We start from the raw sequence: 72,089 nt of genomic DNA on the forward strand, positions 1-72,089 counted from the left end.
CTTGTGATTTGTGAGAAGATGGAGTACGATTGCGATAGAGACCGAAGGTGATCAATGGATGAACCTCCAAGAAGGCATATATATATAATATATAGGAGTACATATTTACAATTATATATACATAGATTTCGTTTATACATGCACATGAATATGTGTTTATATATATGAATTAGAGATTTGATATATCTGAACTTTGTCCATGGTGCAAACTTTTATGAATCTCTTGATACAAGACGAAATTGAGATTGTATGTGAGGAGGCCCGAAGAGACATGGGCCGGATATGACCCACAAACGCGACATCCGGTCCGTACAGATGGGTCAAGCCCATAGAAAGACACTGCCATATGGGCCGAACGCGAATAGCCCATCAAAGATGACCAAAACTCACAGAGGAACGGGCCTAGATCGAGCAGTCCATTAATATTTGTAAGTATCTATAAATAGGAAAAGTAATGGATAGAGCAAGGGGGGATATTTTTGGTTGAAATGTAAGAATTCTAGAGAGAGAAAGAAAGGACTAATTTCTTCCATCTTCAATTGGCGCCGTCTGTGGGAAACGTTGAAGATTGATTGATCATTGATCAATATCGAGTGGATTCAGACCAATTCGTGGGAACGAAACTCGATCTTTGGGAGTTGGATCTAGATCTGAGCGATTGTGACCTACTCTAGAGGAATTTTAGTTCCTGTTGCTTTGGCGGAAGTGGCTTCAGATCTACGCAACAACGAGTTGTTCGATTGTGGCAGGATCTGATGGATTTAGAATTCGGACAATTCAGATCTCGTCAACCGTAAGCATAATTCAGAGAATTCGAAACCAGATCTGAAAAATTCGCACTCACGAAGCTCAGATCTACTCACCAACTTGAGATTAATGCCTTTACTCCGTTCAGGAATAATGATAGGTGAAAGCTCCAATCCGATGGAGGCTGTCCAGCAAATGAAGCTTGAGGAATTGATGAACTTGATCGAAGCTCTCAAAAAGAGAATGCAGAATTGAAAGCTGGAATGCAACATTAGCAAATACCCGCGGTTTCGCGTCCACTTCCAGCCGGTGAAGGAGGTGTTCAAACTAATATCACGCATCAAGGCGAGCAGGACGAGAACAATCAGTCAGCTCTCCACCGTGATGAAAGGAGGATGGACGATTTGCCGCCAAATGCTCATCGAGTTGAGGATCACGAAGGATCAACTCACGTTGATCTGCGACATGAGCAGATCAGACAGAACGAAGCCATGACCTTCGATCCGCATCGGGAAAGGTTCAACCGAGAGGAAGTGATAGAGGTTGATCGCCGCCGAGTTGTGTCGCCTTGGCAAAGAGAGCTCATAGAGGAACGGTCGTTCGATCAGTCTTACCGGCCCTCCATGGCTACAATCACTCATCGCGGTTCGGAGAGCAGAACCGTAGCTCACAGAGCTACCACTGGGCTCCAGAGAGAGAATGAAGCACTCCGATCCACGGCTCGGACGGTTGATTCACCATTCACTGACGAGATCCTGAATGCCCCGCATCCAAAGAAGTTTGCTATGCCAGTCTTTATTCTGTTTGACGGAACAACCGATCCGATCGATCATGTGTACCATATCCAGTTGAAGATGGCCCTGAATATGGAAAACGATGCTTTAATGTGCAAATGTTTCCCTACAAACCTAGCTGGACCGGTGCTCAGCTGGTTCAAGAACTTGCCTAGGAGCTCCATTGGTAGCTTCCGAAACCTGTGCGATCGGTTCATAAGCCAGTACTATGGGAACAAGCGTCCGCCGAAGGACATCTCGAGCCTATTCACAATGAGACAGCACAAAGATGAACGTCTCCAGGCTTTTCTCACCAGGTTTAATCTCACTAAGAGTATGGTGATCGAATGCCACCCTTCTACAGCGGTTCAAGCCTTCAAGTTAGCCATGACACGTGGCACTCCGTTCCATACCAGTCTGGTAGTGAACACTCCGACAACTATGGATGAACTCAATGAAAGAGCCGATAGCTTTGTGCGCCTAGAAGAAGAGGAGGCAGCCAATGCTCGGACAGCGTCGGTCGTGTCGACCGAGGAAAAGTCCAAGGCAAAGATCAGGCAGAAGCAGGCTCAGCCGCAACGTCAGACCTCTTGGAAGGCAAAAAAGAGGTCCAGGGAGGAAGAGCTGATCACTGCGCTGAAGGTCACTCTGGCGAGGCTATATCAGGAGAACAAAGATAAGTTTCATCCACCACTGCCAATTAGGCAACCCCTCGAACAGAGGGATCAGACTAAACATTGTGCTTTCCATTCCGATTTCGGTCATCAGACTAATGAATGCAGGAATTTGAGAAGGCAAGTGGAGATGTTGATAGCTAGAGGGGAGTTCGCGAGTTATGTTCAAGGCTCGGCGACAGACCAGAATCGACCGATGGAACAAATAAAAAGGAGTCATAAACAAAGCTCCCACAATTCACAACCAGTTCGTATAATCAATGCTATCCACGGTCGACCCGAGCCCAGCGAAGATTCAGATGAGCTACTCCGAGCGCGCCTACGGCAGGCGCAGATGAAGAAAAGGGTCAGCAGTGTGAATACTCTACACCAACAAATCACATCGATACAGATAAAGTTCGACAGGACAGACCTGTAGCGTGTTCAAGTCCCCCATGAAGACCGGTTGGTAGTCAGTTTGACAGTGGCGGACTGCCTGGTGCGCAGAGTTCTGATCAATCCCGGGAGCAGTGCGAATGTCATGCCGAGGAACACATTTGATCGGCTCGAGATTAAACCAGAGAGGCTCAAGCCCACTAGAAATCCCTTGTTAGGATTCGATGGCAAGAGGGTGGAGCCCGTCAGAATGGTGGAAGTAGAAGTTCAAGCTGCAGAATGAGCTCTTATGGAAACTTTTGTGGTTGTGGAGATTCACCCCTCGTACAATCTCCTGATGGGAAGAGGATGGATTCACAGAGTCCAAGGTGTACCCTCAACTTTGCATCAGGTCATGAGGTGCCTCGGACCCGATGGAAATAAGGTGATAGACATTCGTGGGGATCAGGTTGCAGCCAAAGAGTGTTATTCCGTCACACTAAAGTATGCTGGGAAAGGGAAGGCGCCCATCCGATCAGAGAGCCCCAGATAGCAATTACAGGAACCTCCGCCTAAGCAGAACAGGGTGGAGGAGTCAGTTGACTTGACCGAAGAGCCCCTTTTGGATGTGCAGATCGATCAGTCTAGGCCAGAGCGAACTACCAGAGTAGGAGTAAGACTGACCAGGGAAGAGCAGCAAGAGCTAATTGACTTCTTGTCTCACAATGCCGATGTATTTGCTTGAAGTCACCTAGACATGCCTGGAATTAATCCCTCCGTATCCTGTCATTCTTTGAATGTCAATCCCAATTTCAAACCAGTAAAATAGAAGCAACGAAGATTTGCTCCAGAACATAACCAAATCATAGCCGAGGAAGTTGATAGGCTGCTTGATGCGGGATTCATCAGAGAAGTGCACTACCTTGATTGGTTGTCCAACGTTGTTGTCGTGCAGAGGGAACCTAACGACATTCAGTTGAAGGTTTGTAAATAAAACTTCGCCAGGAAGAAGGCCGGCACCGGTCATAATATTAACATCCTTAGGGCAAACCCTAACTTGGATGTTGTCAGGAAGTCTAAGTCTCATATGAAGAACATCTAGATCTACAACCATGGTGGAAGCGATTAAAGGATCTAAAAGGGTAAAAAGAAGTCTGCCGAAAGTAAAAAGGAACAAAACTAACCTCTGAGGTAGAAAGCAACAAAGAGCACTGCAAGATCGCTGGAAGAATGACTCTTGAAGAATTTCACCGGAAGAAATTTAGCACTGTTCTAAAAAGATGAGCGAGAGATTTGACTGATGATGGAGACGGTAAAAAGGCATGAAGTGGCATTCTAGAGCCTTATAAAGGCGAGGTGGACCCGAGGGCCGAAGCGTCAGGAAGGAGAGAAATTCATCGAGCCCCGGAACATTGATTCCGGATCTGACCGTCCGTTCCCCCATATGGGTTTCTCGAGCCGTCAACATCATGATGAGACGCCTTCAATAATTACCCCCTTATTAAACAAGGGGTAATTATGGGGGCAGTTGAGGAGGCCCGAAGTGACATGGGCCGGATATGACCCGCAAACGCGACATCCGGTCCGTACAGATGGGTCAAGCCCATAGAAAGACACTGCCATTGATCGGTTGATCAACTATACATCAACCTTCGCAATAGCACGAATCATTGTAAAATAGGGCTATTGGTCGGGTAAGTCGAACCACTGGGACTGCGCTAGTCTATGGCAACCTAAGAGTCTAGAATTGTTCTTAGAATGATAAGGGGTAATAAGGGTTTGTTTGATTGGTTTGTCACTAAGCTAGTGATTGAAGTGCATAAAACAATAAATTGCAAGGAAATTAAAGGAGTGAGATACAAGTAGAAAATACTAGGGAGGTGAATCCACACTACACCCTAAGTACATGCTAGATTATGGCTAAACTGGGGAAGTACAATGTATAAAATGGTCACGGAATATATAGCAACACTAGATTACCATATACCCTTAGAGAAGTTCATTAAATCATTAAACAAGAATAATCCCTCAAAAATTAATACATTTGAGCTACCTAAACTAAAGTGTAGCCTTCAACATACTCACTCAAGCAAGAACTATCAAGTTTGTAATCAAATGATGAAGCACATGAAAGTAAGAATCAAGCATAGTCCATCAAAGGAGGTACCTAAGCAATGGAATATCAAGTTTCAAAATTAACATGCCTTGAAAACCATTCATAGTTAATATCTTCATTGTCACTATGAAAATAAAAGCAATAAGACTAATGTAAGAATCATCAAGACAAGCTAAATAACTCACATCAATCATTTAAACATGAATGTTCATTACAAGAAGTAATAAGCTCTTAAACTATGAAAAGACCAAAGTTTATACATTATAATCCCCAAAATAGAACCTAATCTAGAACATGAACAAAAGGGGAGGCTTCATCACCTCCCTAGATGAGGTTTAGTTACCCATGAGTGAGCTAGGAGAAGGAAGAAGCTTGCCCTTTTCCTCCATTTTCGAGCTCCCTTCCTTTTGCTCCAAGAACCCTCTTCTTCTTGCTCTCTTCTCTCTCCTCTATCTTGCTAAAGATCATCCCCCTTAATGTGTGACCCTTGGGCAGCTTTTTATGCTCCAACAACACCCTCTCTCCTCCAAGGAACACCTCCAACCACTTCATAAAGAAGGAAGATGGCATTGAGGAAACCAATGTGCAAGTGGGCTGAAATGAGCCATTTCCGAAGGGCATTCTGCCTGATTTTCGAGCACTCGCTTGGTGATCTCGAGCACTCTAACTTAGTGCAATGTGCAACATGCTCCTCTTGCTCAGCGCTGACCTATTTTGGTAAAACTGCTATAACTTTGTGCCCCGAACTCCGAATGATGATCTATTTGAATATTTGGAGAGCTGATTCAGTGCTTTAAAAACTTCATGTTTTGATGAAGACCCAATTCTCAAGTCTGGTTGGTCAAAAATGGGGAGAAAGGCAGTACATCAGTGCTGCCAGGCAGTTCTGCGCACCTCTGTTATGAAGATCATAACTCTCTGCTCCAAACTCCGAATGATAAACCACTTGAAGATTTGGAAAGCTGATTCAGAGATCTAAATCTTTCATGTTATGATGGAAGTCTAGTTCTTGAGTTTGCTAGGTCGAAAATGGCGACAAAAGTCAGGATCACCGCTGCCAGAAAATCAGAAATGGCATCCTTTTTGTTCAAAATTCCACAAGGCCTCATTTTTGCTTCCTTTTTGCACTTCAACCTGAAAATGCATAAAAACATGCAAATGGAGTTAATCTACATAAAATAATTAATAACTGGACTTTGTTAGTGTAATTTAGGGCGCTTGAATATACAATATTCGGCGCTTATCACACCCCCAAACTTACATTTTGCTAGTCCCTTAGCAAAACTACGATGAAAAACATAATGAAAAGACAACCATGGGCATGCTACTACAAAAATATCATCCATGGTAAAATGAGATAGATACATAGCTCAAATACAACTGGAAACAGACAAAAAACTGGAGATGGGGTCATTGGGAAAACTACCTTGCATATATGAAACATTGATACAAAAAATGGGAAAAACCATTTCAACATGCATGCATCAACATCATAGTCCATATAAATAATTCAATTGTCATCTCTTAAATGGAAATAACTCAAACTCCAGTGAAAGTGAATTGGATTCTCACATGCGGCTTTTACTTTCTTGTCCAATTCCAAGGCACAAGTTTTCAAATCAATGAATTCCTTTTTATATGAAGTCCCTAAGGCATGATTTTATTTTCAAGACAACTTTTGTTGCTTGTTAACAATTTATTTCAACACATAAGCGAAACATAGAATGGTTGTGCAATGCTAAAGTCCCTTAAGCTTTCTAACCAACCTATGTAGCAAGCGTTAGGCCAACAACTCCCAAACCAGACGGCTTTAGGGTGTTAAGTGTAGAGACACTCCAAAGGACTTAATAGCTCAAGTTGGAAAGGCTACGAACTTCAGCTAACCATGTTTATTACAATTTTTTTTTTTTTGAATGACCGTGCAATGTTTAAGTCCTTTAAGCTTTCTAACCAACCCTTATAGCAAGCGTTAGGCCGACAACTCCCAAACCAGACGGCTTTAGGGTGTTAAGTGTAGAGACACTCCAAAGTGCTTAATAGCTCGAGTTGGAAAGGCTACGAACGTCAACTGGTCATTTTTCAATTTTTTTTTTTTTTTTTTAATGACATAAATCATGCCAAAGATATTCATCTATCAGGTCCATCAAATCAGATTAACTAGGCCAAGGTCAAGGTTATCAGCTGCATGCCTCACAGTTAAGTTTCCAATGTGCATCTGTGCATTGTGAAGCTTATAAGAGTGTAAATCCAGCAAGAATCTAATTGAAACATTTATACAGACTAGTTTGAATCTACATGATCATTTCAACTCAAATTTTTCTTTATTTTCAAAAATTTCAATTGCTTCTATACACAAGGTATTAAACATATGTTTCATCTCCGACAAGTGTCAAGTTATACTATCATTGCTTAGCAAAAATTATGGAACCAAAAATATGCCAAGAATGCTTTGATGCACCCCCAAACTTAAACGACACAGTGTCCTCAATGTGGGACATGGATGCAAGTTAGAGACAAAAAGGACAAAGAGTATAAAAGGAACAACAATACCCAGGGGGAGGGAACGGCATTTTGAGACAAAAACCCCCAAACTTGAACTGGACTGCGCAACCTGGAGAGCAACACGAAGAACCAAAAGAAACAACCACAAACAGCATTTATAGCACAAGCATAAAGACAGAAAAAGAATGTAGCGAAAGTTAATAGATCATAAAGAATTTGCATTGCAAAAAGAGTTTACATGATGACAAAAAGAGCTGTACAGGGATCATGTCGACCAGAGCAACCTATACATAGCAAATTCTTACGGTTTAAAAGGAAAACAAAATATACAAGAGAAATAGTTACAGATGAAACAAAAAGAGAAGGTCCACACTCGCAACAAGCTACTGTCTAGAAGGTAAACGGGCGAGGATGGAATGGAGGAGAGATTGAGTCTTACGCCGTTCAGCGGAAGCCAAACGACGGTCCTCAGCAGCGACACGGCGGTCTTTAGCAGCAAGACGACGATCTTCTTCAGCACTTGAAGAAGTCTCACACAGAGTCTGAGTGCACGCGAACAAAGAATGCTCAAAATGATCTAGTCGCTCATGAATACCGGCAATGGAAGCCCGGATGAAAGCCTGGTCCTGGTGAGAGTCGACCGGAGGCTCTACCCTTGCAGCGGCTGCGGCGGTGGAAACCGCCTCAGAAGGAGGAGGAGGTGGAGCGTGGATGAATAGGGGGGCAGGAGGCGGAGGGGTACTAGAATGGCTCAGAACATTGATCCACCGGCGCTGGGTAAAATTTTTAATTTTGTCGCCTTTTGGTTCATGGGGAGGAACAACGAAACCCTTGTGCTGAAGGAGCCGAGTGATGAAAAACGGCAAAGGCAATTTCCGATTTTCAACTCGCGGAGCCCGTGTATTATGAGCATCATGCCAAAACTTCATAAATGTGGACCAAATGAGCTCTGGGATGGAGAACCATTGGCCTTGGTCCATGGCATATAAGGCTTGCAGAAAGAGGCCCCGACGCTCGGTGCTATGCACCAAAGGGCAGACATTGTGCTTGAAGACAGTGTCAATGAACCATAGGCGTTCCGGAAGATTGGTTTTGCGGATAAAAGACCGAGGCCGAGTAGGATCGTCAATAGTGCAAATGGCAGCGGCAATCTGCGCCACAGTTAATGTATCCGGCTCCTCATATAAAGGGAGATTCTCACGATTGACAATGTCATCGGGGCACTCAATGGGGCAACCAGAAACCTGAATGATGTCGGTCATAGTGAAAGCATAGGCGGTGCCATCAATGGATGTAGTGAGAGAAATGGGTGGCTCTTCAGGGCATTGGAGATTCTGGTAGAAGAGGCGCACTACACGGGGGTAGGCAACCCTGGCAAGGGTACGCAAATGTGTTGCAGACGCCGGTTAGTCAATTCGGCTACAGCCCACGAAGTTGTGGGTAGAATGTCAAAGGCATCCGTGAGCGGAAATGAGAGTTCGTAGTTGAGTTGTTTGCGATCCCAAGGATCACGTGGTCGCTCACGAGTGACAGCACGGGCACCTGAAGAGGGTCGAGGAGGGCGAGAAGGACCGGCACGAGACATTTAGGGAGGTGGACTTGGTTGAGGAATTTCAGCGAACACCTGGCGTGCACCACAAAAAGGAAAAGGTGAAAATAAGTGGGGAGGAGGAGGAAACCCAAAATTTTTGACAAAGAAACAAGCCCTATTATCAACAAATCAACAACAAAGCACCAACAGAACCAAACTCCAACATTACAAGCCCATCCTCCTTGTAAAACACCATGAATGAACAAAGGAAAAGAAAAACTAAGGAAGAGGACACAAACCTGAATTTCAGGGTATCCGAGAGTAAGAAGGAAGGCAGGAAGAGGGAGGTGAGAGGATGGGTGCTTGTGAGAGTGAGAGAAGGAGGTTGGGTGCCGGGAGGGGGAAGGTGGGTTTGTATGGTGGATGAGAGAGAATTGGTTTGGTGGTGCAGAGAGGAGATGATGTTGGTTAGGGTGGGAAGGTTGGTTATGCATGTGGAGGTTGAAGGTTGTGGATGGAGGAGTGCCGAGAGGGTGAAGGGTGTTGGATTTGGCATGCATGCATGGTGTTGTGCATGTTGAGGTGGGTAGTGTTGCAGCCGAGAGAGGGTGATGAGAATGAGGTGTTGGTGTGGCTTCGGGGTTTAAAAGAGAGAGAGTGAGAGCTTGGTTCGAGCACTCGAAGTCCCACTTCGAGTGCTCGAAATTTTGGCAGAGAGTTGGGGGCCGAGGGTGAGAGGGGCTTGAGCACTCGGTGGTGAGTGAGAGAGCTTGAGTGATGGGCTAGGGTGTGGGCATGAGGAGTTTGAGCACTCGAAGCTTGGTCTTCGAGTGCTCGAAATTTGAGCAGTGGGTTGCAGGGAAGGGTGAGGATGTCGAGAGAAGTTGGGTGTGAGTTGGTTGTGGTGCATGGCATGGTGAGGGTTGATGGAGGTTGAGGGGTGATGAGGTGAGATGTGATTGGTATGCATGCATGTGATGTGCATGCATGATGTCGAGAGGAGATGAGGAAGGTTGTGTGAGTTGGTAGGAGGGTGGTGAGCTTGGGGGTGGGATGGTGAGGGAGTTGGGTTTGGCATGCATGCATGGGCGTGCATGCATGCATGCAGGAGGGTTTAGGTTGGTTATGGAGTGGCTGAGTGATGAGGTTGGTTGTGAGGTTGATTTGGTTTTGTTGGGTTTGGATGGTTCAGGCAAGATGCCGAGAGGGTGATGTTTGTGGTAGCCGAGATTGGTTTGGGGTGGCACCTGCATGGTTGCATGCATGCATGGTGTGGAGGGAAGTTGGTTTGTGACTCGGTTGGATGCATGGTGATTCATGCATTGTGGTTGCTTGGGTTAAGAGAGAGAGAGGAAGAAAGTTGGGTGGTGAGAGTGAAGGAGGTGGAGTTCGAGCACTCTAGAGAGGCTTGGCGAGTGCTCGAACTGAGAGCAGTGAGGTTGTTGTTTGATGCAAGCAATGTCGAGCACTCTAAATGGGCGCTTAGAGTGCTCGAAATGAAGCCAGAGAGGTCGAGGAAAAAGGCAAGGAAGCTCGAGCACTCCATATTGGAGTTGGAGTGCTCGAAAGTGGGTCAGTAGGCTCAGAATGGTGTGGTTTAAAAGAAGTTGTGAGCTTGAGCAATCGGGGCTTGGGTAGGAGGATGAAGCTGGTTCTTGAAACCATTGAACCATGGAGGGACAGTGAGCATGCCAGTGAGCAAATGACTACAATGGCATGCCATGCAACATTGAGTCCGATGCATGCAAGGGGTTAAGGCATGCAAGAATTTCTACATGGAATTTTGCATGCATGCAAGAAGGCAGTGCATGCACTGAGAGCTGAATGCAGGCAACAGGATGCATGAGTGCAATGCATGCAAGAAAACTGTGAACTGTAACCTTAAAAATTGGCATTAGTATTATTATTATTAACAACAATAATAATAATAGTAAGTTGGCGGAAAATAATAAGTAATATTATTATTAATATTAATATTATTATATATATATATATATATATATATATATATTTTTTTTTTTTTGAAAATTTTCATGTCAGTCCTAAATTCAAGCCGTGGATGGAAAATTTGAAACTTGGCACATTGTTCCAATCCAATGCATGGATGGATAATTTGTCAAACTTTGCAACATCTTGCTAATGCATTGATCAAATTGGGAAAAAAAATTTCAAACTTTGCACTTCCCACGATGCATGGATGAGTTTAAGAACATTTCAACAATGCATTGAAGATGAGAGGTTATGCATGTGAGGGCCATGTCGGGAGTCCGAGAAAATTGCCTGATAAAGCCGGAAACTTCCGGGAAGGAAAACAAGAGTTGAGAAGGTCTAAGAAGCCAGTCTTAAAAATGTGGAACACAACTTAAGATAGTTCCAGAGAAAGTTAAATTTTGGCATTTCTACCCCGTTTCCCAGAAAATTGGCGAGGCACGAGCAATTTCAAGGAGAAGGACGCTTGGAAATTGAAAGAATTGCTTCCCTTGCTTTGCTAAATTTACTGTCGATAGCTAGACAAAGCTAGAGCAGGCACTAATCCTCATAAATTGGATCCGTCAAGAGGACTTCCTCAACTTTTCGGGTTAGAATTGTGCCGTCAATGCAAGGCTTAAGCCTTTGGCCATTTACCTTGAAGAGTGATCCACTTGCCGGATCATGAAGTTCGATTGCTCCATGAGGAAAGACGGTAGTGACAATGTATGGACCATCCCATCTTGACCGGAGTTTACCGGGAAAGAGTTTCAAGCGGGAATTGAAGAGCCAGACCTTTTGTCCCGGGGCAAAAGACTTTTTGACGATATGTTTGTCATGAAAAGCTTTAGTCTTTGCCTTGTAAATTTTGGCTCTTTCATACGCGTCATTACGCAATTCCTCAAGTTCATTTAATTGCAACGCACGATTAGAGCCGGCTTGTTTGAGATCAAAATTGAACCTTTTTATGGCCCAATAAGCACGGTGCTCTAATTCTACCGGGAGATGACATGCTTTGCCAAAGACAAGTCGATATGGTGACATGCCAATGGGTGTCTTATAAGCTGTCCGGTAAGCCCAAAGTGCATCGTTTAGCCTTAATGACCAATCTTTGCGGTCCGGTCTAACCGTTTTTTCTAAAATGTGCTTAATCTCCCGGTTAGAAATCTTTACTTGACCACTCGTTTGAGGGTGGTAAGGTGTAGCAACCTTATGAATGACTGAATACTTAGCAAGGACGGATTTGAGATAACGATTTCGGAAATGAGATCCGCCATCACTAATGATTGCTTGGGGCGTACCAAAACGACTAAAGATGTGAGATTGAATGAAATGGATCACGACTTTATGATCATCGGTTTTGGTAGCCGCGGCTTCAACCCATTTAGACACATAATCCACCGCTACAAGGATGTACGCATAGCCATAAGAAGATGGAAATGGTCCCATGAAGTCAATCCCCCACACATCAAAAATTTCAACAATTAAAAAGTTGGTGAGGGGCATCATGTCTCTTCGGGACATGGATCCAAGTTTTTGACATCGTTCACACGATTTGCAAAAATTGTATGCATCCCGGAACAAGGTAGGCCAAAAGAATCCGCTTTGAAGGATTTTGTTAGCGGTCTTTTTGGCACTGAAATGGCCTCCACAAGCAAGAGTATGGCAAAAATTTAAAATGCTTGTGGCCTCGGTTTCAGGAATACATCACCGGATGATTTGGTCCGAGCAATACTTGAATAGTTCCGGATCTTCCCAAAAGAAATGCTTGACTTGGGAGAAAAAACGGTCCCTCTCTTGTTTGGACCAATGAGCTGGAATTTTGCCAACCGCAAGATAATTGACAATATCCACAAACCATGGAAGAGTCGAATGTGAAACTTGAAGAAGTTGCTCATCCGGAAAGGAATCACAGATGGCTGCAAATTCTGAAGATTTCTCAATAAGTAAGCGAGAGAGATGATCGGCGACAACATTGTCGGTCCCTTTTTTATCCCGGATGTCAATGTCAAACTCTTGAAGTAAGAGGATCCATCGAATTAAGCGGGGTTTTGTCTCTTTTTTCGCTAACAAATGCCTAAGAGCGGCATGATCTGAAAAGACGATGACCTTGGAGCCAAGAAGATAGGAGCAAAATTTATCCAAGGCGTACACCACAGCTAGCAATTCTTTTTTAGTGGTGGTGTAGTTCAATTGGGCATCGCAGAGAGTTTTGCTAGCATAATAAATGACATGCGGAAGTTTATCCACACGTTGGCCCAAAACCGCCCCTAATGCATAGTCGGATGCATCACACATGATCTCAAAGGGAAGAGACCAATTAGGGGGTTTCATGATCAGGGTAGAGGAGAGGAGAATGCGAAGTTTGATGAAAGCTTCCATGCAAGCGTCATCAAAATTGAACGGAACATCCTTGGCTAAGAGATTACACAAGGGCCATAAGATTTTGCTAAAATCTTTGATGAAGCGACGATAGAATCCGGCATGGCCAAGAAAAGAACGGATTTGACGGACGGAATTCGGAGGAGGAAGATTAGAGATTAACTCAACTTTGGCCTTGTCTACCTCGATTCCCCGCTTAGAAATGACATGTCCTAAAACAATGCCTTCTTGGACCATAAAGTGGCTTTTCTCCCAACTTAGAATGAGATTCGTCTCTTTGCATCTTTGGAGCACAAGAGATAAATTTTTGAGACACGAGTCAAAGGAGGAGCCAAATACGGAAAAGTCATCCATGAAAACTTCCAAGAACCTTTCAACCATATCGGAGAATATGGACGTCATGCACCTTTGGAACGTTGCCGGTGCATTGCATAGACCAAAAGGCATGCGTCGATAGGCAAAAGTACCAAAGGGACATGTGAATGTTGTTTTCTCTTGATCTTGGGGGGCAATGGCCACTTGGTTATAGCCGGAATAACCATCAAGAAAACAATAGAAGCTTTGGCCGGCTAACCTTTCTAGGATTTGATCAATAAATGGGAGTGGGAAATGATCATTCCTAGTTAATGAGTTGAGTTTACGATAGTCAATGCACACACGCCACCCGGTGGTGGTTCGTTGTGGCACGAGCTCGCCCGCTGAATTTTCAACAACGGTGAGCCCGGATTTCTTGGGGACAACTTGTGTGGGGCTCACCCACTTGCTATCAGAGATAGGATAGATGATTCCTGCATCTAGCAATTTGATCACCTCTTTCATGACCACTTCTTTCATGTTTGGATTTAACCGGCGCTGGACCTCTCTAGTAGGCTTTGCGTCATCCTCCATATGAATGCGGTGCATACAAATGGAGGGGTCAATTCCTTTCAAATCCGCCACTGTCCAACCAATAGCTTCTTTATGCTCTTGGAGCACCGCTAAAAGGTTGGTCTCTTGGTCTTTTTGAAGGTCCGAGGCAATAATGACCGAAAGGGTTTGCTTTGGACCAAGGAACACATACTTGAGATGGGCCGGGAGCGGCTTAAGCTCAAGTTGTGGCGGAGATAACAATGATGGGACCGGAGGAGTGGTGGAAAATTGGGGAAGTGGTTCTTTTGGAATTTTTCAAGGAGGTACATCCATGATAGCATTAATATCAAGCAAGGAATTGACTTCTTGAATGGCTTGATCAACATTAAAGTTTGAGAAGTCAAAATGGGACATGCAAGTTTCGAGGGGATCTTTGCTTAGGATGGAGGGGAGAGATTCTTCGACCACTTCATCAATGACATCCACAAGAAAACAATCATCCTCATTGGAGGGATGTTGAGTTGCATGAAAGATGTGGAGTTTGACTTGCATGTTTCCAAAAGCAATGTCCATCACCCCGGTTCGGCAATTAATTGATGCATTAGCCGTAGCTAAAAATGGCCTACCAAGGATCACGGGGATGTGCTTTTTTGGGTCATGGACTGGTTCCGTATCAAAAACCACAAAATCTACCGGGAAGTAGAATTTGTCCACTTTGATGATAACGTCCTCAAGAATACCTCGTGGATGCTTGACCGATCTATCGGTAAGTTGCAAAACCACGGAAGTCGGCTTAAGATCTCCCAAACCAAGTTGTAGGTAGACCGAGTATGGAATTAAATTCACACTAGCTCCTAAGTCAAGGAGGGCCCTCTCGATTTTGCTGTCACCAATGGCGCACGAGATTGTGGGGGCACCCGGATCCTTATACTTCGGGGGAGTGCTGTGCTGAATGATAGCACTAATATTTTCAGTCAACCTCACTTTTTTTGGCAAATGATTTTTAGAAGTGCGCTTTTGAGTGCACAAATCTTTGAGAAATTTTGCATAGGGAGGGATTTGCTTGATAGCATCCAACAGGGGCAAGTTAATCTTCACTTGCTTGAAAACTTCCCACATGTCTTGAATTTTACAATTCTTGTTCCCAAAATGTGTCGACTCTTGAAGACGTTGAGGAAACGGAGCTTTTGGCTCATAAGTAGTTTCCACATTTGGGGAGACATGTGTGGGATTTCCGTGAATGGTATTGGGACAAGAATTTGGATTAGAAGAGCTTGAATTTGGATTTTTCAACGGAGAAACTTCCTCACTTTTGTCTCCATCGACCTTGTTGTCCACCACTCTACCACTCCGAAGGGTGGTGATAGCTTGAACTTGTTCATGAGTCGGCCCACTCGGAGGAGGGGTTTCGTCAATCACATGCATTCCTCTAGGATTTTCAAAAGGTTGAGAGGGAAGCTTGCCCTTGTCCTTTTGAAGCAATTGATTCACCGAGTTAGCTATTTGGCCCACTTGATTTTCGAGATTAGCTATGGATTGAGTATGAGAGTGAACCATTTGGAGAGTAGGCTGCAAGGATGTCAAGAGTTGCTTGTTGGCATCCATTATTTGCTTATTTAATGATTCCATCATTTGCTTGTTTGCAGCTACTATCTCGTCAGTTGGACACACAGGAGGTTGATTGGAGACATTTGGATTGTAAGGAGGACGGTAGCTTGAAGAGGCTTGGAAAGGTCTACCTTGATATTGAGAAGAGGGCTGATTTTGCCGCCCTTGGTTTTGGAATTGGGAATTCTGTGGGGCTTGTTGCCGCCACGAGAAATTCGGATGATCTCGCCAACCCGGATTGTAGGTGTTGGAATATGGATTGTTCCCGGGCCGCGAGAACATGGCATTAGCTTGCTCTTGGTTGGGACTAGGAAATTGCTCCGGTGTGGGGCAATCTTCCGAGAGATGGAATTGACTAGTACATGAAGCACAAACTGAACTTGCCGAATTTTGAGACAATGAAGGAGGAAGATGTGGTGCCATCAATTGGTAGAATTTATGAGCGATGGCATCCACTTGAGATGATTCCTCCCTTATTGACTTTGGTTGACAAGGGTTGGTGTTGTTTGGAGTGGTTGCGGTCGGAGCCCTACGAGAATTGTGTTGAAGTGAATTTTCACTCAAATTCTCAAGTAAGGTCCAAGCCTCATCCGCATTCTTGGACATGAACATCCCACCACAAGAAGAATCAACCATGAATCTATGGGTTTCGGTCAAGCCAGTATAGAAAGCTTGCACTAATTGCCATTTTGGGATCAAATGATGAGGACACTTCCGAAGAAGATCTTGTAACCTTTCCCAAGTCTCGTGGAGTTGTTCTCCATTAACTTGAGAAAAACTTAGAATGGAACGCCTCATTTGGTTGGTTTTACTCATCGGATAATACTTCTTAAGAAATTCTTGTTGCAATTGAGCCCAAGAAGTAATAGAGTTGGGAGCGAGGGAGTTCAACCAATATTTTGCTCTATCCTTTAGGGAGAATGGGAAAAGATGGAGATGAAGTGCATTGTCCGGAAAACCTCTCAATCGGATGGTCGAACAGATTTCAAGGAACTCATCAAGATGCTTATATGGATCTTCATTATCAAAGCCATGAAATGATGGAAGCATTTGAATGGTACTAGACTTGATCTCATATTGAGCTGCATCGATGTTTGGCATCACTATGCAAGATGGAGAAGCATAGGTGGTAGGGATGAAATGATCTCTAAGAGTCATTGGCTCGATATTAGGAATTTCAGCCCTTTCATTCCCCGGATTTCCTACGTTATCCCCCATTATATTGAATTCAGTTCCAAGGTCCCTTATAAGAGTGGGTTCCCTAAGGTTCCGTCTAAGAGTTCTTTCAAGAGAGTTAATATCAATGGGAGAATCGATTGTGGGTAAGGAAAGTGACCTACGACCGAACATCAACAACAAAGCATATACTCAACAAAGCAATTCATCAACCATAACTCCACATACGATGTTCCCTTTCTCCTCAATTATCAAGACAGAAAATGTAAATGGCCACGATAAGGACCGATGCTTGAACACAAAATATAAACAAGTTAAGAGCCTCGACAAGGGCTTCACAACTAAATTAAACACATACACAATATTCACAATGCGAAACTAGAAGTCAAGAGACTTACCTAGGGTCCTCTAGACTTACAATTTGCTAGCAATCCCACGGCGAGCTCCGAGTCCCTAGAATCTTACAACACAAAGATGATCAAAACACACAAGGAATATTCACAAGACACAATATTCACAATCAAACTAAAATTAACCCTAAACTTTGGTTGCTAAACCGTTTGCAGTCCCCGGCAACGGCGCCAAAAATTGATCGGTTGATCAACTATACATCAACCTTCGTAATAGCACGAATCATTGTAAAATAGGGCTATTGGTCGGGTAAGTCGAACCACTGGGACTGCGCTAGTCTATGGCAACCTAAGAGTCTAGAATTGTTCTTAGAATGATAAGGGGTAATAAGGGTTTGTTTGATTGGTTTGTCACTAAGCTAGTGATTGAAGTGCATAAAACAATAAATTGCAAGGAAATTAAAGGAGTGAGATACAAGTAGAAAATACTAGGGAGGTGAATCCACACTACACCCTAAGTACATGCTAGATTACGGCTAAACTGGGGAAGTACAATGTATAAAATGGTCACGGAATATATAGCAACACTAGATTACCATATACCCTTAGAGAAGTTCATTAAATCATTAAACAAGAATAATCCCTCAAAAATTAATACATTTGAGCTACCTAAACTAAAGTGTAGCCTTCAACATACTCACTCAAGCAAGAACTATCAAGTTTGTAATCAAATGATGAAGCACATGAAAGTAAGAATCAAGCATAGTCCATCAAAGGAGGTACCTAAGCAATGGAATATCAAGTTTCAAAATTAACATGCCTTGAAAACCATTTATAGTTAATATCTTCATTGTCACTATGAAAATAAAAGCAATAAGACTAATGTAAGAATCATCAAGACAAGCTAAATAACTCACATCAATCATTTAAACATGAATGTTCATTACAAGAAGTAATAAGCTCTTAAACTATGAAAAGACCAAAGTTTATACATTATAATACCCAAAATAGAACCTAATCTAGAACATGAACAAAAGGGGAGGCTTCATCACCTCCCTAGATGAGGTTTAGTTACCCATGAGTGAGCTAGGAGAAGGAAGAAGCTTGCCCTTTTCATTTTCGAGCTCCCTTCCTTTTGCTCCAAGAACCCTCTTCTTCTTGCTCTCTTCTCTCTCCTCTATCTTGCTAAAGATCATCCCCCTTAATGTGTGGCCCTTGGGTAGCTTTTTATGCTCCAACAACACCCTCTCTCCTCCAAGGAACACCTCCAACCACTTCATAAAGAAGGAAGATGGCATTGAGGAAACCAATGTGCAAGTGGGCTGAAATGAGCCATTTCCGAAGGGCATTCTGCCTGATTTTCGAGCACTCGCTTGGTGATCTCGAGCACTCTAACTTAGTGCAATGTGCAACATGCTCCTCTTGCTCAGCGCTGACCTATTTTGGTAAAACTGCTATAACTTTGTGCCCCGAACTCCGAATGATGATCTGTTTGAAGATTTGGAGAGCTGATTAAGTGCTTTAAAAACTTCATGTTTTGATGAAGACCCAATTATCAAGTCTGGTTGGTCGAAAATGGGGAGAAAGGCAGTACATCAGTGCTGCCAGGCAGTTCTGCGCACCTCTGTTATGAAGATCATAACTCTCTGCTCCAAACTCCGAATGATGAACCACTTGAAGATTTGGAAAGCTGATTCAGAGATATAAATCTTTCATGTTATTATGGAAGTCTAGTTCTTGAGTTTGCTAGGTTGAAAATGGCGACAAAAGTCAGGATCACCGCTGCCAGAAAATCAGAAATGGCATCCTTTTTGTTCAAAATTCCACAAGGCCTCATTTTTGCTTCCTTTTTGCACTTCAACCTGAAAATGCATAAAAACATGCAAATGGAGTTAATCTACATAAAATAATTAATAACTGGACTTTGTTAATGTAATTTAGGGCGCTTGAATATACAATATTCGGCGCTTATCAACCATATAGGCCGAACGCGAATAGCCCATCAAAGATGACCAAAACTCATAGAGGAACGGGCCTAGATCGAGTAGTCCATTAATATTTGTAAGTATCTATAAATAGGAAAAGTAATGGATAGAGCAAGGGGGATATTTTTGGTTGAAATGTAAGAATTCTAGAGAGAGAAAGAAAGGACGAATTTCTTGCATCTTCAGTATGTGTTTTGGCAAAACGAGCCGAGCCAAGCCCGATCTTTGACAAAATATTCACGAGTTGAGCCCGAATTCGGCCTAATTAAGCTCGCCCGAGCCCGAGCATTCCCCTAATTTTGACGAGCCGTTTGCAGCCCTACTCCTAGACATAGAGCTCTAAACCTTTATCATACGCCATGCTTTCTTCACACCTACTGCACTTTCTCTCAATCTACTTGGAATTCTATTGTTTTCTTAAATCACTCAGAGTTTGTGTTGTCGATATTACCCTTGTTACTTATAATATCATTATAATAAAGAACGCTCACATAATTTAGATATTATTACCAATCACGTCTGAAATGCAATAACTTATGTTTTTCCTGCATTAATGGGTTTTCCATGAGCATTGTGGGAGTTACTTTTTCAAAACAAAATAAATAAATAAATGTTTTGTATTGATTAAAGATGAGCAACAAAAAAATTTCATGACACTAATTACCACAAAATTGTCCTTTTATTACCTTGTTTTTTCTCATATTCCTCCTATTTTCTTTCTTTAGACATGGATATATATATACACACACATATAAGTATATTATATATATGAGTTTTATTTTTCAATACTTTATCTACATCTTTTCAATCTAAAAAAAAAATCTACATCTTTTCATCCCATTTTAGATTGAATAACAAAATATCAAAACTAATTTAGAGTTTATTATGAATTTTTAATCTATCCAAACAAGGGTTTTTTTTTTTTTTTCAAAACAAGAAGTGTTTTTATTTATTCATTTATTTATTTTCTTTCAAGGCAAGAAGTGTTAGAAATTAGATAAGTAGATCGAGGCACTAACCCACTGAGCTAAGGCATTTGCTTCAAATTACAATAGCACCATTCATCTTATATATGTATATATATCACCATAATTCATGTGCAAAGAGAAAAAAAAAAAAAAAAAAAAAAAAAAAAAAAAAAAAAAAAAAAAAAAAACTAACCCTAAATTAAGAGATGAACAAGACCCACAAATATCCTAGATTAAGAGATGGAAAAGACAATAATTTTTAAGATTGGTTTTTCTGGGAGAAGTGTTTTTTTTTTCCTTTCTCCCATTAATCCTTACCAAAAATAAATAATCATTTTCTTATTATTTGACTTAATTATTTGACTATTTCTTTCCAAAAATAAAAATTCACATCAATTGCGATAAAATCATCAAATTTCTTTGGTGATCTTTACCATTTTCCTTAATGAATATATTTAAAATGTTTTTAAAATTTTAATGATAGCATGCACCTCGCATTATGAAGAGCTACACAAAACCAAAACAGTAAAGGCACAATATAGTTAAAAACAATTAAGTTATTTTGTTTAATTTTTTATAGTTAAAGGGTACGTTTGTGTATAAATGAGAAAGTACAATGAGTCCTTAAAGAGGGAGTAGAACAAGAAAATAAACACTACTACAATCTTCAACATGAAGTAATCAACAGAAGAATTAAAACCCTGGCAACAACATCAAACATGACCATCATATGCTTTCTTAACATGACGTCAAAGACTAACTTGGTTAGGATAGTAGCCAGGTCTGATGAAGCTCTGACAGAGAAGAGATTTGCCTTAGGTCTAATTACTTCTTAATTTAATGGTAGCTAGTCTTGCTCTTACACAATTCTTGACTTGGGAAATAATGTGCTAGGAAGAAGAAGACAGGTTTCAAAATGCCCTTGCATTCCTCTCTATCCTGATAAGCATGTTGCAGCAGATCGACCATAGAAGTTTATGAACCAAATACCCTGATGAACACCACGAACCATATCTGACCAGGCAAGATGTAAATTCTAGCAACTTCTTAATAAACTCCCATATCGGAGTACTGAACTTACATTCAAAGAACAAATGGTCAATGGATTCCCAATCTGAGTGGCAAAGATAACAACAATTTGTATAGTGCTTGTAAAGCACTGGTTTAGCATTAAGAGTGTACAATCTACCTCTTACACTAACCATAAGTGTAACAACTAAAATATAATTCGAAGCAATCATGCCACGTGGTCAGAAATCATGAAGTCTGAACTTTGGGTCGACCCATGGTCATCAGGGCGAGAGATTAATTTCTAATCATGGCGATCTGATTTAAGGCTGAGAATGAAGAAGAGTGGAATTTTTAGGCCATTAAGACTAATATGAGGTTTTGAGCTCATAACCGGCCATGATTGAGAGTCTCAGTCACTATGGCTCCCAGTCTCAATGGTCATGATCATGAGTCTTAGGCCAAAACCTTCTCAGTCATCTTGGTCATGAGAGTCTTAGTCTCATGGTCGTAAGTTTTAGGCCAAAATCTTCTCAATCACTATGGTTATGACTCCCAGTCTCAATGGTCATGATCATGAGTCTTAGGCCAAAACCTTCTCAGTCATCCTGGTCATGAGAGTCTCAGTCATCATGATCATGAGTCTTAGGCCAAAACCTTCTCAGTCATCCTGGTCATGAGAGTCTCAGTCATCATGATCATGAGTCTTAGGCCAAAACCTTCTCAGTCACTATGGTCATGATCATGAGTTTTAGGCCAAAACCCTTCTCGATCACTATGGTTATGACTCCAAGTCTCAATGGTCATGATCATAAGTTTTAGGCCAAAATACTCTCAGTCACAACTTTCTCAATCACAACGGTTATGGTCATGATTATTAATCTTAACCAAGATTTCTAGTCACTATGGCCATGATCAAGACTTATGACCAAATATGGTCATGATCAGGGGTCTCGGGTCATAATCACTTGAGGAATCTTTGGGTTAATTCAAATAAAGATCGATTGTGAATCCCAATGTTTCAAGAACCCAACAAGTCAGGTCTAGAAGTTTGAGGAAAGCTTGAAATAGAAAAGGATAACTTGACAATGTCAGAAGTTCAGAACTACAGATGGAAGGTTTTCACCAACATCTGATGAGGAAAGTCAGGATTGTCAGTAATCAGATGACTCCAGGCTAATGTACAAATCAAGCCAGACATGACAGGTGCAGAGAGCTGAAAATGGCTTGAAGACCAAAATCATCAAGCATGAAAGAATAGGCACCATTTAGTCAAAAATACTATGTCAGACATACTTGTATCTGCCTATAGAGGGATGTGAAAGTTAGTCAACCTTTCCAGCTGGTGGTTAGGAAAAGTCACTTTCAGCTTACAACCAATCAATTTCTAGAGAAACGGTTGAAAGGGACAACACCAGGTGGAAGCCCCTATAAATACCCACTCAAGCATCACAAGGAGGAGGTGGAAGACCATTTCTAAAGTTCAACCTTTAGCATTCCTATCATTTAGCACTTAGCTTTTATTTCATCAAGCTCAGTTTAGCACTTAGCTTTTATTTCAGCAAGTTTAGCTTAACACTATCAGTTTAGTACTTAGTTCATCTTCCAGCATTTAATACTTTAGTTTCCATTTCAATCAAGAGTTTGTAATTCATTTATCATTGTAATCAGTCAAGTTCAATGAAGAAAGGTTTGCAGATTCAGGTATATTTATTATCCAGTTAAGTTGCTTCTAATTCATGTTTATCTTGAGTGTTTAAAGTCCTTTCTTAAAGGCAATAGCAACCTTAAGGAGAGGGTCATTCCTACTCTCTAACTTTCGCCTGAATCACCTTAGGTCGGTGACCCGACCCAATAGGAATAGTTTGGCAAGAAATATTCGAGTCCATCAGGACTCTGGCACGCCCACGTTCTAGGTCAGCCGTTCATTGGCTAGCGACCTCAGACCACTTTGTGAGCCAAACAACTTTGGCACGCCCGGTGGGACTTGTGTTTTATTTGTGAATGGTCGTCAAAACTAGGTCACAGACTCAGACTTCAGCTGGACAAGCTAACCCTGAAAGGGAAGATCAGGAAGAAAATCAGCCTGCTCCCATCTTGCAAGATTTCGGGTCTGAGCATGAAGAGGGACATCAGGCCAGCCACCAAATGGCGGCCGAAACTGTCAGCAATATGGTGACACGATTTGAAAGTAGAGTGGAGGCTTCCCAACTCTAAGTCGCTTGGGATATCAACAAAAATATGGAGCCATTGGTGGCTTCATCCTACATGACTAATACTCAGCTCTAACAGCGGAATAAAGTGATTGATGCCTTAGTGACTCGTATTGACAGGCAGGTTATTGCTTAGCTGCCTAGGTTAGAAAACCAGAATGATAGACCCGTGGACCAGTTTCTTCCTCAACAAGTTGGTCAACCAGAAAGAGGTGCCCAGCCACATCCCATGGTTAATGGTCCTCGACCAGTAGCTCCAATTCTACCACAAGTCCATCCAGTAGAGCAAGGAGTGAATGGTCACCAACAACCAAGATGGAGGAATCATAACCAACCTAATGGTCGACCTCCTCATTTTCAACCTCAAGTCTTGCCACCTCAGGCTGCGAACCCAGGGGGGCAAGAGGGACATAACCCTTGGCCCAATGTCCCTTTTTAGAATCAAGTCCCACCTATGGTCATGACTAGGGAGCAATTGGCTGAGGTCATACAAGAACAGTATGGACCAGCTTTAAAAAGGGCTACTCGACCTACTTTCAGGCACCCATTTCCTGATTGGATATATCGGATGGATCTTCCCCAAAATTTTCGGGTGCCGAACTTTGCAACCTTCTCAGGAAAAGGTAACCAATCGACTCTTGAGCATATTGGCCGTTTCACATTAAAATGTGGGCCGCTTAGCAACAATAATTGGTATAAAATGAAGTTATTCTCTAACACTCTCACTGAGACTGCCTTCAAGTGGTATCTAAACTTGCCACAAAATTCCATCCATACTTGGCAACAGATGCAGGATGTGTTCCATGATCAGTTCTATAGGACAGATCAGAAGTCTCTATGTCTGACCTATCTAGGATCCATCAGTTACCAAATGAGAATGTTGAGACATTTTTGGCTAGGTTTAAGAAGGCACGAAATAGATGCCAACTTACTTTGCCTGAAGAAGAGTTTGTTAACTTGGCCCTTAGCGGTTTAGACTTTGAATTACGAAAGAAGTTCGAGGGTACTCATTTTGGAGATTTGTTCAAATTAGCCGATAGGGTTACCAAGTATGAAAAAATCTTACGAGAGGAAAAACTCCTCTCGGGGGACCTATTATAAGGACCCTAATTATGAAATACACATGGTTGATACAGTATATGATGACCTAGAGGTCGATGCTGTTGAAATTATTTCAAAAAAACCATATGTATGTAAAGCTTTAGCTAAGCCCTTAGAGACTGTTAGCGGTGTTCAACCCTCATCATCTTCAGCCAAAAGGAATATCTTTGAGGCTGGCAAACAATATGCTTTCGATATAAGTAAAGCAGAACAAATCTTTGACCACCTGTTGTCTAATAAAATTATCAAAGTCACTGGGGTACATAAAATACCTTCAGTTGATGAAATCAAGGGTCGAGAGTATTACAAATATCATAACTCCTGGAATCACGCAACTAATAATTGTGTTGTCTTTCGTAATGTGATTCAGGCACAGATCGAGAAGGAGGCATGGAAGTTCCCGGAGAAGAAGAAAGAGGTGATGAGTGTTGACAGTGATCCATTCCCAGCCTTGGTCAGCAGTAACATGGTCGAAGTCTCAATGGCCAGCAGGCCACGGAGAAGAATTGATTTTGAGGATACTTTAGCTAACAGAGAAAGCAAGGCTGAAGGAAAGAAGCCAATGGTTAAGGAAACTCCAAGGTCTAAGGATGACTTAGAAAAGGAGTTGCGGGAGGCTCAACTGGCGCTGATCAAGCAAGGATTATGCCCTAAATGCAAGACAGACATTGGAAGGGACCGAGAGAGGTTCCATAGCGACACTCGAGGACGTCCTGGAAGTTCACGTCATGAAAACAGACCTAGGTCACCCTCGTATAGGGTGCCTGTGACAATTCGATTAACATGGCCTGATAGAAGGTCTAATACCAATGAGCATCACAAGCGAAGATGAGAAGTGAACTCCAACAGTCGGTCAAGGAATCTTACTCATGCTGTCTGGAAGCTGAGGGAGCATAACTCAAATGTGGCTCGCCAAGCTGAAACATCAGTTAACCACCCAAACCATAGGCAAATGATGGTCAAGCCACCAGTCACTGACGACGGTCGATGGTCAAGGGTGAGTCATCCAAAGTTCTCTAGGGTCAGGGATATCCCGCCAGCATTCATGACTCGCACTCAAGTAAGACGGTGGCAGCGGATGAAAACTGAGTTAAAGAGAATGGAAGAAAAATATTCAGCTCCACAACCAGGGAAGGTGACTTTGCTTAGGAGAGAACCTATCAAGCAAGATTCAAAAAGTGATCCGAAAGGAAAATCCAAGGAAGATAGTGCAGATGGAAATGGATGCACTGAAGAGAAATGTGCGTCTTCCTCCATGAAAGAAGCTGAAGATGAAGCTGGATTTGGTGATGACAAACTAGACCTGGATGACCAGGATGAAGGTTCAAAGGGTATCAAATTTGGTTCATTTGAAGGAATTGTGAATTGCAATATGGTTCTTACCTTGCCTCATATTTTTGAAGTTAAACCTGATCAACCCTCCGCTATGGAAGGAGACGTCGAGGTGATTGACGATGAAGGTCAGGAAGTTCCAGAGATTATTGAGAACCCATCTGAGTCGATCTCTGAAGATAAAAAACAGAAAGTCGCTGTGATAAGAGCTAAACTACGAGATGATAAGTCAGTGACTATTGGGAGAGATCAGGCGGCTAGGGTGATTTTTGAGAAGCCTTCTGCGGCAATGTCTCAACACTTGAAACCCCTCTATATCAGAGTGTTCCTAGAAGGGATGCCAGTGTCTCAGGCACTGATAGATAATGGATCTGCGGTTAATATCCTTCCGATGAACACCATGAGGTTGCTACAAAAAACGGAAGATGACTTGATTCCCACTGACTTGACAGTCAGTAATTTCACGGGGGGCAGAGCCAGGACCAGAGGGGTGGTCACCTTGGAAATGATAGTTGGAAAATGTAAGACCATGACTGCATTCTTCGTAGTCGACGCAGGGGCGGCTTACAATGCTTTGATTGGGCGTGATTGGTTACACCCACATTTCTGCATCCCTTCTACCCTCCACCAGTTTATGATTTTCTGGGATGGGGATGAAATCCAAGTCATATGGGGAGACAATAAGCCTTTCGAAGCTCGGGTCCATGTGGCTGATGTAGTTTTATATGAGGAGGAAATAGGACCTGTGAGGCTCATTGGTTGTGACAAGTATGGCAAGCCTGAGAAGGCGACGATGAGGAAAAATCTAACAGACGGGGACTTATCCGATTTATTCAAGGAACTATCAAGGCCAAGTGTTATCTGCGAGCCAAGGCCGATAGTTGAAGTTGATGAACAACAGGTTGTTAATGGACCAAGCCCAAAAGGAGAAGGAGAAAATGCTAGCATTTGAAGCTAACATGGCACGGCTAAGAGCATATCTCGCCGAAAGACGGGCGATGTTGTGGAGTGATATGTCGACCAATATGGCCGAAATCATAGAAGAAGGTGAGTCAGGGGATTGTCGAGATATTATTCAGCTAGAAGAGCTAGATGCAGCTCCAGCTAAGCTAGAGGATCTGAAAGCCGATGTTTAGGATCCCTTGTTGGAGATCAATTTGGGAGCAGAAGAAGAGCCTCGGCCAACCTACATAAGTGATCTTATAGAACCTGACTTTATAGCTGAACTGATCTTGTTGCTTAGAGAATATAAGGATTGTTTTGCTTGGAATTACACTGAGATGCCGGGATTACCAAGGCAGCTAGTCGAGCATCGACTACCTATAAAAGAAGGTTTTAGACCGTTCAAGCAAGCACCTAGACGTATGTCAACAGAAGTGACTATGAAAGTGAAGGAGGAAATTGAGAGGTTGCTCAAAGCAGGATTCATCCGGACCATAAGGTATTGTGACTGGCTATCCAATATCATTCCCGTGGTTAAGAAGAATGGAAAGATTAGGGTGTGCGTAGATTTCAGGAATTTAAATTTAGCTACTCCAAAAGATGAGTATCCTATGCCCATGGCCGATCAATTGATTGATGCGGCCGCCAAGAATGAGATTCTGTCATTCATGGATGGTCACTCAGGATACAACCAGATATTCATAGCAGAGGATGATGTTAACAAAACGGCATTTAGATGTCCGGGAGCCATAGGCACTTTCGAATGGGTGGTGATGCCCTTTGGTTTGAAGAATGCCAGAGCCACTTATCAACGAGCTATGAATGCAATCTTCCATGACATGATTGGGAAATTTATGGAAGTATACATTGACGACGTCGTGGTGACAAAGGCGAAACATCTGGCCGACTTGAGGAGATCATTTGAGAGAATGAGAACCCATGGTTTGAAGATGAACCTACTTAAATGCGCCTTTGGAGTGACAGCAAGGAACTTTCTAGGGTTCTTGGTGCATCAGAGGGGTATCGAGATCGACAAGAATAAAGCTAGGGCGATCATCGACGCTCAACCACCTTGCAACAAGAAGGAGTTACAAAGACTGATTGGTCAAATCACATACTTGGGAAGGTTTATTTCAAACCGTGCTGGAAAGATCCATACCTTTTCTCCGCTCTTAAAGCTCAAATCAGAGGAAAACTTTTGATGGGAAAAGCATCACCAACATGTGTTTGAATCAATCAAGGAATATCTTGCTAACCCTCCTGTCCTTATGCCACCTAGGAAGAAACAGCCACTGAAGTTATATATTTCAGCCGCGGATGAGTCAATCGGAAGTTTGTTAGCCCAGGATAATGAAGTAGGGAAAGAACAGGCGGTGTATTACCTTAGTCATATTTTGACACCGGTTGAGCGTCGATATACGCCAATCGAAAAAATGTGTCTTGCTTTGTATTTTGCTGCTCACAAATTGAGAATATATATGCTACCTGTTTTAGTTTATGTGATTTGTGCCACTAACTTAATTAAGTATATGCTTTCTTGTCCAATAATTTCTGGACGAATAGGCAAGTGGCCCTTGGCCCTTATGGAATTCAGTTTCCAATATGTGCCTCAAAGGGCCGTGAAGGGCCAAGCAGTTGCTGATTTCCTAGCTGACCATCCATGCTTGGATGTTGATCCGGGAGTCTATGATGCAATGGAGTTATGTGCTATTCAACTAACTCCTTGGACTCTAATTTTTGACGGATCCAGCGCAAATGATGTCGAGGGAGCTGGAGTTGTAATAATTGCACCAAATGGCAGGAAAACAACATATTCTTTCTTTCTAGATTTCAAATGTTCTAACAATCAAGCAGAATATGAAGCTCTGATTATTGGTCTTGAAATACTCTTAGAGATAGGGGCACAGACCGTTGAAATCATAGGTGATTCAAGTTTGGTGATCGGTCAGTTGTCCAGCAATTTCAGGTGCCAAAGTTGGCACCTCAAACCATTCCACTCTATAGCCATGCAATTACTACAAGAATTTGCAGAGGTAAAGGTCAAGCATGTTTATAGATTGCATAATAAAGAGGCCAATGATTTGGCTCAAATAGCATCTGGCATTAGGGTGCCAGAAGGAATAATGGAGAATTTGATTAGAATAAAGAGAAGATCATTACCCTCCGTTAAGGCGAGGGAAGAATTGTTGGCAGAGGTCTTTGCAATCGAGGTGGAAGACGATATGGAAGAGAATGATTGGAGAACACCGATCGTCGATTTTCTCAAAAATGCAGACCCTAAGGCTGACAAGAAGCTAAAGATCAAAGCTCTTAAGTTTGTGATGATTGATGGAAACCTATACAAGAAAAGCATCAAAGATGACCTACTCTTAAGGTGTGTCAGTAAGAAAGAAGCCATGAAAGTAATGGGAGAGGCCCATGAAGGGATATGTGGTGCTCACCAAGCTGGAATAAAAATGAAGTGGTTGATTAGAAGGTACGCTTATTACTGGCCCGGGATGCTTAAAGATTGTATCACATACGCCAAAGGATGTCAAGCGTGTCAAAGGCATGGGCCAATCCATAGAGCCCCGGCGATTGAATTGCAACCAATCATAAAACCATGGCCTTTTAGAGGATGGGCTATGGATTTGATAGGGAAAGTTTATCCACCTTCTTCTAAAAAACATTGTTTTATCATTATGGCAACTGACTACTTTACCAAGTGGGTCGAAGCGGTGCCCATGAAGTCAGTGCACCAAGAATATGTGATTCGGTTTATCAAACAACATGTTATTCATAGATTTGGGATCCCAGAATCAATCACAACTGATCGAGGTTCAGCCCTTGTCGCCAAAGAAGTGCAGGCATTTGCAGCAGATTACGGGATCAAGCTCCTAAACTCAACCCCTCACTTTGCACAAGGAAATGGTCAAGCCAAGTCGTCTAATAAGACGCTAAAAGGCATCATTGAAAAAATGGTGGAAGATAACCCTAGGGTGTGGCATGAACTGTTATCAGAAGCACTTTGGGCATATAGGACTTCTCAACGGTCAAGCACAGGTGTGACTCCATTCATGCTCACCTATGTCATGATGCAGTTTTGCCTATGGAAGTGACTATGCGGTCAATGAGATTCACATTGCAAAACAATTTGACCCCTGCTAAATATAATGAGTCTATGTTGATCGAATTGGAGGACCTAGACGAAGTAAGGTTAAGGGCTCTTGACCACATACAAGTTCAGAAAAGGCGAGTAGCAAGGGCATATAACAAGCGTGTTAGGGCTAAAATCTTCGGTGAAGGTGACTTGGTTTGGAAGACTGTCCTCCCCATGGGTGTGAATGATCGAAAATATGGAAAATGGTCACCAAATTGGGAAGGTCCATTTATGGTTTACAAAGTCTTAAAAGGAGACGCATATCATTTGCAAGATCTTGACGGGGAAATACACCCTCGACTGGTTAATGGCCGATACTTAAAAAATTATTATCCTACAATGTGGGAGATAATGGAGAATAAAACCAAAGATGGTTAAATAACCAGAAGCCATAGAGACATGCATTTCATTCATTGTTTTCATTGAGTACAAAAGTTTATAAGAGTCATTACCTATCATTTTCTTTGCAGATAAACAAAATGACTCCTGAGCTCATCCCACTCTTTCTTAGACATGGCCATTTTTTCATCCTCTTAGGCCTTCTCAGCCCTCAGTCAAGGAATTTCTTTTGAGACCGATTCTCTCTGCTGATCAATTTCCACATTCTTTTGATAAATCTCTTTCATATGAATAGCGAGCCCTTCTCTTGACCGGGCAGTTCCAGTCAATTCCATCTTAAGACGTTCTATCTCCCGTTCGATCTCTGCTACTCTCTGGTTTTCCTTAACATGAGTTAATTTTAAGGTCCGAAAATGGGAAACATTGTCTTTCTCTTGTTGAATCAAAGATTCTTGCTCCTGCAGCTTTTCATGGATCGTAGACGACAGCTCACCAGCCTTCTGAGAGGAGAGCTGAAAATCAGAGACGAGAGTCGAGAATCGACTCTGGACAGATTGAAGATGGTTTATCTGTTCTTGACTTAAGTTATGATGATCTATCAAGACGGACATGGCATCAGTCACCTCAGCAGCCAAACTTGGCATCTCAGAGAGGTCTCGGGACACGACAGCGACTAGTAATCTTTTTGCCCCCTCAATATCTGGCGGACGACTGGAAGACGTAGGCACAACAACTGGCTCACTCATCAAGGGATCTAGATCAAACCCAGCCGCTATCTCGGAAAAGTAGGCATCAAAGTCATCGATCGTGTTATAAGTTTGGAGGGGCGGTTGGGACTGAAAATTTGAGCCAGCCTGCGAGTAAAAGGAATTTGGTAAAACAAGTCAAGGCTTGAATGAGAGAATAAGTCATAAATACTCACACCAACTGGTGAAGGCCGAGTCACGTGGCCAAAGGTGCGTCTGGTAGCAAATGCTGGTGCAGAGTAAGGGCTTGGTACTCTTGGTTGTGTGCCCGGGGCAACCTGCAAGAGAAGAATGTTTTTGAATGCCTAACTTTGATAAAGATATACGGGAGATGTACTGAAAGATCATCTTAAAAATCACCTCAGCCCCATCCAACTGATGAAAGACAGTGTTTGGTTGAGTAGTGGCTTATTGACACTCGACTCCACTAGTGCGAGGGTGATCAACATTCGCAATGTCATCACAAGTGTTGATCCTATCTCTTGACAACGACCTAGCCGAGTGTGAGGAAACCTGTCCATAAAGATGCCATTAGAATCGGCAGGGTACATTGATACTGGAAGTAAAAACAAAGCCTAGTTACCTCACGGCTGGTAGAGATATTTGTCTCAACTGAGAAAGTTGATGGTATCAAGGGGACAAGATTTTCTTCCTCCTCTTCATCGATCAGAGGTAAAGGGTTGGTGGTCCTGACTGAGGTAACCTGTTTTTTTCCTTTCCCTGCCCTGATCACCTGGAATACCATTGAGGTTAAAAAGGGAATATATAGGTGGTGCATATAAGTAAGCTAAAGGTCTAAGAGATTATGCTTTGAAGAATTCATAAGGAAAACCTTAGGCCTCTTGGGGGGCACCACGTTTTCCTCGTCAGCCTCAGGCATCTCCACCTCATGATCAGAAACTCCCAATGGGTCATAGAAGTCAACAGCTGTATAAACGAAAAGATGTTTTTATGATCTAAGGCATAGAACTTGGTATTTATATATATGTAAGTATGAGTGTGTACATTCTTTGGATGAATTTGATTTTTTCGTCCTGCTGGGAGAACCAGGATTAGCCACACTGATCCCTTTTGATGGCTTAGTCGAGGCTCCTTGGGGTTTAATGAAAATGGAGGCAATCCTATTTGTTATAGTGCGAGAATCCTCCACCATAACCTCCGCAATATGGTTTCCCCACCAGTAGTCAAAGGATGGAGAAGTATCAGGATTTTCTAGAAATAGCTGCAAAGAGAATTTGTTACAGAGACGGTTAAACCAGGAGGATACTCTATCCACCGTTTCTTTTGAGGTGAAGACTACTCGTTCCAAGAAAGAAGTATTGAAAGATCGAAAAGGCGGAAGTGGAACGAGTTGGGTGAGACCAAATTGTCTAGCAAATTGTGGGGGATTGTAATACTCCACCCCACACTTACTATTTGGAGAGCCCATTCTTGAACATCTATAAGAGATGTCCCTAGCAATCAAGAAACTGGCCCAGGTTTGTGTATGTTCGTCTTGGCAACTCGGTGGAGCCTGGGCAGGGGGATAGGAAAGCCACAAAGGTCGCCTCGGTTTAGGCGAGAATGGCAAGAAAAGATGACTGGCCCGGTATGCAGGGAGTTTGTAAAAGAAGGAGAACATGGTTTTGAACGATCTTTTTCCTGGTTGAATACGTGCATAATGATAGCCGGGAACAGGAACAGCGGTCGACAAGTCGAGATCGGGGTAAAGTTCAGGGAAATATACGTATTCCCAAAGTTGTAACAGCCAGAATGGCCCAAAACAGGTTTTGAAGTTGGAAGCAACATATTCCCCGATGCCACGGTAAAGATAAGAAAGCAAAAAATGAGCGAGAGCAAGTTTCTCGCCCGAGTGAAGAGCAAAGGCCAATTGAGTAAATTCCTTAGTGGCTGTGAGCGAAGAAACGCAAAATAAGAACCTGTTCAGCCAGTACACCAAGAAAGAAATATGCTCGGCGATGGAAACCGAAGTTCCTTTACCTTTGCTGGCTTTAATAAAAGGGCCATGGGTAGTAATGCGCTCAGAAGCGTCAGGTTTCTTTGGATATTCATAAGCTACTTCAGGAACGGTGAGAAGTGAATTTATTTTCGCACCATGGGGCCTAAGCCCGGTAAGAAAACAGATATCTTGCACCGTCGGACCAATCATACCACACCGAAGATGGAAGGCATTGGTGGAACTCGACCAGAAAAAGAGTAATGAAACGAGAGCCTCCTTATCGATAGAGATTCGATTTTTTGAAAGAATGATGGCATCATAAATGCCGACCTCCGTCCATAATGCTTCGTAGTGAGGTTCGACCCGATCGACCCAATCAATCCAGTCACTTTGAGGGATCGGGCAATTTTTGAAAAGGTAGGAAGAATCTACAAGATTAGAGAACTCGCGCTGAAATGGGAGTTGTTCCTCAGCTAAGGGACAGTAGGGAAGAAGTGAGGTTGGTGGACTATCTCTGAAGGCTGGAGCAAGGCCGATTCTAGGTAAGGAATCAGCACCTAAGACACTGGCTAACACTTCACTAGTGCTGAAAATATCTGTAGCGATGATCTCGTTGACGAGTTTTTCAACAATCCTGGTTTGACTGGAAGATTTGTTACTAGCCGAAATTGACGTATTCTTAGCAATGATCGTTACATTTTTATTACCACCCATCACCGAGATTCTGAAGGACATAAAATAAAGCTGTGTTCTCTACGATGAGGCTTTATTAAGAAGAAATGGTCTTTAAAGTGCACTGGATATGTTTCTTGATTGTGGGACAAGACGAGCTAACATTCTGCTGTGCAGTTTTTTTTTTTTTTTTTTAATTTGAAAAAAACATGCAACTATCAGGCAAATTTTACAGAGATGTTCTGCAATTTTTGTGGTGAAGCTACAGAGGGTTTTGTTGGATATGGTGTTGACAATGCTTGGTAGAGGCAAGCGTTATATATATAGAGCAATTAGCTAGGCTTAGCTGGCGAAATACTGTACCCAATGAAAACGCCACAGGATTATGAATGTACTTGGAGCCGCCTAAAAACAGGCTAGCTTAAAAATCCAAGGATATATAAAGAATAAATTCGGGTATTGGAAATCAACATGTCAGCAAATGAGATTTATTATACATCCTTAAGCCACAGGGTAATGTGTTATTCACTTGAGTGCAACCCGTATCTGTTGACATGTTATTGACCACATGGTTTTGGGGTTTGTTTCTCTCTTGTCTTGTCAAGTTAAATTGCAGATAAAGACGTACGTTGAGCTCCAAATCCATTTGTTCTGACAATAAAGTGGTTGTGCTTTGTACAGAGCTAATAGAAATATATATATATATATATATATGTGCATATTTATATTCGCACATGTTTATATTTACAGGAGGCCACGTTTAGTTGAAGCAAACCAACCATGTCTGCATTGGTTGCGTGTTGTACATAACTATATCTAAAAAGATATGCATTGAGCTCCCAAACAGCCAGCCTTCAAGATGAAACAACAAGGTTCATTCACGTGCTTAATTAAGCATATGTCAGTACTTATTTTGACTTACAACTTAATTTAAGCTATGGCCCAATACCCATTTGAAAAATGGGTTTGCATGAGATGTGTTGCATGATGTATATGTAAATATATTTATATGTATATATGCATGTCTCTGCAAGTTAGCTAGAGAGACACGGATTTTAGAGAGAGAAGTTGTAGAGAGATAAAATGTAGAAGGATTTGAGCGAAGGAGCATCCGATCAACACGGCGGCTGGAAGCAGGACTACGTCGACCCACCACCGGCACCGCTGATCGACATGGCAGAGCTGAAGACGTGGTCCTTCTACAGAGCCCTGATCGCCGAGTTCATCACCACCCTCCTCTTCCTCTACGTCACCGTGGCCACCGTCATCGGCCACAAGAAGCAGAGCAGCCCATGCGACGGCATTAGCTTCCACGGCATCTCTTGAGTTCTTTGGCGGCATGACCTTTATCCGTCGAAGAGAATGACGGTTGTAATGGAGCTCGCATGTTTTTCCAGCGGCGAGTCCATCCACGGTGATAGGATCGGCGGCAGTGACTTCATGAAGAAGATGACCGATGCAACAATCTCTTCATGGCCGGTGATCATGACTGTTCTCGTCGTCACCATCCTCTTTCTCTACGTCACCGGCGCCATCATCATCGGTCACAAGAAGCGGAGCAACCCATGCGACGGCATTAGCTTCCACAGTATCTCTTGAGTGCTTCAGCGGCATGACCTTTATCCGTCGAAGAGAATGACGGTTTGTGCTTGCAATGGAGCATGCTTTTTCCAGCGGCGAGTCCATCTAGGCGATGGTTTTAGTGGCACGTAACTGCATGAAGAAAAGGTGGAAATGGGTTGAACATTGATTGTCGCCATTGGTGGTTTTTTTTTTTATGATAGTAAGGTGACTTCGGTAGTTACTGTAATAGAAAGTAGCCCGCGGTGGCATCGCCGACGAAATACGAGCCGACTTTACACGATGAAGGAGGTCGTCGAACCAATTTGGGTTGCATGTTGACGAAGGTGACAGCGTTGGATTACTCATTTGTCATCTCAAAGCAGGTCTACGATATGTATAGGTGGTTGACGTTTTCTTTTCTCAGTTTCCTTGGAAATGCCCTGTAAGTAGTAGCACTGGTTCCCCTCTTGGTCTCTAATGTCTTAGGCAGCATTGTTGATTCTTCCGATGCGTTATACATAGAGCTCGCCCATGACACCACACTCTCACTCTAACTTTCTCTCTCTCTGGAAGCTTAGAAAAAGCTACAAGTCAACTTCTCTCTCTAGAAGTGCTCTATAGCTGCTATTGTGTTTCTGATTTAGTGTGTAAATGAAACATTAATTGGTTGGAAGCTTCAATATGGCCTTTGAACAAACGGCCATTGTAAAGAAATGATACACATTTCTCTTTCGATTAATAAATGGTTTTAGCTATCCATACATTAAAGGCAAAATTAGCCTTGATTGGTGGCCGAACACAAAAACTGGTCTAAACAAATACAACTCTACAAAAATTCGGTATGAACCCATTTTCATAGAGTTGGGGGGCAGTTGTTAACACCTAAAATATAATTCGAAGCAATCATGCCACGTGGTCAGAAATCATGAAGTCTGAACTTTGAGTCGACCCATGGTCATCAAGGCGAGAGATTAATTTCTAATCATGGCGATCTGATTTAAGGCTGAGAATGAAGAAAAGTGGAATTTTTAGGCCATTAAGACTGATATGAGATTTTGAGCTCATAACTGGCCATGACTGAGAGTCTCAGTCACTATGGTTATGACTCCCAGTCTCAATGGTCATGATCATGAGTCTTAGGCCAAAACCTTCTCAGTCATCTTGGTCATGAGAGTCTCAGTCTCATGGTCGTAAGTTTTAGGCCAAAATCTTCTCAGTCACTATGGTTATGACTCCCAGTCTCAATGGTCATGATTATGAGTCTTAGGCCAAAACCTTCTCAGTCATCCTGGTCATGAGAGTCTCAGTCATCATGATCATGAGTCTTAGGCCAAAACCTTCTCAGTCATCCTGGTCATGAGAGTCTCAGTCATCATGATCATGAGTCTTAGGCCAAAACCTTCTCAGTCACTATGGTCATGATCATGAGTTTTAGGCCAAAACCCTTCTCGATCACTATGGTTATGACTCCAAGTCTCAATGGTCATGATCATAAGTTTTAGGCCAAAATACTCTCAGTCACAACTTTCTCAATCACAACGGTCATGGTCAGGAGACCCTCAGTCATAATGGTTATGATTATGAATCTTAACCAAGATTTCTAGTCACTATGGCCATGATCAAGACTTATGACCAAATATAGTCAAGATCAGGGGTCTCGGGTCATAATCACTTGAGGAATCTTTGGGGTAATTCAAATAAAGGCCGATTGTGAATCCCAATGTTTCAAGAACCCAACAAGTCAGGTCTAGAAGTTTGAGGAAAGCTTAAAATAGAAAAGGACAACTTGACAATGTCAGAAGTTCAAAACTACAGATGGAAGGTTCTCACCAACATCTGATGAGGAAAGTCAGGATTGTCAGTAATCAGATGACTCCAGGCTAATGTACAAATCAAGCCAGACATGACAGGTGCAGAGAGCTGAAAATGGCTTGAAGACCAAAATCATCAAGCATGAAAGAATAGGCACCATTTAGTCAAAAATACTATATCAGACATACTTGTATCTGCCTATAGAGGGATGTGCAAGTTAGTCAACCTTTCCAGCTGGTGGTTAGGAAAAGTCACTTTCAGCTTACAACCAATCAATTTCTAGAGAAACGGTTGAAAGGGACAACACCAGGTGGAAGCCCCTATAAATACCCACTCAAGCATCACAAGGAGGAGGTGGAAGACCATTTCTAAAGTTCAACCTTTAGCATTCCTATCATTTAGCACTTAGCTTTTATTTCATCAAGCTCAGTTTAGCACTTAGCTTTTATTTCAGCAAGTTTAGCTTAACACTATCAGTTTAGTACTTAGTTCATCTTCCAGCATTTAATACTTTAGTTTCCATTTCAATCAAGAGTTTGTAATTCATTCATCATTGTAATCAGTCAAGTTCAATGAAGAAAGGTTTGTAGATTCAGGTATATTTATTGTCCAGTTAAGTTGCTTCTAATTCATGTTTATCTTGAGTGTTTAAAGTCCTTTCTTAAAGGCAATAACAACCTTAAGGAGAGGGTCATTCCTACTCTCCAACTTTCACCTGAATCACCTTAGGTCGGTGACCCGACCCGATAGGAATAGTTTGGCAAGAAATATTCGAGTCCATCAGGACTCTGGCACGCCCGCGTTCTAGGTCAGTCGTTCATTGGCTAGCAACCTCAGACCACTTTGTGAGCCAAACAATAAGATAAAACTATGCTTTGGTATATGATTTTTGAACCAAATGAGTGACAGAGATAAGCAATTTGTATAGTGCTTGTAAAGCATTGGTTTAGCATCAAGAGTGTACAATCTACCCCTTACAGCTAACCATAGGGTAAACCTAGGAAGCACCGATACTTTTACGAAAGAGTTGTACCCGTGTCGGACACCGACACTTCTCGGACACTTCTCGAATACATGTTCGACACTTCATATACGTGTCTATAAATAAAAATTAATTTTATTATTTCGGACACTTTGCTAACACTTCCTGTACACTTTGCCGATACTTCCAGGACATTTCTAACACAAGTCTATCTAATAAACTTAAAAATAATATAAATACTGTCATGACAAAGTAATAAAATAATAGTATATATGATATAAAAATCATTACAATAATGACATAATTTTATTTTCTAATTCATTTCAAAGTAGTTCTAGCATAGAAATTATAAATGAATTAAAATTTTATAATACTATTACTGAAATAGATGTATAAAAATAAATATTTATATTTATATGTAGTCATGTTCATGCCGTATCCGTATCCTACTTTTTAAAAATTTGACGTGTCGACGTATTCGTCTCGTATCGTATTCGTGTCCGATGGCTGTGTTCGTGCTAGATAAGATAAAACTATGCTTTGATATATGATGTTTGAACCACACAATTTTATGCCATACAAAAACTGGGGAATTACTCTCGGGCATTATCAAGAGTTTTGTGGGTAGATGTTCCATGTTCAAGTACCATTGGAGGTGTAAAAAGGTAGGACTCACCCATCTATCATTTGCTGATGACCTAATTATGTTTTGCCATGGTGATATCATATCTATCTCCATCCTAAAATGTGCATTGGATCACTTCTCAACCCTCTCAGGGCTTACCATCAATCCCTCTAAGAGTTCAGTCTTCTTCTCTAATTTAGACCAACCTCATCAAACTATGTTCTCAGAATTTCTTGGTGTTGAGATTGGCTCATTGCCAGTTAAACATCTTGGAGTGCCATTAATCTCATCTGGACTCAAAGCAGCTGATTGCCAGCCACTTCTTGACAAAATCACAGCAATGATCAATCACTGGACTTCTAGGAGTCTATCTTATGCAGGTAGATTGGTGCTCATTAAGTCAATCCTAATCTTAACCCAAATGTATTGGTCCAGTATTTTTGTCCTGCCAATGAAGATCATTAATGACATTAATGCTCTCCTAAGAAGATTTCTTTGGACTGGGATAGACCTCAAGAAAACAGGCTCTAGGGTTGCTTGGTCTAGAGTTTGTAAGCCCAAGGCTGATGGGGGTTTGGGACTTCCAAATTTGGGATTGTCTAATAGGGCTGCTATCCCAAGGCGTATTTGGGAATTACATACAGAGGATAATCAAAGACTTTGGGTACATTGGAGTAGGACTTACTTGTTCAAGGAAGGTTGCTTCTAGACAATGAAGATCCCACAATCTTGTTCATGGAATTGGAGGAAGATTCTGCAGCTGAGGTCTCTTTCTAGGCAGCTCCTTTTTCATCAGATGAAGAATGGAAGTAGCACTCATTTTTGGACTGATTATTGGCTTAACATTGGCCCTCTCACACAAAGGTTCTCGGAAGGTGAAATTAAAGCACTGGGATATATATAGCTACAGCACTAAGGTCAGTCAATTTGTAGATTCAAACAATTGGAATTTTCCCAACCAACTCACATCAATCATACCTGAGTTTACCGGCCTTCCCCCTCCCTCACAATCCAAAGACCTAATCACATGGAAAGCTGGACTAACTGGTATCTATTCACTCAAGCATACAATCACTGCACTATCACCTCCACCGACTCCTATACCATGGTTCAACCTAGTCTGGTCTTCAATTGCCATTCCTAGGCAAATGATGATACTTTGGATCGCAGTGCAGTCAAAGCTTCCTACACTAGACAGCAAATGTATGAGTACTAGTGGATTGGGTACCTTTTGTTGCCTCTGCTCAGAACTACATGAATCGCATTCTCATCTGTTCTTTAAGTGTGATTTTGTGGCACCATTATGGAGATTTCTACAAGACAAATGTTGTTTTTACACTTAGAGTAGCAGCTGGAGTCAATTTATCAACTGGGCGTGCCACCATTGGAGTCGGAATACCATTGCACATGGGGTGTGTAGACTTGCATTAGCTGTTTTTGTTTACCATATATGGCAGGAACGGAATAACAGACTCTACCGGAGCTCGCCATCAATGCAGTCAAAGGTCATGAGGCAGATCACTTCTTCAATTGCAGAATCACTTAAAGCTTCAAAGAACCCCTCCTTCTCAGCCCTAACTGCTGAATGGACCTTCTCTCCAGTGGCTAATCGGCCACCACCAATGCCTCCAGATTAATTAGAGAGATGAACGATAGAAGCTCCCTGTACATCGCTGCAGGCTGTTACCGGAATTGTTATCAATGGCTGTTCTTGGGTCTATTCTTGTCTCAGGAGCTGTTTTGCCTTCTGATGTTGGGTTTGTCCTCTTGTCTTGTTGGGCTCTAAAATTGGGCTGCTTGCCTTATAGACCACATTGTAAATTATTTATATATTAATATATTTGCTTATCATTCAAAAAAAATAAAAAATAAAAAAAAAATAATACAAACTTAAGGTGTGTGACACAGAGAACACTTTGGTAGGGTTAGGTAATCATTCAATGAAATTTGAAATGGGTGATGGTGGTGGCAGTACCTGTAATTGGGAAATGAAGCTTTTGGATTGGAAGAATTGATATAGCTGTATTGAGTTAGGATGGACCAATTAATTATTGGAAATTCTGTTTGCTACTCTCCTTTCATTCACGGAAGAAAAAATAAAAATAAAAAGGAGGTTTCTTTTGTTTGAATCACAAATATTATAACCGAGCATAACACAAATGCAGTACCTTTACTCTTTGAGGCATTAAAGTGATGCCTATGAAACAAAATTATATATGTGACTGTTTTAGTTACGTGGGCGACGGTTTTTTTTGGGTGAGATAAGAATATCATTAACACTTACCAAAATAGGAAAACAGAAAAAGCAATATCTTTAACCAAAAAAGTAGGTCCATAAACACATTGTATATCAGCAGATTCTTTTGTTAAAAACTTTCCAAACAAAAAAAACATTTCAAATAAAAAATAATCTAATCGTGCTTAACACAAATGCAGTAACTTTACTCTCAGGCATTAAAGTGATGGCTATGAAACGGTTTTAATTACGTGGGTTTTTTTGGGTGAGATAAGAATATCATTAACACTTGCCAAAAAAAGAAAACAGAAAAAGTAATATCTTTAACCAAAAAAGGTAGGTCATAAACACATTGTATATTAGCAGATTCTTTTATTAAAAGCCTTCCAAACAAAATGAAAAAAATTATTTTGTTAAAATATTGTTATCTATAGCATATATTACAAATCACGTCTTAAATGCAATAACCTATTTTATGTATGCATTAATGATAGCTTATAAAAATTGTGACCTATAAATAGTGCTTAAAGGTGGTGGTTTAAGCATCCAAGGTTAAGGTCTTGAAGAGAATTGTTAAGGTATGGAACAAAAAGGCGTCAATGTAAGTTTTTTGGTGGTGGTGGTGGCCGCGATGGCAATGCTCTTGGAGCATTCAGCAGCTGTACAAAGTATACACTATCCCGGGGATACTTTCCATGAGCTACCCTCCCCATCACCTGTGCCTCCGTGCAAGGAGCTCTGTAATACTTGGTGCTTTTTTCACCCATCAAAAGATTGCGTGAAAGGCTGTCAAGCGGAATGTCCACCTGCTGATTCAGCAAGTTCAACCATGGTCTCTCTCTTTCTCTCTCTCACACACACACACAGAGAAGCATAGAGATTAATGAGTAATTCTACACAGAGATTTTCATATATTTGAGTAATGCTACCAAAAAAAAAAAAAAACACAATCATTTTTTGTGTGACTAAATTAGATAAATTCCAACTAAGATTTTACTAATTGTCACAGCCTTAAAAATAAAAAATAAAAAATAAGGCTAGAATTTCAAGTCTTTGTGTGTATCTCAATTATTAAATTTCATTTCGATCTGTAACAAAAACTGTTCATCAAGTTTATTTCTCATATATAATTAATGTTTTTATGTTGCAGATATCAACGAAGGGAAGAGGTGCGAGAAAACTTGCTAAACAAACATAGAAGCATATCTATTTTTGTTGGTCCTTCTATAAGTGTATCGTTATCCTCATCCATGAGGATAGATCTTTGTAATAAATTAATTTCAGAGATTTATTAGTGTGCCAATTGTCCGCATAAATTTCATAGTCTGCAAATAAAAGAATGAAATATGGGGCAAAAAATAATTTATTCATTTATGAAAACTGATATATTCTTTACAAAATAAATAAAATATCCTCGGATTCGATCTTTTTATAGTTGGATCTAAGGGCTATTGGAGCTTGATTAATCGGGCTTATGATCGAGGGCTGAAGAAACTTGATCTCGAAAAGTGTTGTTTGGTGATTTTTCAAACTTGTTGAATCATGGAGAAAGAACCAGAATAATTTTAATGTGCATGTTGTTCTTGTTAAATTTGAGGAAGAACGACACGACTTTGGATTGGATGTGCTTGTTGTTCTTCGTATTCAGATAATTTGTTGAATTTGTGAAAGAACGACATGACTTTGGTTGTGTTTGTTGTTGATCACCATGAAATTTTGATGAAGAACGACACGATTTAATGTGCTTGTTGTTCTTCGCTTTCAAGTCTGGGTGTTGGGGATGCATGTCGGCAGAGCGTCTCTATTTCTCTCTAGAATTCTGAATTTTTAGAATTATCAATTTCTGACCCTTGAATTTCTGCCCTCTGGATTAATAGGATTATGACACGTGTACTCTCCTAATAAGGACAAAATCATAACTGGGCCGGCTATATTATGGTAATTATTTATAAAAATAATTATTCTAAATATATTTTATTAGTAATAATTATCTTTTCATTTAATCATCTGGGCTGGGCTAATTAAATATTTTAAGTGGACCAAGTTTGGGTCAATTAAATAATGGGTTAATTGTCAAAACAAAAGTTCATTAAAATTTTAGTGTCTATAAATTGTCCCCAATTCAAGATTTCCTCGCTTTTCTATCCAACTTTGGATTGTCAGATTTCCTATTTCGCTTTTCTATCCAACTTTGGATTGTAAGATTTCCCTTTCCAATTTAAATTGAATTATACAAATCATATTACAAATAGGAGGTATTTTGTAATCCTTTTCCAATTTGAATCAAATTATACAAATTCTAATACAAATAGGAGGTATTTTGTAATCCCTTTCCAATTTGAATCGAATTATACAAATCCTAATACAAATAGGAGGTATTTTGTTGCCTATATATACAACCAATGTTATAAGGTTTGACATCAATTCCAATAGCCTCTGAAGACTTATTAGATTGCAGCCTCTGAAGACTTGTTAGATTGCAGCTTTTGAAGACTTGTTAGTTTGCAACCTCGACTTCCCTTGAGCAAATAATCCATATTTTTTTTTCCCGACTTTTTTTGTTTTGTCTTTTTTTATTTTTGTTTTTTTCTGCTTTATCTTTTTCTACTTTTTCTTTTCTGATTTTCGTCTTTTTCTGCTTCATCTTTTTTGATTTTTTTCTTTTTCTTTTTCATCTTTTTAATTTTTTTTCTCCAAGATTCTGTAAAGCATAAGATTTAGTCCTTCTCACAAACAACATCGATCGAGCTTCAAACTTTGTTTGTTGTTCCATCATTGTGATATTCAAGTGTTTTACAAAGCAAAAGATGACTATGAGCGAAAGTGATCGAAGAGGCCAAGGAATCACATTAAATGTATTTGACTCACTTCTCCGTCGCAATGCCATTCAAGTGCTTTATCCTGACAATGAATATTCTTCATATCATTGGACACGCAAAGCCACTTACGACTTCACCAACTTCGGTCTTAATCAAATTAATGAAGAATCTATTATCTCAGGTGTCTTAATGACGAACCAGATTCTTCAGCGACGCCTTGGCGGTGAGCAGAATTTTTTCCTTCAACGACACCTCAGCGGAAACCCAAATGCAGAATTTTTTTTAACGACACCTCAGTAGAAAGCCAAATTTATCTTTCAGCAATACCTCGGTGGCGAGCAGAATTTTTTTTTCTTCAACGACACCTCAGCGAAAAGCCAAAAATCTTTTTCAGCAATACCTCAGCTCGGTGGCGAGCATAATTTTTTCTTTAACGATGCCTCAGCGGAAAGTCAAAGATCTCTTTCAGTAATACCTTAACAACGAGTAGAATTTTTTTCTTCAATGACACCTCAGCGGAAAGCCAAAAATCTTTTTCAAATGATATCGCGATATATTGGATTTTTCCAGTGTTTAAACATTTTATACTCATATCAAGGAGTTCTTTTATTATTATTATTATTATTATTATTATTATTCTTGGTCAAACATTTTATACTAATATCAAGGAGTTTTGAATTTTTTTTTTTTTTTTTTTTGCTTCAGGTTGACAGTTTATACTCGTGTCGGGGAGTATCATTGATAGTTTAGACTCGTATATGGGAGCACTTCAACTTTAATTATTCTTCAACTTTGCAAGAATTAGACGACAATCCAAACTTATATTGAAAGTGTAACGACCCAGCTCCTAATGGATCCGGATCATTAAACGGGTCCTAACCCGACCCAAAAATATCCAAGGGTGAAACGGTAATTTCATGTTAAATTAAAATGTTGAGTTCCAAAAAGGGCAAGATAGTAATTTGCCATATTTCAATAAATTAAGACCCGAAGGACGTCATAGTCATTTACGTGCATCACACAATAATTAAAATGAGATCCAGGGTAAAATAGTCCTTTTGGGGCAAAAATATAATTATGGCATTTAATTGGGTCATAAAATAATTAATTTTAACTTCAAATGATGCCAAAGTGTAATTTTAAGAACTTAAATTGGTAATTACATGAAAAGGCAGAAGCGGTCGACGTATACTCCTTATACGTCGACTGGTTTGGGATATGAACAGTGGGAAAACCCACTGCCATGATACTGGTCGACTGGTTTGGGATACCAGTCGACTAGTTCTGAACATAAGTTATAATGGATACCGATCGACTGGTTTGGGATACCAGTCGACTGGTTTGGGACGTAAATGGCTCAAACACAGTGTGAACATACCGGTCGACCGGTTTGGGTTATACGTCGACCGGTTCAAGAAAAGCTTCACTCCCACTTTCCACTGTCCTGTGTGACCCTGTACTCCAACTTTTAATCGATCAACCACCCATGTCACAACACTTACGTGCAAAATTAATACATTTCAACAATAAATTCGAGTACAACAACCACATTATTAACGTAATTTACCACACGTCACTAAAATACACTAGAGGATTTAGTGTACAAAAAAAATATTAATTACATTTTAACATTAAATAAAAATACAATAACCATCAATAACATGAACTACCACACATTACTTCGAATACACAAAACTGATTTTAAGTGAGTAATACTTAATTACATTTTCTCAAGGATCATTCACAAACTTAATTACATTCCCAAAACTATAATTACACATGAAATAGCTAAATACAAGATAGCAAAAATCATCTTCTAACAACTTTCAATTTTGAGGTGGATTAGCATCCGCCGGTTCTTTTCCAAGACCTAAAAAAAATAATATATAGTAGGGTGAGCTATATACTCAGTAGGTGACACTTAAGACTTGCGTCTTGTGTCCCCGTGAATCCAATCAAAGCATAGGCCAATGGGAAATGGGGATCATGCAATGTAGGGTTAAAACAACTTCAATGTCAATTCCAAGTGTAAACAATGCAATGCAATGAAATGCAATGCATGATATGTCACTCCCCATTTTCATTTCTCAAAACTATACTTTCCAACTATTAATACAGCCCGCCCTTTGGTAACCCCGCCGCGACACGAGAGAGTGTCCCTGACCCTTGGTAACCCCGCGGCGTTATTATGGGGCCCAGCTAGCTCAACCACGCTAGGGCGACTCCCTAGTCCCCTCTAGGCTATATTAACCTCCGGCCCGTTGGTAACCCCGCAGTGACCGAGTTTATCAAAACCATTTCACAAAAACTATTCTACCAAAATTTCCGTTTTCATTTCAAAAACTGATTTATCCCATTTCATGCAACCCAATGGCATGTACATGTATATGTGTCTCAAGCTTACAATATTATGGCATGTAGAAGTTTTACATTTTATAATTACTTCACAACTAAGTATATATCATATTCAACATCATCAATTGAGTCATCAACACATTAAACACAACAAAACTATCACCACAACATGCTTTTCACATAGAACAAATCATAATCAAAATCATGAATTTCTCTAGACATCAATTACACAATATTGAAACAATTAACTCTCAAATTAAGCATGTTTATCACACAAAGGAGATAAAATTCACAAAAGAGCAAGAACATCATGAATTAAGGGTCCCTACCTCAAGTTTGCACCAAAACCCTAAAGATGGGTCTTAATTTCGAACTCCAAAGGAAGGCTCAAAACTGAAATTGTTGGTATGAGTGCGTAGAGCTCAAAGTGGGCTTCGTTTTGCCTCAAATGGCACTTTAATCTGCCAAGAATTGAGAGAATAATCAAAGCTCAAAGATTGCCTTTCAAGTGGAAAGAAAAAGAAACGGAAAATGAGAGAGGGAGAAAAGCTACGGGAGAGAGAGAATGTGTGGAGCAAGAAGTGTGGTCTCAAGACCATTTAAGTGTGAGTGGTGGGCCCCACCAGATTTTCTTTTCTCTTCCCCTTTTTCTTTTACTTCAATTCTTACACCACACATACACAAGTGAACCACACGCAAATACTACTTAATCCCCATAATTAAAAATATACAATGCAAATGGACCCAACCACAATCCCTAACACAACATGCGAAAAGACAGAAATACCCTTGTCTCCACCAATTATTGGAAAAATGAAAATGCAAAAACATCACAGAAAGGCACGGACTATCTCGTCGTCACTTTGAGGATTTTCTTCTTGGTTTCCTTGACTTAATGCCCCCTATGATTTAACACTTTTGGTTGAAGTCATTGCTGTAGTATGGTGTGTTTCTTGATGCAAGTCTTTCGAGACGATGCTTATAATGAAAGATGAAGTTACTTCATCATCTGAGTTAGGAAGTATATTGTCTTCTTCTTTGAACTCCCTTCCATCATCTTCTTGGAGGTTGTCTGGTATATGTCAGGAACATCTTCCCTAGCACCATAATTTTCCATGCTAAGCTCTATGTCGTGGGCTCAAGTAACAAATTCTTTAAATGTGCGAGGCTTAATCCCTTGTAAGATGTAAAGATGCTCCTATTGCATGCCTTACATATGTGTTTCAACTGCAGAAATTTCAGACAAACGATCCTTGTAGTTAAGACTTAGAGCACTCCAACGATTGATGTAGTTAACTATGGGTTCGCCCTTCATCTATTTTGTGTTTATAAGCTCTAGCATACTTATAGTACGACGAGTGCTGTAGAAACGGTTGAGAAATTCTTGTTCCATCTGCTCCCAACTATCAATACCTCCAACTTTGAGGTCTGTATACCAATTAAATGCATTCCCTTTGGGGGAACGAATGAATTGCTTGACAAAGAGATCTCCACCTATACCAGCATTGCCACAAGTTTCTATAGAGTGTGTGACATGTTGCTTAGGATTGCCTTTTTTGTCAAACTATTGAACCTTTGCAGGTTGATACCCAACTGCCATTTTTAAGATGTCAATTCTTTCTATGTAAGGCTTTGAGTACATGTGAGCATTTTGAGGGACGCCACTATATTATTTTCTTATGTAATTCACTATCATGTCTTGAAGTTGTTGGACAGATAGTGAGGTGATAGAGGCAGTTTCAATTGCTGGATTGGTGGACATGTCAGTTTGATCATCAATTGGAGTGTTCTCTGGCTTGGAATTACAATGAGGAATTTGGCCTTTGCTTGACTCGGCATTGTTGTCACGCAATTTTAACTTTTCTATTAGCGAGGCAATTTTCAGATCTTGCTCATTGAGAGTGTGTTGTAATCTTTTAATTGCATGGGCCATACTCGTCAATTGCCCTTCATACGAGGTAGTACTCATCATCATAACTTGTATAGTGACAGAGTCAGAAAAAATCTTTGGCCTTGGGTGGACTAGCCTTTGAACTTGAACATATGACTGGAGCAATCATTGAGGTTATAGGAACCTTCCTTCTTGCCCCCAGCGAGGTGAAGGCGGTATGAGTTTGAGTTATTACTTTGACAAATTTGGCGGAGTCGGCTCTCATCGCATCATGCTGTCTTTTGGTAAGAATGAATGCTTTGACCATGCTCCATGATATGGCCTCTTCCTAGTGTGTGTTTGAAAAAATTAGCTTTTAATGTGAGAGGTCACTTCGTAAGGTCAGAATATGAATGTAGTTTTGGAAGCTTTTTTTGGTGAAATTTACATTTATAAAACCACTACAACTACTACTAATGAAACATAGTGAGTATGGATTGTCCGCAGAGATTAAATACGTAGTTGGAATTTAATTTCGACTCTAGTGATTCACAAGATTACAAAAGATAGAGGGTTTGGTTGATTACACTAGAGTTCAATTAACATAAAATGCAATTAAAATTAAACTAAGTGAGCTAGGGTTTTAATGATAGGAAGATAGGTCTTAGGGCGTTGGAATCGCCGCCAAGCTCATTCATCAAACCAAATACTTTCAACTAATTGGGGAAAACCTTCTTGTGAACAAAATATGACTACCAATTATGATATTAAACACGAACCATCAAAGCCAAGTATTAATTGTCTACCTAACTGTAAGCATGAATTAAGGTATAGTGCAATTCATCAAGTCTAGGCATAATCCATCAAAGTAATCATAACTGTAGCACACATTAATCTAGAGGATAATGTAATTTGCAACAATAAGCCATAGAGTATCAAATAGAGCATGAATTGTCTACCTAACCAACACGTAAACTGGTGATGTGTTGTTATGTTGCACCAAAAGTTTGCAAAGAGATAAACTAAGAGTGTGAGTGTGCAATGTGGCTAAGTTTTAAATTTATAAAAGCCACTACTACCTCTAACTAAAAAATATAGCTAGGGCGAGTAGGGATCGTCCCAAGGGATTGTGAGTGCCTTTGCAATGGAAACAATAGATAGGGTTAGTAGGTTAAGTGATTAAAGATTGGTTGGATTGATTGATTAAGCAATTATGCAAATGAAATTAAAGTAAACAAAATTCAATGATTAATAAAGTTAGAAAGATATAGAGGGAAAGACTTGGGGTACTAGAGCTCACCACTAAGCTTGATTTCACTAGACACTAGCAATTGTATATTAATGGGGAAATTAACTTGTAACTTTTGTGTATGTGTGACATTAATTGAAACTAGACATGGATGGCAAATAAGTATAGATTGTCAAGCCAAATCAAATGAAAAGCACAACCTATCAAATGAGACCAAAATCCATTCAATGAAATCACAATTTATGCACATACAACTATCTAGAAACATACACCTAATACATTCATAAGTATGGAACACCAAAGAACAAGAGTAGATTATCCACCTATCTATGAATTTAAAGCAACTACACTACATCTACACTAAAGACATGAAATTAAACTAAGTAAGCTAAAGGTGTGGTACAATTCATCAAGAAATAAGTGTAAACCATCAAATAAATTGTAAGAGTGTTCAATTAAGCTCTATGTTTTGACCATCTCTAGATTAACTTCATCCATACACATAGACATGCATAAATTCCACTAAATCTAGAGAAAATCACATGAATCATCCATTCTAGCATACATAGACATATGGTTAGAAGTAGATAATCAATTGAAAGTATTAATCCGTACACATCAAGTAGAAACCACAAGATATATATAAATCCACGATTAAAACATTGTTACAAATAAATTCCCAAAAATATACAAAGAACTAAGTCTAGGAAGCAAACTTAGGGGCTACTCTAGCCCCAAGTAGATGTCTAGCCACACATTAAAGTAGTCATCCAACCCTCAAAGGCTATCTCCATGGTAGGAATGACCTCCTTCTTGATGGAAACCCTAGAAGAATGGAAGAACTCCCAAAATATGTAAAACTCTCTAATCTCTAGCCTCTTCTCCAAGATATGAGAAAATGATATTATGAATAACCTCTAACCTACATGAATTATGCTTTGAAAGTGGCTCTCAATCCTTATATAGTAGGTCAAATGTCACACCAATGGTCTAGATTCATGCATCAAGGTCCCTCCAATGATTGCATTATAAGCCAACTTTTTTTTAATAAGCTGGAATTTGTCTTTTTTCGGACTTAAGGAAGTTCGATCAATCGAACTGTGTTGAGATCGATCGAACTTGGCTGAGATCCATCGAATGCTGCAGAGATCGATCATCCTTGGCGGCTCCTTTTTGAATAAAGACAAATCTCTGATATATTTTGGGATATTTTTGGGAAGAAGACAAAAGTGGTAGGTGTGGATAAGATCGAATCATTTTGATCGATTTGGGAAATATTGGATCGATCAAACTTGTTGGATTCTTTTGGATAAGGACAACGGCTTATATCTATCTTGAACTGTTTAGATCGATGAACTTTCGATCGATCAAAGAAATGCTGAGATCGATCGAACATGCTGAATTTTCACACTTTGCTTTATTTTGCTCCCACTTTGCTCCTTTCTTCCATTCAGCTTAATTTAACTTCTTTAATGCTCTTATTTGGCTAAATTGACTTATTTTTGGGATAAGAACCTGAAAAGGGAAATAACACGAAATTAGAATAAAACGAAGAAATAAGATAGATAAAGGTTCTAGAATGCTCAAACTTAAGGGGTTTAAACGCGCACTTTTCAGTGCTTGATGAGCACTGAAAAGTACGCATTTAAACCCCTTAAGCGAGGATATTTTAGTTCATTCATCTATCTTTATTTACCCGTTTTAGTACTTATTTGTGTTTTTGTCTATTTCAGGTCAATAATGTTAAAATGGGCTAAAAATGGTTTCTTACAACCTTTTTGGAGTCAAAACTAAGTCTTGGTGAGAATTTGGAGCGAAAGGAGGCTAATGCTGAAAATCTGCCAAGTTGGATCCATCCAACTTATTTCTGATCAATCCAACTTATTTCTGATCGATCGAACTTATTTTGGATCGATCAAACTTTCTCTAATTGATCGAAGAAAAATTGGATCGATCGAACTGTTCACGAAAGTTATTAAAAAGCAGATCTAAATCTCATTTCAACCCAACTCTGGCTGTACTTCAAAGGGACGATCTAGGGCCGAGTTCTCATATATTTGGGCTCTCAAAGCCATGTATGTAAGAGGGATTGAACCATTTTTTGTAGGGAGATTCATATTTTACATTGTAATTTCTATTTCTTCATTAGTTTCTCTTTCTCGAAAGTTAGAGATTAGGGTTAGAAGAAAAGAGGGAAATGGAGGCACATCTCTAGATCTATCCCTAAATCCACTCTCTCTCTCTCTAGAGCTTCAAAGAAGAAGAAGAAAAAAAGGAAGAAGAAGACGGAGCCATGTTTGGAGCTTACCCTTGAGGGTTTCATGACCACATCCAGCTCCTCCATGATTGGCTAGATCTACACTTAGGGCTTGGATGAGTCCTAAGTCTTGTGTAATCTAAACCCTTATATTTCTATTTTGGGGATTTTTATATATTGTTGTGATTAGTGTTCTAGACTTGTGAATTTATTAAATCTTGGTATATTTCTATGATTTCTATGGTTTAATTCTTCCTATTGATTCTCTAGTTTATTTACATGTCTATGTGTGATTAAATTAGGAATTATTTCTTACATGATACATGTGGATTAATTCTTTCTATTGATTCTTTATTTGATTACATGTTGTCTTATGTGTGATTATTTGGGAATTAATCTCTACACTAGATTCTCTATGTTGGTTGCATGTCTATGTGTGATTAATTAAGGATTTAGTGATGGCTAAGCATGGGTTTTCATTGAATGGGTTAGTAGATTAATTTGATGGATTATTCTTATGCTTGATGGGTTATTCTACAATTTAATTCATGCTTGTAGGTAGATAATCTATACTTGATTTGATATTCCATGGCTTATTATTGCAAATTCCATGATTCTCTAGATTGATGTATGCTACAATTATGATTAGTTTGATGGGTCATGCTTAGATTTGATGGGTTGTACTACACGTAGTTTATTTATTGGTTAGGTAGACAATTCATACATGAATTTGATGGTCCATGCTTAATATTGCAATTGGTAGTCACATTTTGTTCACAATAATGTATTCCCCATTAATGGAAAGCAAATGGTTAATTACATGAGCTTAGTGGTGATTCCAATATCCTAAGACCTCTCTTCATATCTCTTAAATCCCTATCTCAACTTAGTTTTATTTTAATTGCATTTTCATTAATTGAAGTAGTTTAATCATCTCATCAAATCTCTTTCAATCTTGTGATACATTAGAGTCAAAGTTAAATTCCAACACGTATAATCCCTTGAGACGATCCCTACTCACTCTTGCTACGTTAGTAGTAGCGGTGGTAGTGGTTTTTATAAATTTAAATTTGACCTAAAAGGCTTTTCTTGAACCGCACATTCACTACATTATTTTGGCGTAAATCAAGCGGCCTCGTCAAATTTTGGTGCTGTTTTTGGGGATTGATTGAAGGCAACATCATATTTGTGGAATCAATTATGAATTAGTACTCTTTTGATCATGTCTTTACTTTGTTTTCATTTTCATTTTGGTTACTTATTGTGTTGGTTCTTGTTTGACTAGGTGCATTGAGCTAGAAGGTGAGCAAAGGAGCATTTCAAGCAAGGAGCTAAGCAAAAGCAAGGAAAAAGCTAAAATCTAAAAATTTTGCAAGGCTAAAATTGAAAATTGAATTGAAGTGCTAAAGGACCTTTTGTGAGCTCTTTCTTAACTCAATCTCTAGTTAAATCGTCGGCCCGAGTGGAGGCTTGTATTTTAATTCTTAGATAAATCGTGAGCCTACGTAGAGGCAATTTACTTTTCTTTGCATATTGTTGATAGCTTAGGAGTATGGGATCATTATATGTGGAGGTTTGTTAATTGATTTGTTGCGGGGGCGAAGTGTTTGCTTAGTCGATTTCATTGTCGTGTTACTTGAATCTTATGCGGTCTTAACCAACCCCGTCATAACCAATGGAGAATCTAGAGGGTCATCTTGGTTATTTAGACCCAAACTTCATGGAGCATCCTTCTTTCAATCAATTTCCTCCCAGAGTTCAAGCTCCAATTCCTCCAATGATCCTTCGTGATCATTATAATCTTCATGAATACCATGCACCAACTTGCATCATACTTCCTAATTTTGAGGCCAATTAATATGAAATTAAGCCCGGGACCATTCAAATGTGTCCATTATTTTATGGCTTAGATGGTGAGGAGCCATATAAACATCTCAATGAATTTCTAGAAATATGCTCCACTGTGAAGTACATGAATGTCCCGGAAGAAGTTCTTAGACTACTTCTCTTTCCTTTCACACTCAAAAACAAAGCAAAGTATTGGTTCAACACTTTGGGGCAAATTCAATAACATCTTGGATGCAAATGCAAAATGAGTTTTTTAAAAAAATTTACCCCATAAGCTTGACCAATGTAATGCGAGCTTCTATTAGAGAATTTTCTCAAAGGGAAGGGGAGTTATTGCATGAGGCTTGTGAGAGATTGAACGACTTGCTAAGAAAATATCCATATCATGGTATTCCAAAATGGCAAGTCGTCCAATATTTCTATGAAAGCCTATCCGACATGCATAAGGACATAGTTGATACATCACGTCGAGGCTCATATTTTAGAAAACATGAAGATGGTATTTGGCACCTTTTTAAGAAAATGAGTGACAGCTCTTTGCACAAATATCACACTTCTCGGTTTGATTATGATTCTAATAAAAAGGAGAAAAATGTAAAATTGTGTCAAATTGAAGAATCAAAGGAAATTGTAGCCGAAGTTAACACTCTTTCTAAAAAACTTGATCAATTCTTATTGAGTCAAAGACCGGCTATCAAATCATCTTCTCTTCATTATGTTTCTCATCCTTGTGAGCCTTGCATGACATGCTCAAGTGTTCTACATACTACTTCCAATTGTCCCCATGGACATGTGTTTAATGAACATTTTGAACAAGTCAATGCTATGTTTGCTCATCCTTATTCAAGTGCCTATGTTTCAATGTGGAATGAAAACTCAAGTCCTTATCAAGCTAAAAATTTTCGAAGCAAATACATTCCACCTCATAAAAGGAATGGAAGTTCTCAAGGATTTGTTTCTTCTTCTCATCACCAAAGAATGAATCACTTCTCACATCCTCAAATGTATGATTCCCAAGTTTGTTCTCATTATCCTCATGCACCTTCTAGCAATCCTACATTCGAAGGTAAAGTTTTGGTGGCTTTGAGTAGTTTAGAAATGAACACCAATTTGTTGCATTCCCATTCTCAATCCATATCAAAGCTTTAATCCTAAATTGGGACTATAGCTAATGCATTGAATGCAAGAGAAGTGGGTAGATTACCTAGTTAACCCGAGAGGAATCCAAAAACCCAATTTTGTGTATAAGTAAACCCTACCTTGGGGTGTTCTTCCCAGGCATAAGTGCAAGCCATCACCACTTTGAGAAGTGGTAGACAAGTTGACAATAGGGTTGAACAACCAAAGGAAGATAGTGAACCGGTGTAACCACAAGTTGGCACCCGTCCCATTTCCAATCCTACTCCTACTTCCTTGGATGAAAATGTCCCTAATCGGAATTCTCAAGCTTCTTCATCAATTCCTTTAGTTGCAAGGTCTTATGACCCAAAAGCTCCCTTCCCTTATGCTTTAAAAGAGACTTTGCCTTTTGGGAGGTAAGAAGGAAAAATTCATGACATGATGGAAATTTTTAAGCAAGTCAACATAAATCTTCCTCTCTTGGATGCAATTAGGCAAATTCTGCCTTATGCAAAAAAATTTAAAGATCTTTGCACACAAAAGAGGAAGAGCAAGGGACAAAGCCCTAAAAAAGTGTTTCTCATGGAGCAAATAAGCTCTATCATTCAACATAACACTCCACCTAAGTTCAAAGATCCTGATGCTCCGACCATTTCTTGTGTGATTGGGAACCATGAAGTTCGTAGAGCTCTTCTTGACTTAGGAGTGAGTGTTAATTTGATTCCTTACTCCGTGTATGTCCAACTAGGTTTGAATGAGTTGAAGCCAACTTCGGTGGTGCTTCAATTGGCCGATAGATCCGTCAAAACACCTAGGGGCATGGTTGAGGACATTCTCATCAAAGTTGATAAGTTCTACTTCCTGGTTGATTTTGTAGTTCTTGACACCGAACCGGTTACCAATCCTACCAACCACATCCCAATTATCTTGGGAAGGCCATTTCTTGCCATCGCAAATGCAACCATTAATTATAGATCCGGGGTTATGGACCTTCCTTTTGGTAATATGATAGTCAAGCTTAATGTTTTCAATGCAAGTCGACATCCCATAGATGAAGACTAGTGTTGTCTTATAGATGTGTTGGAAGAATCAATTCCAACCATAGTTATGAAACAACCAATCGAGGATAACCTTTCATCTCTCTTATCCGATGATCCTCTTGCTTCTTGTCTTCTTGAAATGTATGGCAATTGTGGGTTTGATAATGAAAAATTAATGAATGAAGTAAGCAATCTCATGGAATCTGTTACAAGCTTGGATTTTTCACCTTGGAAAACTCCAATAGAACCTCTTTCTCCACTCTCTAGCACTCCACCAGTCCCATCTCTAGTCTCTCCACCAACTTTTGAGCTTAAAACTCTACCTTCCAATCTTAAGTATGCATTTCTAGGCCCAAAAGACACTCTTCCAGTCATCATTTCTTCAAGTCTTGAAAAGAACCAAGAAGATACGCTCTTAAATGTGCTTAAAGAGAACAAAGAAGCTATAGGATGGAGTGTGGCGGATCTTAAGGGAATTGATCATTCTATTTGCATGCATCGCATACTTATGGAAGAGGATGCAAAACCTTTTAGGGATGCCCAAAGGAAACTTAATCCAAACATAAAAGAAGTGGTTAAGAAAGAGGTAGTTAAGCTCTTAGATGCCGGTATTATTTAAACAATCTCTGATAGCAAATGGGTGAGTCCAACTTAAGTAGTTCCTAAGAAATCGGGAATTACGGTGGTTAAAAATGTAAAAGATGAGGCAATTTCTAAGCGTACCGCCAATTCATGGCGAGTATGCATTGATTACCGAAAATTGAATGCCGCCACTAGGAAAGATCACTTCCCTTTGCCATTTATTGATCAAATCCTAGAGAGATTGGCCGGGCAATAATTCTATTGCTTTCTTGATGGCTATGCAGGTTACAATCAAGTAACCCTTGACCCCTTAGACTAAGAGAAAACCACCTTTACTTGTTCTTTCGGCACATTTGCTTATAGACGGATGCCATTTGGTTTGTGCAATGCCCCTGCCACATTTCAAAGGTGTATGATGTCAATTTTCTCGGACATGGTGGAAGAGCATCTAGAGGTCTTTATGGATGATTTTTTCTGTCTTTGGGTCTTCATTTGATGCATGCCTCAAGAATTTAAACTTGGTACTTAAAAGATGTCATGAAACAAACCTTGTTCTTAGTTGGGAAAAGAGCTTTTTCATGGTTCAAGAAGGTATTGTTTTGGGTCACATCATCTCAAAAAGGGGAATTGAGGTGGATAAAGCGAAAGTTGAGCTCATTTCTGAATTACCTCCACCTTCTATGGTGAGAGAAGTTTGCTCCTTTCTAGGTCATGCTGGCTTCTATCGCCATTTCATCAAAGATTTTAGCAAAATTACTAGACCCTTGTGCAATCTTCTCGCTAAGGAAACTCATTTTGTCTTTGATCAAGCATGCCTTGACACTTTCCATAAATTGCGTGACATGTTATCATCCGCTCCTATTATGCAACTTCCCAATTGGTCATTACCGTTTGAAATAATGTGTGATGCTTCAGATTATACCATGGGAGCAGTTTTGGGATAAAGAGTAGGAAAGCTTCCATATGCCATATACTATGCAAGAAAAACTTTCTCAGGAGCTCAATTAAACTACTCCACTACCGAGAAAGAGTTACTTGCCGTAGTATATGCCCTTGATAAATTTCAGTCCTATCTCTTAGGGTTTAAGGTTGTTGTCTATTCTGATCATGCTGCCTTGAGACATCTTTTGACAAAGAAGGAAACAAAACCTAGATTGATTAGATGGATTTTGCTTCTTCAGGAATTCGATTTTGAAATCAAGGACAAGAAAGGCACCAAAAATGTGGCTGTCGATCATCTTTCAAGGTTGCTGATAGAACCTTCCCCTAGCCCACCAATTTATGATTCTTTTCTGGATGAACAACTCTTTCAAATTTCCAATGGACAAATGCCTTAGTTTGCTAACATTGTGAATTATTTGGCAATTGGCAAACTTCCAACTTCTTGGTCAAAGAACGAGAAGAATCGTTTCTTTGCCAACATCCGGAATTATTATTGGGAAGACACTGTCATGTACCATTATTGTCCGGATCAAATTATGAGGAGATGCATTCCGGAGAGTGACATTCCAAGTGTTCTTGTGTTTTGTCATACACTTGCATGTCGTGGTCATTTTTGTGTAAAGAAGACTGCCTTGAAGGTTCTTCAAAGTGGGCTCTTTTGGCCCACTATCCATAGAGATGCTTACAACTTTTGTAAGTTGTGTGAGAGATGTCAAAAGATGGGATCAATGTCGAGAAGAGATATGATGCCCTTGACCAATATCCTTGTTGTAGAAATCTTTGACATATGGGGCATTGATATGGGTCCATTTCCTATGTCCTATGGTTTTCAATATATTCTCCTTGCCGTTGATTATGTTTCCAAGTGGGTGGAAGCTTATGCCACTAAAACAAATGACCATTCCGTGGTTATTCAATTCATCAAATCCAATAGCTTTACTCATTTTGGTATGCCTAGGGCTATGATAAGTGACGGAGGAAAGCATTTTTTGTAACCAATTCTTAAGGCATTTATTTCTTAAGTACTCCGTTACTCATAAAGTGGCAACTCCTTACCATCCTTAAACAAGTGGGCAAGTAGAAGTGTCTAACCGGGAAATTAAACATATTCTTGAGAAAACGGTTAACACCACCCGGAAAGATTAGTCACGGAAGTTAAATGATGCTTTGTGGGCTTACCGGATGACATATAAGACTCCCATTGGCATGTCTCCTTAAAGCCTTGCCATCTTCTGGTTGAGTTGGAATATAAAGCCTTATAAGCGATTAAAAAGCTCAATCTTGACCTTGATAAAGTCGGAGAGAACCGGTTATTACAATTGAGTGAGTTGGAAGAGTTGAGACATAATGCTTATGATAATGCCAAACTCTACAAAGAAAGAACTAAAACTTTTCATGGTAAGCATATTGTGGAGAAGTCTTTCGAACCCGGTCAAAAAGTTTGGCTCTTCAACTCTAGATTGAAACTCTTTCTTGGGAAGTTGAGAACCAAATGGGAAGGTCCTTATGAAGTCATCTCTGTTGCACCTCATGGGGCGGTTAAAATTCAAAATTTGAAAAGGGGAACATTTTTAAGGTTAATAGGTAGAGATTAAAACCCTACATTCAAGGACAGGTCTTCCAAAGACATTTGGAAGCTGCACATCTAATAGACCCTGTGTATGAAGACATCTAAGGTTGCAATGCAAAATGGAAGAGTTTTTACTTGTTCGATCGATCACAATGGAAGTTCGATCGATTGAACTCCTTGCCTGCATCTAATCACCTCTCCGTCCAATCATTCGAAGAAAACCTGCATATTTCAGCTCTCTGTCCCATCGTTTGAACTTGTTCCTAGATCAATCTTTAGTTCTTCGATCGATCCAACTTCATCTTGGATCGATTTGCAGTCTCAACACTTGGAAAATTTTTGAACCTACATCCACCTACATTAAAAGGCTTCTCTGTTCATCAATCGAACAAGTCTGCAAGTTTATGCATGTTCGATCGATCGAAAAGTTTTTGAGATCGATCTGAACTTGATCGATCTGAATATCTTTGGTTTGACCTTTTTCTTACCTTTTTTGCATTTCAAGCTTATTTCTTCAAAGCAGCATTACGTCTAGCTGGAGATGTTAAACTTAGCAATCATTGTTCATATTTTCTTGAATTTCTATTTATTAAAAAAAAAATTAAAATAAAATAAAATAATAATAAAATAAATAAATAAATTTTCACCATTGTGCCCTTATGTGTAGTCATGCTATTTTTCTATTGGGCTTGATCTCATATCTCTCTTTTATCTTGTATTATAGAATGCACGATTTGATAATTCTTATCCCATTTTAGATTTGATGTGAATTTGTTAGTGTGATTATTCAAGTAGATTGTTGATTCCAAGTTTAGGGGAGACGTCTTTCGAATTGGGTCACTGCCGAGCTTCATATCTTTGCCACCATGGTATACTCTTTCCATTTTTTTCATTGTTCTCATCGCACATTAAGGACAATGTGCAGTTTAAGTTTAGGGGTAATGTGATACCCCCGAATTTCTGAATGCGGGTTGGCCAAGCCCACACCCGAATACCCGAGGATATCAAAACAAATTGATAATAAACGAACACAGAGTACAAAAGAATAAAGAAGAATAAATAAAATGCTGACAAGAAACTAAAATGATAATCTAATAATAAACCTCATAATATATTTCCATTAATTAATAAACTCTTCTAAAACAACTGATCCTCCAAAATACAACTCGGGAATCCATACTGTGTGGACCCCTAGAAAATCCAAACTAACCAAATGACAGTAATCTAAAACAGGAAACTGAATCATAAAGGAACTCTTATGTAGCATCGGAAGAATGAAGTAGACTGATCCCCGCTCAGTACGAACAACCTCTATTCATGACGAACACCTGAAAAATAAAGGTGGGTCAAGCCCCCAAACAAGTTCTACTCTACTACAGTCTAAGCAGAGATCTGATACACGTATACATCCTAGTTAATCCAATAGTAACTAGTAGTCCGTATATATATTTACACACACTAAAGGAACCTCACAAGACTATAAGGTTGTCTCAACCTGAATAGTAGGCAATATGCAAAACGCACATATAGTGGGCATAAGTACCTAGACCTACTAGGGTACACAACTACACTATATCTAGCTACACATCCCTGGTGATATACACGCCCTAACCATTGATCCTGAGAATCAAGCTCATATCATGACACCATACTTATATATATATAATCTAGTAACCATCCTATCCAGTATAAATTAATCTTCCATAAGTCATTCAACTTGTTCAGCTGACCTGACTTGAATATAAGTAGGACTTAACATTTTAGTTAATCCATTCCCTTATATAATAAATTAATCCTCCATAAGTCATTCAACTTGTTCAGCTGACCTGACTTATATATAAGTAGGACTTAACATTTTAGTTAATCCATTCCCTTATATAAAATAGGTAGGACTTAACTGATAAGTTAATCCATCCCTAGAATGCCACTGTCCCATACCGGTGCATTAAACCACATAATCCAACAATTGATGTAACAATTAAGGAAATACATCAAACATTCCATAAATAACTATGATAAATATGATATCAAGTTATCACATAATAGGAATGACTTATTATTTCTTTAAACTTCCTATATCATATGTCCTACACAAACTGAATCTTATACATGATGATATTTTATTATACCGTTAAATAAGGATTCTCTATATCCAATTCATCTTACACATTTAATCTCAATTGCTAAAATATTGTAAAAGATTAAATCCATTCGTTTGTTTAAAACATTCAAATAGCAAGCATCATTATGATTGAGTCTATTTAAATTTATTAAAACCCAAACCTAGTCTCTATTTAATGTTCAAGAATTCTAGGCATGTTTCTACGTTCCATCATTCCACAGATATGAAAAATACATAATTTAAACATGTAAAAATTCACATAAGAAATCAAATCAAAATCATGCATTTTATCAATTCATAACACAAGAACAGATATGAACCAATTTCATAAAACCTATGTTCTAACCCAATTAAACATGCATAATTATTTAATTTTATGTGTTTAATAAATTCTGGAATTTCCTAGGCATGTAAATAAACACGAATCAAAGGGAAAGAGATAGAAGAAGAACTTGCCTTAAACTTTCGGATCGAAAGTTAAACTTCTTCTTCCTTGATCTTCTCTCAATAGGGTTTTTCTCCTCATTCCTTCCTTTTTCTCCTTCTCTCTCTAACACTATCTCTCCAGTATATATCACGTGAATATTTCTAACCCCCTTTTACAACATATAGCTATATACTTATAGGCTAAATAAAATAACCCTAACCCTTTTCCCAATCCAAGTCAACTAAAAAAAAAATGAAAATAAAAATATTAAAAAGGTAAGCAAAATATGTTACCTATATAATTTATGTATATGTTTATTAAATAAATAAATTATACGCATTCCATTATTTATTGATGGATTATCCAATAATATTTAAGTTACCATAATATTATAAAGTAACTTAAAACATAACACGTATCAAATCTATGTATATTTTTATTATTTAAATAAACATATACATCAAATTAAATATTACTACCCAAATTACCATAAAAGTAATTAATAAATTACTTTCTCTTTTATATATATATATATATATATATATATTAAAAAGATATGTAAAATATGTTACGTATATAATTTATGTATATGTTTATTAAATAAATAAATTATACACATTCCATTATTTATTAATGGATTATCCAATAATACTTAAGTTACCATAATATTATAAAGTAACTTAAAACATAACACGTATCAAATCTATGTATATTTTTATTATTTAAATATAAAACATATACATCAGATTAAATATTACTACCCAAGTTACCATAAAAATAATTAATAAATTACTTTCCTTTTTATATATGTATATAATATATATCTATATATATACATACATTATCCATGGGTAATAATCCATACACATCCAACCTCCTATCCAAGTAGTCCATGGGACCCGATTGGTGGGCCCATTACTACTAACCATAACCATAAAAGAAAAATAAAATAAAATAATAAAAGAAAAAAAAACATTTAATTTACAATTAATCAAAACACCATTTAAGCACATAATCTAATTAAACAATTAACACATAGACAAATACAAATAATACATAGACAAATAATCAAATAATCAAGTAATACCTAATTCAATTAAACACATAAGCAATTAGTCAAATAATTAATTAAATAATTAAAAAATACAATTAAAACAAATAAATAAATACCGAGACTAACCTTTTAAAATTGGGGGTATTACATTCTTCCCCCCTAATAAAAGGAATTCCGTCCTCGGAATTCGCCCTTACTTTCTTCCATTATGCTTGGAAACTGTGAGCGAAAAATATCCTCATATTCCCAAATAGACGCAACCTCACTATAAGGGCTCCACTTAACTCTAATATACCCAGTGGTATACAGAGTTCCTATATTTTAAGAAACACAATATTCATACAATGCGTAGGTTGTATCAAATAACAACGTAATCCTCCTATGTCGACAAGGGAATGATTTACATACCTCCAAGTGCCATAGAATATACGCACAAACTCCTATACCCAGCGCTAATAATTTGGTAACGCTAATTCAGAGGTGACTGCCTCAATTGCGAAACACAATCTTCTAAAATTCAATGTAATAAGTAAAATTGACCTTTCTCCAAAAATCGCCTTTTTTCCTACATAGAAAACAGAACGAGTAAACTACTCCCTGATAGAAAAACTCTAGTATACGAGTTCAACTATTTACAACATCCTACTGTTGCCTCCCAACCGCGCGCAGTTCAATATAAAGGGAAGTATCTATTTTCGACATATTTTTAAATGAAGTCGAGGTCTGATTGTCAACCCTTACTTCCATTTCCAACCAACAAATGAGAGGTATGCATTGTGAAAGATACAAAACCTCCAAAGTTGTCACACTAACCTCCTTGTGCCAACAATATCACAGACAAAATTCCGACAAGTGAAGTAAACACTTCCAACAGTCCATAAAAATCTAGGATATACGCCTCAAACATATCCTTTATGGTCTAATTTAATCTCTCGATTAATTCCTCCGTCTATATATATGAAGTAGAGCTACTCCTCCAAAATCTTCATAAAGCTCCTTCGAAATAGCACTTTGCATCCACTAATATGGACATCCACATGCTATAACACCACTATCACTGAACTATATAACTACTATGAAATTCTAAAATAAGCATCACTCAAATTTATGTCCTCAAGCGATCTTTCTCAATCCACTACTCGGATTCCATATGGAAAATTGAAATTCCAAATCAATATCGATCCTTCCCACCAACTATCACTCCTGTTTAGTTCAACTTCTATATTTGTTATAGGAAGTGGCTAAAGATTCCTATGATATCTAATGATCAACTTTCCACCTTTGTAGTAGGTTTTACACTTAGGGCAATTATATACACGTCCCTATTCGTACCTGTTCACCAAAACTGACATTTGATGTCGTGATGTACCTTCTAACCGTTTGGGTGTACCAAGAAAAATTATAAATTTCCATCTCAGTCGCCCGACAGTCATATCACTATTTATAGAAACTACTAACTCCTCCTCCAGTACCTTAAACTCCATCTGAGTAAGGTAACACATTCTCTAGGGTCAGCTCCGATATTCAAAATTGACCTCCTGAACTACCTTGGTAATAACAAGTGTTATTATTCATACTTTGCATCCATCTAAGCCGTCTCGTGATCCGTTATATTCGTATGAACTGATATCTTACCAGCTCGATCAAAATAGACAAAATGAAACTGATTTAATTTTATCAGTCAACCAATATCCCATCTAGAATCCTGACCCTTGCATCAAATCAGCAATCCCTCAACTAAATCCGTGAAAATGCTCTGTCATTTCCACTTCAGTATAGAAAATAGCTGCAAGAATCCAGTGATCTCTGATGGTCCATCTCTACTATCTAATAAATATTAGACTTACAGAAAAAACACTATATTCCTCTTCCTGCCTATCCTCCAAACATCTGCTTCATACTGTGAAGCATCATGTTTCTACTAGGGTGAATAAAGAACTAAGAGTTATGAAACTTAATCCTCGCATCCTCCATCAAATTTGTCTACAGAAAGTATCGTTAGTCCGGTACCACCAGCTTTCGTCTGTACCCATTGTTTAAATTGGAGTATCTTCAAAAGCGAATTCTGTAACTAAATCTATCCACCACTGATCCGTGATAAACTTGCCGATATTAAAAATCAATCGGTAATTCAATTTATCAATAGTTAACTATGACTTTAACTCAACAAAAGTCAACAAACTACGACCTTTCCATACATACCATGCACCTCATCTTTATATAAGTATTTGGTCTCACCATCTTGTCTTTGACACACCCTGCTTCTTTAAGACAAGTTAATGACAATCCGACTTCTTTGTCTAACTTCAAAAGAATATAAAATCTTCCCATCCTCTACATAAGTCATCAATTTCCTTGCAACAACTAATTGTTGCAAATTATGACTAAAAAAATAATTCCATATTATTTATGGAAATGAAGAGACTTAGTTTCCTCCTCCATGTGCAACACCGGCAAATTCCTCCTAATGACACACCCTCTTGAATAAATTCTTGATTAAGAATTTACTGATAAATATTTATTCAGTCTCCTATCCTCACTCGGTGTCATTCCAATAAGTACTTAATCTAGTACTAAATCCTCCTTCTGACTTGGTAACAACTTCTGAAATTTTCAAGAAGATGTTTAGCAAATCCAGCACCTCTGATATATCATCATGGCATTTTAGTGATCTTTATTTACCATTACCTCACGCATATCGAAACATTAACAATCACCAATATCATGGCGTTGTAATATGATATGAATCCATACCTAACGTAAAGTATATCAAATTAATTATTCTAGATTGTTTGACTCATAGTGATGGTTTAATTATCCCAACACACCATAATGACACATGTCCAGGTCTAATAGATTGGTTAGATTTATGTGTATCTACCAAATCCTATGACCGTATGCTCACAAATTTAGCGTAAATAGCGCTATGACTCCATATTATTAAAACAATAATTGGTTGATCACACACTTATGTCCCTAACTAAACCACATACCAAATCCCAAGTAATTAACAAAAAAATAAAACAAAACACGTATGATAAACACAATAGAACAAAATATACTCCTACTTAGGACATCGTTCTTTCAATAAAAGAAAGTCTCCTTTCAAATCAACCTTACTAGATTGTTTCAAAATTTCCTTTTATAGTTTCGTAAATAATCATCCAACCTCGAAACATTTCCTTTAAAACATCGCTTAAAAGCACAAATATTTTCCTAAACAAATACCAAGGGCTTAACCCTCATCCTCCTTATTTGCGGAACGTAAACTGTCTTACTTGACTTTATAAATCGAATTAGAACGTCATAACATAATATCAATGCCTTTTTGTATGTGATTTAAAAATTATGTATTTCGTTCTGATAAGAACACATCCGATCCCCAAACTTCTGAGCAATACTTCTTATATACCTCTTTTAGAGATGATAAGAAAGATTTAATTATTTGTAGATTGATCAACCCCAATTCTACTAATAACATTCGCTATACTACTAGCAATTCAAATCACCTCGCGCAATCATCCCTCTTCAAGATTTAGTACCCTCTCTATTGGATACACATAAATCTCCTCCATTAGGATCCTCTTCGGCTCCTACTCCTTGCTTGTCTCTTTTTTGAGATCAACTGAAGTCGTGTTGGTCCCGATATGCGGTGACCTATCACATACACCTAAATCCTTCCTTGGCTTATACTTTTAAAGTAACGCCAACCGAACCTAAATCGTCAATCCTTAACTCTGCCTTCTGGCAACGAAATCGATAACATACTCCTTTATTCCTTTAGGTCTTTATTGCTTTCGCCTTGAACCCATCCTTTTTCTAGTGCCAACCATTCTATGACTACAGAATATAATTGACATCAGCTCCTCCTAACAAACTGTAAATAAAGTACAACGAATCCTAATATGGGCTCTAAGTTTTAAGAGACGTAACGCAGAAGTCACATAACAAAAGACACTCCTAAGGACACTTGAACCTGGAGTGCTCTGATACCAACTGAGATACCCCCGAATTTCCGAATGCGGGTTGGCTAGGCCCACACCCGAATACCCGAGGATATCAAAACAAATTGATAATAAACGAACACAGAGTACAAAAGAATAAAGAAGAATAAATAAAATACTGACAAGAAACTAAAATGATAATCTAATAATAAACCTCATAATATATTTCCATTAATTAATAAACTCTTCTGATACAACTGATCCTCCAAAATACAACTCGGGAATCCATACTGTGTGGACCCCTAGAAAATCCAAACTAAACAAATGACAGTAATCTAAAATAAGAAACTGAATCATAAAGGAACTCTTATGTAGCATCGGAAGAATGAAGTAGACTGATCCCCGCTCAGCACAAACAACCTCTATTCGTGACGAACACCTGAAAAATAATGGTGGGTCAGGCCCACAAACAAGTTCTACTCTACTACAGTCCAAGCAGAGATCCGATACACGTATACATCCTAGTCAATCCAACAGTAACTAGTAGTCCGTATATATATATACACACACTAAAGGAACCTCATTAGACTATAGGGTTGTCTCAACCTGAATAGTAGGCAATATGCAAAACGCACATATAGTGGGCATGAGTACCTAGACCTACCAGGGTACACAACTACACTATATCTAGCTACACATCCCTGGCGATATACGCACCTTAACCATTGATCCTAAGAATCAAGCTCATATCATGGCACCATACTTATATATATATAATCTAGTAACCATCATATCTAGTATAAATTAATCTTCTATAAGTCATTCAACTTGTTCAGCTGACCTGACTTGAATATAAGTAGGACTTAACATTTTAGTTAATCCATTCCCTTATATAATAAATTAATCCTCCATAAGTTATTCAACTTGTTCAGCTGACCTGACTTATATATAAGTAGGACTTAACATTTTAGTTAATCCATTACCTTATATAAAATGGGTAGGACTTAACTGATAAGTTAATCCATCCCTAGAATGCCACCATCCCATACCGGTGTATTAAACCATATAATCCAACAATTGATGTAACAATTAAGGAAATACATCAAACATTCCATAAATAACTATGATAAATATGATATCAAGTTATCACACAATAGGAGTGACTTATTATTTCTTTAAACTTCCTATATCATATGTCTTATACAAACTGAATCTTATACATGATGATATTTTATTATACCGTTAAATAAGGATTCTCTATATCTAATTCATCCTACACATTTAATCTCAATTGCTAAAATATTTTAAAAGATTAAATCCATTCGTTTGTTTAAAACATTCAAATAACAAGCATCATTATGATTGAGTCTATTTAAATTTATTAAAACCCAAACCTAGTCCTATTTAATGTTCAGGAATCCTAGGCATGTTTCTACGTTCCATCATTCCACAGATATGAAAAATACATAATTTAAACATGTAAAAATTCACATAAGAAATCAACTCAAAATCATGCATTTTATCAATTCATAACACAAGAACAGATATGAACCAATTTCATAAAACCTATGTTCTAACCCAATTAAACATGCATAATTATTTAATTTTATGTGTTTAATAAATTCTGGAATTTCCTAGGCATGTACAGAAACACGAATCAAAGGGAAAGAGATAGAAGAAGAACTTGCCTTAAACTTTCGAATCGAAAGTTAAACTTCTTCTTCCTTGATCTTCTCTCAATAGGGTTTTTCTCCTCATTCCTTCATTTTTCTCCTTCTCTCTCTAACACTATATCTCCAGTATATATCACGTGAATATTTCTAACCCCCTTTTACAACATATAGCTATATATTTATAGGCTAAATGAAATAACCCTAACCCTTTTCCCAATCCAAGTCAACTAAAAAAAAAATGAAAATAAAAATATTAAAAAGGTAAGCAAAATATGTTACGTATATGATTTATGTATATGTTTATTAAATAAATAAATTATACACATTCCATTATTTATTAATGGATTATCCAATAATATTTAAGTTACCATAATATTATAAAGTAACTTAAAACATAACACGTATCAATCTATGTATATTTTTATTATTTAAATAAACATATACATCAGATTAAATATTACTACCCAAATTACCATAAAAGTAATTAATAAATTACTTTTTCTTTTATATATATATATATATATTAAAAGGTATGTAAAATATGTTACGTATATAATTTATGTATATGTTTATTAAATAAATAAATTATACACATTCCATTATTTATTAATGGATTATCCAATAATACTTAAGTTACCATAATATTATAAAGTAACTTAAAACATAACACATATCAAATCTATGTATATTTTTATTATTTAAATATAAAACATATACATCAGATTAAATATTAATACCCAAGTTATCATAAAAATAATTAATAAATTACTTTCCTTTTTATATATGTATATAATACATATCTATATATATAAATACATTATCCATGGGTAATAATCCATACACATCCAACCTCCTATCCAAGTAGTCCATGGGACCCGATTGGTGGGCCCATTACTACTAACCATAACCATAAAAGAAAAATAAAATAAAATGATAAAAAAAAAGAAAACATTTAATTTACAATTAATCAAAACACCATTTAAGCACATAATCTAATTAAACAATTAACACATAGACAAATACAAATAATACATAGACACATAATTAAATAATCAAGTAATACCTAATTCAATTAAACACATAAGCAATTAGTCAAATAATTAATTAAATAATTAAAAAATACAATTAAAATAAATAAATAAATACCGAGACTATCCTTTTAAAATTAGGGGTGTTACAGGTAAGGTGTCTTGTTGCATTCTACTTAAGTTGAGCTTTAATTGAATGATTGAGATTTGAGATTGATGTTAGCGATGATTTTGATCTTTTGAGGACTATAGTGCTTAAAAAGTAAAAATTTCTTGACTTAAGAGTCTAATACTCCTTGTATGCCTTGTGGATGCCATTTAGATTAATAGTACGCTTGCACTTGTGGTACACATCATCCTGATTTTGTGATTGTTTTGAGATTCACTCTATTATTCTACACTAGCACGGGCGCACACTAGCATTCATTTGTGGGGTACATGCTTTGTTGATTATTGAATTGGTTATATCCCAGTTGGGCTAGTAGCGCATTGAAAGCTTTCATTCTTGATAAAGGTGGATAACAACCCCTTTTCACCAAGTAACCGGGATTCTAGCCTCATCAAACACTGAACTTCTCACGCCGAAAGGTAGAGGGCCCAAACTCTAGGTTAATAATTGAACTTGAAATTTAAAAAAAAAAAAATTTGCAAAAGCAATAAAAAAAAAAAAAAAAAAGTGAAAACTTTTCCTAAAAGGTGAGAAGTGGGAAATGATTAGATGGAGGTTATTTTGATTTGTTACCTAATTGATTTGAGCTTGTAAGCCCTTAGGGGTGTTTGAACACCTAGTGCCGTAAAGCCGTCTGGTTTGGGAGTCATTGACCTAATACTCGACCTCATAAATTGCTAGAAAGCTTAATAGATCAACATATTGCACTATGCTTCCATCTTTGATCCTTAGGGATAGGGAAAAAAAAAGTAAATAAAAAATAAATCGAGTGAAAAGAATAAGTGCACCTAGAACAATAAAGCTTTAATAAAAGGTCCACTCTTTGTTTTGATGATCGGTACTAGATTTGTGTGCTAGTTTGAGGGTAAGGATGTGATCATTTCTCTAGTTGGCTAAGATAGCAACATACTTGATGCCGGTCCACTCAAAAAGAATTTTAGAGTTATTTTGATTTGCATGATCATTTTCTTGATGTGTGGAGGACCATATTTGTTTGTTTGATGTTGAGATTTTGGGAGATTGCTTGGAAATGGTTAAAAAATTGCATACTTGAGGTAGTTTTCTCCCAATACTTGTTTGCAATATTGGTGCCTCTTTTGTGAGAATGAGCTTAATGTTTGTAGGTATCATTTCTGGAAACCCTTACGAGACTTCACTCGTCCACTAGGGGGAACCTAGGGGTTTAAAAGGCTTATTGCATACGTTAAATGCAATCGTGTTCCTTACGAAAGTGGCATTATCCATTTATTACTTTTTAGTTCATAGTTAATTAGTTATTCATTTCATTCATTTACTTCGTAGTTCATTGCTAGGGACTAGCAATATTTAAGTTTGGAGGTGTAATGAGCACTGAAAAGTGCGCATTTAAACCCCTTAAGCGAGTATATTTTAGTTCATTCATCTATCTTTATTTACCCGTTTTAGTACTTATTTGTGTTTTTGTCTATTTCAGGTCAATAATGTTAAAATGGGCTAAATATGGTATCTTACAACCTTTTCGAAGTCAAAACTAAGTCTTGGTGAGAATTTGGAGCAAAAGGAGGCTGATGCTGAAAATCTGCCAAGTTGGATCGATCCAACTTATTTCTGATCGATCGAACTTATTTTGGATCGATCGAACTTTCTCTGATCAATCGAATAAAAGTTGGATCGATCGAACTGTTCGCGAAAGTTATTAAAAAGCATATCTAAATCTCATTTCGACCAAACTCGGGCTGTGCTTCAAAGGGACGATTCTAGGGCTGAGTTCTCACATATTTGGGCTCTCAAAACCTTGTATATAAGAGGGATTTAGCCATTTTTTGTAGGGAGATTCATATTTTAAATTGTAATTTCTATTTCTAAATTAGTTTCTCTATCTAGAAAGTTAGAGATTAGGGTTAGAAGAAAAGAAGGAAATGGAGGCACATCTCTAGATCTATCTCTTAATCCACTATCTCTTTCTCTCTAGAGCTTCAAAGAAGAAGAAGAAGAGGAGGAAGAAGAAGATGGAGCCATGTTTGGAGCTTACCCTTGAGGGTTTCTTGACCACATCCACCTCCTCCATGATTAGTAAGATCTATACTTAGAGCTTGGATGAGCCCTAAGTCTTATGTAATCTAAACCCTTGTATTTCTATTTTGGGGATTTATATATATTGTTGTGATTAGTGTTCTAGCCTTGTGAATTTATTGAATCTTGGTATATTTCTATGATTTCTATGGTTTAATTCTTCCTATTAATTCTCTAGTTTATTTACATGTATATGTGTGATTAAATTAGGAATTATTTCTTACATGATTCATGTGGATTAATTCTTTCTATTGATTCTCTATTTGATTACATGTTGTCTTATGTGTGATTATTTGAGAATTGATCTCTACACTAGATTCTCTATGTTGATTGCATGTCTATGTGTGATTAATTAAGGATTTAGTGATGGCTAAGTATGGGTTTTCATTGAATGGGTTTGTAGATTAATTTGATGGATTATTCTTATGCTTGATGGCTTGTCCTATAATTTAATTCATGCTTGTAGGTAGGTAGACAATCTATACTTGATTTGATATTCTATGGCTTTTTATTGCAAATTCCATGATTCTCTAGATTGATGTGTGCTACAATTGTGACTACTTTGATGGGTCATGCTTAGATTTGAAGGGTTGTACTGCACTTAGTTTATTTGTTGGTTAGGTAGATAATTCATACATGAATTTGATGGTCCATGCTTAATATTGCAATTGGTAGTCGCATTTTGTTCACAATAATGTATTCCCCATTAATGGAAAACAAGTGGTTAATTACATGAGCTTAGTGGTGATTCCAATATCCTAAGACCTCTCTTTATATCTCTTAAATCCCTATCTCAACTTAGTTTTATTTTAATTGCATTTTCATTAATTGAAGTAGTTTAATCATCTCATCAAATCTCTTTGCAATCTTGTGATACATTAGAGTCAAAGTTAAATTCCAACACATATAATCCCTTGGGACGATCCCTACTCACTCTTGCTACGTTAGTAGTAGTGGTGGTAGTGGTTTTTATAAATTTACATTTGACTTAAAAGGCTTTTCTTGAACCGCAGAGTCACTACATGATTTTGGCGTTTATCAAGCGGCCTCGTCGGTGCTCATCACACCCCCAAAATTTAATATTGCTAGTCTCTAGTAATGAACTACAAAGCAAAGGAATGAAATGAATAACTATACAACTATGAACTAGAAAGTAATAAATGGATAACGCCACTTTGGTACGGAACACGATTGCATTTAGCATATGCAACAAGCCTTTTAAACCCTTAGGTTACCCTTGTTGGACGAGTGAAGTCTCGTGAGGGTTTCTAGAAATGATACCTACAAGCATTAAGCTCATCCTCACAAAAGAGGTACCAATATTGCAAACAAGCATT

At 38.7% G+C, this 72,089-nt stretch overlaps 2 protein-coding genes across 2 annotated transcripts; both read left to right on the forward strand.

Annotated features, from left to right (window-relative positions):
- The first annotated feature begins 27,847 nt into the window (after positions 1 to 27,847).
- Positions 27,848 to 29,677, forward strand: LOC132309351 (uncharacterized). Its single transcript, XM_059807666.1, has one exon. It carries the CDS (start codon positions 27,848 to 27,850, stop codon positions 29,675 to 29,677), a length of 1,830 nt encoding a protein of 609 aa, XP_059663649.1.
- A 2-nt stretch (positions 29,678 to 29,679) lies between these two features.
- On the forward strand, positions 29,680 to 30,096 carry LOC132309352 (uncharacterized). The gene has a single exon (XM_059807668.1). The coding sequence runs from the start codon at positions 29,680 to 29,682 to the stop codon at positions 30,094 to 30,096; it is 417 nt and encodes a 138-aa protein (XP_059663651.1).
- Positions 30,097 to 72,089: the final 41,993 nt, after the last annotated feature.

Source organism: Cornus florida, unplaced genomic scaffold (genome assembly GCF_030987335.1).
Source record: "Cornus florida cultivar Cherokee Brave unplaced genomic scaffold, ASM3098733v1 CherokeeBrave_3.0.0_Hap2_Chr05, whole genome shotgun sequence".
Taxonomy (NCBI): Eukaryota; Viridiplantae; Streptophyta; class Magnoliopsida; order Cornales; family Cornaceae; genus Cornus; species Cornus florida.

Excerpts from the sequence above, each read along its gene's own strand:
- LOC132309351 (XM_059807666.1), top strand. The coding sequence starts at position 27,848 with ATGCCACCTAGGAAGAAACAGCCACTGAAGTTATATATTTCAGCCGCG.
- LOC132309352 (XM_059807668.1), top strand. The coding sequence starts at position 29,680 with ATGCGGTCAATGAGATTCACATTGCAAAACAATTTGACCCCTGCTAAA.